This window comes from Bidens hawaiensis, unplaced genomic scaffold (genome assembly GCF_021521415.1).
Source record: "Bidens hawaiensis isolate Kalapana, Puna unplaced genomic scaffold, B.hawaiensis_p1.1 tig00051287_1, whole genome shotgun sequence".
Lineage (NCBI taxonomy): Eukaryota > Viridiplantae > Streptophyta > Magnoliopsida > Asterales > Asteraceae > Bidens > Bidens hawaiensis.
Genome location: NW_027499181.1, coordinates 10,646 through 82,734, shown reverse-complemented (window position 1 = coordinate 82,734; position 72,089 = coordinate 10,646). Strand labels below are relative to the sequence as shown.

Genomic DNA, 72,089 nt, shown 5'->3' with positions numbered 1-72,089 from the left:
TTAAGGAGTAAGAATATGCTGATGTTGACAGCTGCCAAATGAAAGGTCGACAACTCAGCATGACACATGTGTTGCCACGTGATTACAACCAACGAGAAAGCGCCAGGTGTCCCAGAGGACATGTGGCGCAGTGCAATTGGAGGAAGCCAACGAGGTTGAGCCCAACCGGTGGTAACCCTAGCACTATAAATACAGCATCAACTCCACTTTGATGACACATTCACACTCAATCATTGACAGTTACAAGCAGTGATATCACATTCAATCATATTGAATTACATTCACTCACAATCAGTTACATACAAACAGACAGTCTCACAATCAGAGGGTATTCAGCTATTCAGCAATACTCTTGAGATTCTTTTACACTCATTATCATCTTCTCCACAATATACTGATTCTCACGCCGGAGGGTTACCCCAAAGAGGACCCCTCTGTCCCTTTCTGAGGGGTAAGTAACGGCGCTGTTCATTTTGTAGGTGGAAGAACGCAGACCCAGAAGAACCATCGGTGAAATAGTATAATCACACCCGAGGAAAGTAGATCTGCTACCAGTGAGTAGATCCACGTTTCTTCAATATATATCCTTCATCGCTACCACGCCGCTACTCACAACCAGAACATCGTGAACACCGAGCTTGATGGTAAAGATAGGGCCGTATTCATCTGCCATGTCGCCTAAAACATGTTGAGGTAGTCGAGATCCGCCTAGAAGGTGCAGGTGTCCGATTATAGGCCATGCACCCTTTGCTTGAGGCGCGGCTCGGTTATTTACCTTCTTTGAGCTCCTCAAGATCTGCAGTAGGGAAGCTATTACAAAAACAACAAGAATGGATGTTACGGTTGGAGAAAATGAGAGAATACCTAACTCCATGATTTTTTTTAGACACAGAATTATGAAAATGATTATTCTTTTTCAGTTAGTTTTAGGAGTATAAAGTCAAGTGTCTAACCAATTGTTGCCAACTTTATATTTGCAACCACTTACGTTCACAAAAGCATTTGTCACACACCTCGTTGTCGTCTATTTTTGACCATGCTTGTCTTATCACAAAAGCCCCATTAATCACGCATTCATGCCCCCAACTAAGTGATGGGACACTAGACTAGGCCCTAGGGGTGTTAATCGTGTCGGGTTATCGGGTTGGTGGTGTTAAGATTCTTCAACCCTAGCTCAACCCATATTTTTATTCGTGTCGGATTCATTTAAATTGTGTCATGTTCGGGTTGTGTTTCGGGTCAACCCATTTTACGTTCATATACGAATATGAGTAATTCTATTAACTTAGTAATAAATTAAACAATTAACTACTTTTATTCATATAAAACTTGTTAGTAATTTGTGATAAATGTAATTGTTTTTGTGTATTGATCTCTTATTCTCAATTAACAAACTTAGGTTCACATATTTAGATCAAGATAAAAACAAACGAATAAGATAACCAGAAAATATACGGTTAGAATAATAAAATGAAATTATTAGAAGTAAAAAGTGGATAAAAGTAGTGTAAAAAGAAATTAGTTTTACTTTTAAAAGTTAACTGATATATGAAAAATTAACAAACTAAGTATTTAACTTTATAAATTAAAACATCTTATATCTGAATTAAGAATATTAACTTCTCTAAATTGTTAAACGGGTTAACAGGTCAACTCATTTGCTAACGGGCCGGGTTCGGGTTGACATGTTTTTTAAACGTGTCGGTTTGGGTTGACTTGTTTACGAAAACGGGTCGTATCAGCTGACCCAAAACCTATATTTTTTCGTGTCGGTTTCGGACCGTGCCAGAAATTGACACCTCTAACTAGGAGTGGGTCAATTACACATTGTTTAACAAATTTTACCGAAAATAACTTATCAAAAATAATGGCCTAGGTTATCCATACACCCTTTGACTTATTCACACACCCTTGAAAACCATACGATTGTATGGCTCTTATACGATCGTATAAGATTGCAGCTTTTCTCAGATTTCATACGATAGTATGGGCACCATACGATGGTATATCTTGTTTTTTAACAATCTGCAACTTTTGTGAGTTTCTTAAACAAGCAACTATACGATCTTTTTTAACAATCTCCTTCGTGTTTGTATATTAAAACCGGTAGAATATTATACCACGTCCGGAATATTGTGTCGTATCAAATAATAAACTGAATATTATATCACGTCGGAATATTGTATTGTGTCCTTGCGTAAAACGAGGGTAAGTACGTACGGGATATTATATCATATATCATGCAGAATTCATTTCCATGTATATTACGTTTGGTTTTAACATGCACGGCTAAGTCAATCAATTTTAGTTTTTGTTTTTTCTTTCCATACGATCGTAGCGTATGACTCCCAGTCAAACTTCGTACGCTGCGCGTGCATGTGTACTTTTGTTGTATTTTTATTCCATACGATCGTATAGCTCCTAATCAAACTTAGAATTCTACAATGTCTTGGAAAGTGTGTACGTTTCAAAAATCTTTAACATAGTTTACATAATGGCTAGATCTTGAAAATCCAATTTTAACAGTAATAACGGATTCTATACATGGTTTTTCTTTTACTTTACAGGAATTGCTATTTTTATTTTTGAGTTTTTATTGAATGTCGATAACATTTTTGGACTCTTGATTAACTAATATTAACGGGGCCGGCTCTTGGGGGTGGCATGGTGGCCGACGGTCACATGCTTGACATCTCGCTAGGCCTGATTTTTTTAAAATGGTATGTATTTTTATTACATATAATATGTATATTTAACGTTTAAACTCAATTACATAACTACTAGCTTGTTCTACTTGCAAATAGAGATGAGCAAAATCAGTATTGGTACCGTTTGGTACCGGTACCGAATCGGTACTAAAGTTTTGAGTTTTGATACCGGCACGGTACGAGACCAGTATTTTCCGAATTTTTACCTTCAATACCGGTACCGTCCCGGTACCTGTACCGGTACCGAACCGAATATTTCGGTACCGGTACCGGTACCAAGAATTCGCGATTTTCGGGACCGGGATTTTCGGGACAGAGACTGGTTAGTACCGGTACAGTCCCGATCTCATCCCTAGTGGCAAATGGGTATTACTCCCTGTAACAACTCGGTTTCTCCATATATTATACCCTACCTGTTGTTATGTTCGGGTTATTTTATCAAATAAAACACCGCTTTTATCGAGTTAAATTAATTGTTATAATACTTTTTAAAAAAATATTATTTATTTAAAATATATTTATAACTTTTATTTATATACACAATTCACCCTAAACTATAGTTTTACCTTTTTATGTTTCCATCTAATAAGTTCATGGATCATTATGCAAAATCTAAAAAATAATTATATTAATATATTATTAACCCAGATCCTTACCCCCTTTCCAAACCCGAACTCGTTTTCGAACCAAACCTTTGACCCATATAGTTTCCTTGAAACTTAATCTTGTAATATAATTGTAATATAATTGGAACTGATCACCATAGATCGTATATACGTGTATTACGATTTCACCGACATGATTAATTTGGTAACTAAGATCGTTATGATACGGGATTATAAAATTTTCCAAACCGTTGATACTATTTTAGGGTTAAACCATTTTGAGATGTTATGATTTCAATTAAACCCGTCGGCACAATCAAGTCGACCTCAAGAAACAAAGCCCCCTAATTGATTTCATTATCATGACCTGCAAGTATCACACCCATGTCTTGTTCTAGCCGGCGATAGATCCCTCAAATTAACCTTCAATTAATTGTCGTTTAAGGTAATTGTACATTGTTTCTATTTCGTTTTTGGATCAATTTCAATAGCCCTATCTTTAATTAAACGAACATGAGCCCTATCTTCAATAACCTTCACTTAATCGTCTTGTGTGTTTTTTTTTTATTTTTAAGCTTTAATTGTTATATATATATATATATATATATATATATATATATATATATATATATATATATATGGCTAATATCAATTAGGAACCCAAATTTAATTAGGAACTCTAGGAACTCCTCTTGACCAATCAAACATTTTTATTCATTTCTTTTAATATTTTTAAAATGGGGGGTAGTATAGTCTTTTGAAAAACTAATAAATATTAACGTATTATCTTGTTGAATAACTTCTCCTATTTTCACTCTCCATTAACATAGGGAAGTTATACTAAACACAAATCCAAGATCAAAACATATTATTTATCAGATCTTTAAATATCGTTAATCAGTATCGATCATCAAATCAAGAAAATTAATTTTCATATTCTTAGGTATGTATAAATTCTTTAATCGAAAGAGTCCCAATTATTTTACTATACCTTTATCTACTAAATGTGTTTTGAATAAAAAACACAATATACGTACAGTTCCTTTTTCTTTCATTGTAAGGTTGTTATATATTAACAGGATAATTATTAATTCTTTGTTTTTTGGAGTTATGGATAAATCGAGCACACATTCAAATATGGATATTATTCCAATTCAATACCAAATTGAAGAACCTATTCAGGTTGTTCACGACGAGTTGATGGATAATGATGCTGGTGAAGAAGTTGGTGTTGAAGAACGTGGTGATCAAAGAGGTACTAATACTTTGTTTCGTATGAAGATGACGGGAAGATTTTGTAGCAAATGTGGTCGTTTTGGTTATCATGATGCTAGGAATTGTCCATTTAAATAAATTTTAGCTTTGGGTTTTCTTTTCTGATGTTAAACTCTAGTTTTATCTATTCAATAAAATTCTATTTTTTTGCTATTGAGAAAGAATTTGTGATCTGTTGATTTATTTGCATATATGCCAATTATTAAATGTTATCACTTAATTGTAGATTTGCTTGAAAGTCATAATGAAAATTCATCACACAATCAGTCATACACATCACCTAATGGAGCAAGATATTGGTTGCCCAACGTTGACGATGACCTTAAACCAGTTGTGGGTAGGATATATCCCACATGGGAGGATGCTGAAACAATGTATAAGTTGTATGCGGATAAGGCTGGATTTGATACACGGTTATCTACTATCAAGAGACATAAGGGTGTTATTACTAATAGGTATATCCTTTGTAACAGAGCAGGTATTTATCGTGGCAAAGACATTGATACACTAATTAAAAAGTCTCCACGTAGCATCAACTACAAGGTTACCGATTGCCAAGCACGTGTAAGACTAAAAGCTGTAAAAGGTACCCCCAGCTTCCAATTATACGAGTTTGTGGAAAGTCATAATCATGGTCTTGTTGCTGATGAGAATAAGGACTTAACACGTAGTCGTCGTCAGTTGGATTTTAGTGACCATGAATTTATACACAAAGCTCGATTGGTGAGTATTGGTGCGACAAGAGCCTACAGAATACAATCTGCGTTAAAGGGCGGTCATCACATGGTTCGAGGTACAAAAGTAGAGTACACAAATAGTTCAAGGATTGAGAAAGCTTTCATAGGAGATAAAGATGCACAGATGGTGTTAAATACCATGAACGGACGTATGAAGAACTTACATAATTACTATTTTGTTTACGTTGCTGTCAAAGGCGAGTTGCGATCTTTATTTTGGGCTGACGACGTTGCAAAATGCAACTATGGCGCATTCGGCGATGTTTTAGCATTTGACGCCACATACAAAACAAATATGTAAGTCTTTATATGTGGTCTTTTATATTAATGTATTTACTTTTTTAATTTTTAATTCGATTTTCAGGTACGGCATGATTTTTGTCCCTTTTACTGGAGTTGATCATCACAAGAAGTGTATAACGTTTGGTGCGGGTTTGTTACACAATGAAACAATCAAATCATACAAGTGGTTGTTAGAGTCTTTTCGTGAAGCTCATGGTAATAAGCAACCAACACTAGTTTTAAGCGATCAAGATCCAGAAATGAAGCAAGCAATATCTATCGTTATCTAAATCTGTTCATCGACTTTGTATGTGGCACATTATGGATAAACTTCGTTTGAAGGTTAGACACATATGTATCTGTATATACTAGTTATAAATAAGCATAGAAATTTAATTATTGTTAAATTAATTGAACGAAAGCAGTTTTTATAGCACCTGTCTTTTTTTTTTCTTATTACGTATTTATAAACTTTCTAAAAATCATATGGTAATCATTGTTTACATAAGTGTCATTCCTTTTTACTTACATTCTGTGCATATAAGGAGAAATAATAATTCACATATTATTTTAACCTTTTTTAAATTAACATTTTGAATACTAATGTATAGTTGCATTAATTATGTTTTATAGGTATCAAAGGAACGATTAAAATATGGAGAGTTGCGTAGAAGTATACACAAGCTAGTTTGGAATGTCTTTATTGACCCACCTACGTTTGAGCGAAAATGGGCAGCGCTAATGACAGAATTTAAATTGAATGATCACGATTGGCTTAAACAAATGTATGATATTCGTTAACAATGGGTCCCTGGTTATTTTAGGGATATACCCATATGTTGTTTGATGAAGACCACGTGCAGATGCGAGAGCTCCAATGCTAGTTTTAAAGTTAATTCTACCCCTTCCAACACACTTGTACAATTCATGTTGTGTTTTGAATTATCAATGGACACACAACGGGAAAAGCAAAGAGTTTTGCAGAACAAATCTATCACAACAACTCCTCGTTATCGTCTTAACACTCCTATCGAACAACATGCTGGTTATGTATACACCCGGGACATTTTTTTCGAGGTTCAAAAAGAGATGATAAAAAGTGCAACATCCTGTATGATAGGTATTCCTGAAGTTGTAGATGATACCAAAGTTTATTTGATTCATCACAAGGACAAAAGATCTGGTTTCGTTGGGAGGTTTAAGGTATTGTTATATGTATATAAATCATGAATATTTTTTTTCTTATATTTACATACTTTTTTGATGATAAATTTGTACTCGGGATATAACAATGTAGGTTTCCATCAATTTGATTGATACGACTGTTAGCTACTCGTGCATGTTTTATACACGTATTGGATATCTATGTCGTCATGTGTTTTCTGTATTCAGAATGGAGAATATTGACAAAATTCCAGATCATTACATATCCAAGCATTGGGACACTTATGCGCTGCCAAACAGTGTGTATAGCATTGAAAATAGGATTGGGGTTGACAACAACGAAAAATCAAGGATTAGGATTGAGGTTGTTGATGATGTGCAGAAGTGTTTGGACCGTTTAAGGGATCAAAACGAAAGACTTTATGCATTTTCTACAAAGATTAAGGAACTGAAGAAGGAAATTTTTGAAGAATTTCCACACAACCCAAACCATAGAAACCAGAAAGCCATGATTGAAGAATTGCTTCAACAATCTCAACCTGAAGAGGTTTGTATTACAGCCCCTAAAGGTATTAAGAACAAAGGTAGTGGGAAACGCAGGCTAATCGGCGCACGGGAGAAGGTTGTGGAGAAGGCTAAGAAGAAAAAACGTTTATGCAGTTATTGTGGAAAATATGCTAATCATGACATAAGAAATTGTCCAAAGAAGAAAGAGGAAGAGGCAGAAAACCAAAACGAAACTGATGATGAATCTAGTTTGGAAGAACATGATGGCGGTTCTGAGTGATGTTCTTTTTTTACATTAACATGTTTTGTTCAACGGTCAAGTTTAAAACTTCTTTTATTTTGTGTACTTTTAATTTTGATTGCGGTTTAAAACTTCTTTCTATTTTGTGTAATTTTGATTTTGATTGTTTATTATGCATATTTAAATTTATGACATTTTTTATCTGGATTGTATTAAGGTTACTAGGATTTTGTATTTCATCTAGTGGTGCACAAAAAAGTCGAGTCCGGACCCGACCCGGTGTACCCGAATTTGAAGAAAAGAATGGGATTTGAATATACATCCACCAAAATACCAAATTCAAAGTTACTTATATACAGGGTTACATGAACACATATGTAACTTGGTAGCTACACTTATGTAATTGAATGGGCAATTATTTTTATATACACAGTCATCCAAAAAATTAAAAAAAACAAAAAATAGAAAACAATTTTTTTCACAATTTACGTAACTTGTAACTAATATGTATGATTTTTCTAAATTTTAATGATTTTAGGAAAGAGAAAAAACAAGTGTGAAAATAGAATTTTTTTGAAAAAGAATAATGGCTTTATTTCCCAATATCTTAGTTTAAGCATGTATGTAAAACATTATTTTACATGTATGCAAAAATCATAACCTTACAGTTGGTTCAACTGATAAAACTTCTGGTTCGGATGAAAACATGAATGCTTGTGTTCAAAATAAATTTTTACTTCAGTTATTGACTATTGAGTAGAGAAATTGGGAAAATTCTTCCTTTGGTTGTCGAAAAGGAAGTAATTATGGTCAGTGGATATAAGCAGCGTTGGTCAAAGGTTGACTAGAACTCAGAACATGTAGTCGAAAGGCTACATGAATGTAAAGGTTTGCTTAGTGGGATGGTTAGATTTGTCGAGTCTACATAAAGGTTCATTATGTTCAAGAACCAAAAAAGTATGCACTAAAAGTTTGTAACAAATCACTACTGAGGATAATTAAGAAGCTGGTGGTATAATTATTTTACATGTATGCAATTTTGGTTTTTTACATATATGCATAATTGCTTATAACATTTGAGTTATGAGTTATTATTAAATTTACAATATACAATATTAAAAGTTACACCAAAAACCAAAGAAATTTTAGATGCCCAGAAAATTTTATATCAAACCATGAAATTTTTGTTCACATTTTTTGCCTATATGTAAACCAGATTGTTACATATGGTAATATTATGTTTGTTTTAGCATGTACATATATGTAAACCAAAGAAAAAAAAATTCATATTTAAGTTTCGTTCATACCACAAAATCAACCAAACAAAAGCAAAGAAAAACATTCATATTCAAGTTTTGTTCGTACCACAAAATCAACCATAAAAACCAAAGAAAAACATACATACCACAAAATAAAGTAAAAACATAATGCAAACGTCTAGTTTAAGCTGAGCAAATCCACCTAATTTAACTGTGAGCAAACCTTAAGCAACTTTGCCGTCCTTAGTGCTTTGACTTTGTTATCTAGCTCAATCGCTCCCCTTGTCACGACGTCCTTATGTAGGTTGATATCTGAAAGCAATATTCTTGCAGCATATTTTTTCCTCAACCCGGCTATTTGTGACTTCAGTCCCGACATCTCAGATTTGAATCCACAATCCCAATTCTTCTCCTTACTGCTCTTATACTTTTCCATGTGCCTCATGACATATACACCACAATCCAAGTAGTTTTTCTTAGTTGCCCAACCAATTTTTAACTTATGTGGGCTGACCTGATTCAAAGCTAACCATTTCTTATTTCCAACAGATTTCAAGTAGTCCACAAACATGTGTTTCTGCAAACATTTATACACACATGTAAAAAAGTGTTTGTTATAATATTTTATAAATAAATAACACAAAATTTAACCAATTGAGCATACCACTTTCATAAGGGTGTCTTTTTTATCAAAATCCTTGTCATCCTTTAATCCAACTGGGCTTTTTGATTCATGCATGTTATTTATCACTATGATTGTCAAATGCCTCAAATCAAAGCACATAAAATACCAGTGGTAATTTTCAATTATTGGAAAGAAAACCAGGTCATATGGCTTCAAATTCAATAGACTAGGATCCTGATCAACAATAGCTAACATGTTTGTTCTAAGCAATGATATCCTGGCAGGAGATGCAAATCGCTTTCCATCAAGCATATCTCTTTTCTGAAATAGAAAAAAAAAGAAATATATATTTTTAAAAACCAATAACCGCATCATGTATTTGAGTTTTTAATGAACATAACAACTTACTATAACACATGATTGGGAAAAAAGCCTGTGTAACGATTCTGAGCATCGGTTCCTCTCCTCATAGTTTAGTACTGCAGCCCAACAATCTATAACACTACTCTCAATCTCAACTTCCGGTAACAACGACATCATTAAAAACCTTGTCGTGCCTATTCCAGAATTTGTTTCAAAAATTTGATCGCTACAAAAACATAAATTAAAAGATGTTATCATATAGTTTACACATATATAAATAATTTATTTGTCACAACCATACCCGAAATCCCTTGCCACTTCCATCATTTCTTGATCAACTCTGTTCTCACCAACCCTACACATTGATATTTAAATAATTAGTAGTAGCCGTCGGCTACTTTACCAAGTGGCCTGAAGTTAAACCACTTGCAAAGTAACGGGCAAACAAGTCATTAACTTTGTGTGGGAAAGCATCATCTGCCGCTACGGGTTGCTAGGAGTGTTGGTCACGAATAATGGGAAACAATTTGCTGAGAAACCTTTTAGCACATGGTGCAAAGAATTCAGAATCACTCAAGTGTTCAGCTCAGTCGCATACCCACAATCCAACGGCCAAGTCGAAAGAACAAATAGAACCATCGTGGAAGGAATCAAAGCAAGGCTGGGAAGGCACAACAACAATTGGCTTGAAGAACTTCCAAACGTTCTATGGGCGATAAGAACAACCGAGAAGACAAGCCACAAGCGAACGCCTTACAGCCTAGTGTTCGGATCGGAAGCCGTAATCCTAGCCGAAGTCGGAGTTGTGACTCAAAGAACACTCAACATGGATCTCGAATCAAACAACAATGAGACCATGTTGAATTTGCAACTCCTTGAAGAAATTCGTGATCAGGCCGCAATACAAGAGGCTAAGTACAAGCAAAAAATGGAAGCTTATTACAATGCAAGAGTGAAGCATGAACGTTCAAAGCCTGGAGACCTTGTACTCCGAAACAACGAGGCCAGGAAGAAATAAAATCAAGGAAAGCTCGGCCCAAAGTGGGAAGGACCATATACAATCCTCGAAGCTCACAAGGGTGGATCCTACAAGCTGGCCAACACAGAAGGAAAAAAGCTTCCAAGGCACTGGAACGGCAAAGAGATGTATAATTCTTCTTTTTGTGAACAACAACCTCTTGAATGAATGATAAACTTTTTTTCATAACTTGTCTTTACTATCCTATAATCAGGTTGAGAACCTAGCAAAAAACTCCATGGCAACGGCCATGTAAGAGGATGAGCTCCCAGGGAACATCGCTCAATAGGTTCAAGGGTTAAATGGACCTATATAAGGGGTGAGTTCCTATATCAATCCAACTCCATGAGACTTAGAAATTTTTTTCAACTAAAACTTGTCTCATAGACAGGTCTGAACAGCCTACACCAATTCGTTCCTTAAACTTAGAAAAACGTTTACGAAACAAAAACATACACTAAGTAGTGATACAAAGGATAGCCAACTTGTGCTTTTTACCTAATGAAGCCTTGAAGCTAAAGTGACTGCAGCACTAAAACTTCTTAAGGAAAGTTAGCTAAAAACACATCAAACTAACAAGACAAGCAATCAAAGCACAATACATAGAACATTATGATTCATAAACAAAGCCTTAAAAGGCTAGCATTGTCCATGACATGCCATTCAGGCTAAACAAAGGAAATCACAAGGATTCCCATGAAAATGTTCAAAGGGGCATAAAAGGCCAAACACAACCATAGAAGCAGAAACCTTAAGGGTTTTATGCTGAACCTAAATTGTTTAAGATTACATAACATTATTTAAAGGTGCTAAGAAAGCTACGAATCAAGTGTTTAAACATCAGAAACAGGCTTTGAAGTACTAGCCTTACCACACTTAGCTTTCTTGGACTTCTTCACTCCAGGGCCAACATCAGCAACAGCCGAGCCTTCGAGGCTTGCCACATGAGATCCATTGCTACCCCCAGATAAAGTTTCTTCGCTATCACCAGAACGGGAGCGCTTCTTAGACAAGGACTCAAGCACCTCTTTAGCAACTTTCTCATCAAGGTCGGCTGGTTTCAAGCCCTGCAAAACGGAAAGAGGCTTAACAAAGCATGACGAACCTTCACCCACATAAGGGTAAGTGAGCCTTTCCATCGCACGAACTAAATCTGAGAAGAGCTTGTAAGCTTCACGGTTGAACAAGGGCGATTGCTCCATAGGATGACCGGCTTCGTGATGTTTGAAGCCTGCAACAAAGCCCAAATGCTTCCCATGGCTTAGCAGCTTCGTGTAAACATCACCAGCACTGAGTTAAATTCATTGGAATGAAGCAAGTAAGTTACAACCTGATGAAACCCGTGCTCAATTAGCCACTTGTTGTCGTTAAAGGTCTGGGTGACCGAAGCCTTCAAGCCTTCCTTCTCCATCTCGAAGGCTTTCCTCTGCACCTCAAAGGCTTCCCGGTCAGCATCCAACTTAGCCCTGTCAGCTTCCATAGCTTTCTTCAACCCTGCCACCTCAATCTCATGGCCACGAGACAACTCATTAATCTTCTTAACATAACCCTCCTCTTTCTTCGAAAAAACTTCAATCTCCTTCTTCATCTCCATCATGGAAGCTTTCATCCCCTCCTTCTTCTTGGAAAAATCCTCATATTCTTGCATCCCTTTTCTAAAATGACTCACACCCTCTGCCAAAAGGGCAGAAAGGTTGCAAGAACTCAAGATCAACCTTGATAGCATGGAATCACCTTCCATACCATAAATAGTCTCACGAACACCAGGAGGAGCAAAATTAGCTAACACATCAGCACAAACTTCCGGATCTTTGAAGCTATCACTAACCTTCACATTCTACTCCGGCACATAGATTGCATCCCCATCCAACCCTTGAACCATCGGCATCACAACTTTCTTGCCAATCGACTTCTTTTTCTTAGAAACAACTAAGCCCTGCTCTTTTTCCACTTCCACGCTTGGACCTTGATCTTCGGCAACCAGAACATCGTCACTAACATCAACCGGTTCATGAGAGGACGATTTGCCCGAAGACTTCAACAAACGCCGTGTAGAACGACGAGTGGAAGCTTTGGGACCAGCAGCCTTGGTGAACCCTTTAACATTCGGAACCCCCACATACCCAGCATCTTCAAACCGACCCTCTTTTCCTCGAACCACAGAATCCTCCCCAACAACAGTCGCAACATCCGTAAACCCAACATCGGAAGTATCATCACTTTTCAAGAAGTCCAAAGCCGACATAACTACAAACACAAAGGTCACCCATTAACAAACATAACAACAAAATAAAGCAAATATGGGATAAACAAACGCATACCCTTATTATCCTTCATAAGCACGGGATCCCGATTAGGCTTATCTCACAATTTGCTTATTCCTAATAACACAAGAAGGTGTTCGGGAAGAGGACGAAGACGCGATGGATATTTCCTAATCGAATTCAAAAAGGCTTCATTCAACTCCGATTCGGCCGGATCCGGTTCGTTTAGAACAGCCTCGGGTTGTCTCCTAACGGATTTAAATGGAAGGATGGAGTCAGAAACAAAGAAAAAACGGTCCTTCCAAGAACCGAGGGTTGTAACCGTGGAAGAAACCAAACATGTGTCAACTTGAGTGTGTTCGAAAGTGTACCAATCGCCGTTTTTCGCTAAGCGAAAGAAACGACGAAAACTCAACAATGACGGATCGTACCCTAAGGCTCTACACAAAACCTCAAAATGTAAAACTCTAGCAAGCCCTAAGGGATGAATCTGACCAAACGACACACGGTAATACTCCAATACATTCAAAACAAAGATTGAAAACGGATGCCGGAGATTCGAAAATTCAAAATGTCGGCAATAAAGGGCAATGAAACCCGCCGGACAACGATCGATTGACGAATAGACCGGCGGAGCAATCGGTTTAAACTTTAAACCTATACCCCATTCAATACAAAACGATTCAACCTCTTCCTGGGTTAATCGGGAAAAACTGACCGACAAATCTTTCTTAGCAACCATAATTTTGAAAGGAAGAGGAAAGATCGAAACTAACCTGATGAAAGAATTGAAAACTTGAATGAGTTTGGAGAGAATTGTGAAAGCTTTAAAGAAAAAACTGAAGAAAATGAGTAGTTATCACTATTGATAACTATTAATAAAAAGCAGTTATTGGGAACCACAACCTGCAGTTACCATCAAATCAACTGTCTTGTCAACATTTCTAAAAATAACCAAAACTGAACAAGGCCTCGAAGCCATTAAGCAATAAACAAAATGTGTGCAAAAGTCAGAAGCCCTTGTGCTTACCTCTCAAATTCCTCTGACTTGGGGGGCTGATGACGAGGGTAGCCCAAGGAATTAATAAAATGGTTTCCACACATTAACGCTAAAAAGGTTAAAAGGTTAAAAGCTTTGTTTCCCGCCCAAACTTATGTAAACAAGTACCCACGTGCTACAGTACGATGTCAACTCACTATTCATATCATTGTTCCCTCTGAGCAATGGACATGCTCAGATAAAGTATTATTATTTTAATCATGGACCAACGGTCCAAAGCTTCCCGCCCATAAAGGTCAACTCTCTAAGCAAACTGGAGGTGAATTAGTTTGTACACTAGATAAAAGGCTTGGTCTCTCATTCTATTTAAAGAAGACTTAGCCATAAACAAGACAGGAACAGATCTGGAGTTAATGCATACTCCTTGATCTTCTCTTCGCCCTTAAGGAATACACACTTTGCTTATTCCTTTCTCAATTCACAAACATCATAGCTTCACCAAGAACTTCATCCAAGAACTGATTCCAAACATCACGGTTCTGGATCTTCGGTGAACTACAACAATCAATAAAAAACCAGTGAACCTCCTTCTACGTTTTGCAAACGTAGAGGGACACCACGACCTGCGTTAGGTTAACCTAAATCCTTGAAGCTTGTTAGCCTAACCAATCCATTCACTATCCTTGGTTTTATTTTTGTTGTAGCAACAATGGATAAAACATGATAAATAAAAACTTACAAGCAGAGATTATCAGAAGTTGGATAGAGGCATGTATATAAACTTTATTTATAAATACCAAAAAGGAGTTATAAGTTTCGGTATATTTTTTAATACATTGATTAATATATGGTTGGATTTTTTTATTATAAGTTTTGTCTTTTCTTTTTTAATATCATTATAAGTTTATCTATATACATTAAATCAATAATTAAAATACACGTGACAAAATAAAACTAAATAGGATTGAAGAAATGGGCTTCATGGTGTCAACTGTCAAGTCACCGTTAACAACCAACCGACATTTAGTTGCTCCAGCGAACAAGTTGGGTGATTCAAAGGATACTTCTTTTAAATTTCTAACCCAACCGACCGACCGATTTACTACCGATAGGAATAGTCTAAGATAGAACTTAACTTACGTGCTAGATTTTCTTTTCACATAAGGAATTGTTTGGGGGGGGGGGGGGGGGGGGGGGGGCTCTTGATTGAATAATAACAAATATCTGGTGGTCCTGGAATCTTAAATGTTTTGATGCAATCAGTTTAGTTATTAACTTTTGAAAGCTTGGAAAATGACAGGCTTGCATGTTTAAGATAGGGTTATCAAAGGTTGTTTTTTTATTAAACATTTGAACTGTAATATTTCTCAAATCTTTGGATTATTATAATCATTATATTCATACATCGATCCGTTATATTCATACTTCCAAAGAACGGGTCCGGTCAGGCAGTTTGGATTGCACCGTGTCTTTTAAAAGTATTCTTTCAAGAAGCGTAGAAAGGTCTTAGATAGAGCTGTCATTTTTAATTGCCATCCGACCCTAAAAAACTGTTAACCCGAACCCGAAAGTACTCTTACTCATGAAACCGGAACCCGAATCTAACAAACCCGAGTACAACCCGAACTAATACGAATCGAGTACTGAGTTTTTTTAATGGGTTTCAGATAAACCCGAATAACCCGTTTGACTAAGGTCCTGTTTGTTTACATCTGAATGGAACCATTCAGATGTAAACATCTGATTCATTCAGACTTCAGACTGTTTGGTTCAAAACAGAAAAACATCTGAATGGTTAAAATTATGTCTGAATCATTCAGACTTGTTGTTGCTGCTGAATGGGACAGAGGCTCATTCAGACCTGATTCATTCAGATATGAATGAACCAAACAGCCCCTAAGTCTTCTATTCAATTATTATATCTCCAGGTTTAGTCTATTCAATAAATACCGTTGCCCATTCAAATGATAGGTGGTGGCAATTGGTCTTCTGGCACAATGGCATGGGAGTGATGGTTAAGACTTGGGATACTTGAGGTCTCAGGTTTGAAACCTGACTCAAGGGGGTTTTCTCACAGTGGTGGGTTTCCTCCTTGATGGTGTTCTTGAGTGAGTCAGGCCTGGGCGTCAAAATCAGTATGGACGGTTGACATCCCGTCTCAGGAAGACTCACTCAGGTATTGGCGAGGGATCCAAACGCTATTAAAAAAAATTGATAGGTAGTGAACGTAAAAAATTGTAAAAAATAAATAAAAAATATCTTAGGTTTGAATTTCACATGGTTCATGGAGAAAAGTTTCATATTACATTATGCTAGTTTTGTTATATATATAAAAAAAATATGTGTTATCCTAAAACTATACATATGTTTAATAAGAAAAACCTTTCATCTTTAATTAGTGTTAACGTGACTTGGATTATGTAGTTTGTTATTCCTCATATAAGTTAAAATTTGAAAATGATATATTTGCTTGAATATTGGCACATATACGTGTTTTTAGGTTAAATACTCAAAGAGTAAAGTGTCATTTTTGTCATTGTGGTTTGACAAATAATACGAATTTAGTCCAACAAGTTTATTTTTTGCATATGGATCATCCACGTTTCCCATTTCTTGTCAATTATATCTAAATCACTAACCCAAATAGATTTAATCGTTATGTCAGGGGTAGGCATGTTTTTTCACTCTTTATATATTATAATACTTATTTTAGAGAACTGCGGTTTTCGTCCCTGTGATTTTTCCAAATCTACGGTTTAGTTAGTAGTTTCAAATTTGTAATTTTCTTCCCTATGGTTTCATTTCATTTGCAACTAAACCGGAATTCACTAATCTCGTTAAGTCTGGTCGTTAAACCCATCAGTGTGCCCTTCACGTGAGGGGCAGTTTTGTTCCTTCTTTTTTTTCTTTTTCCCCAATACACCCCAGCCCCTCACGTGCAGAGGCTTGTGAATTAGGACTGATGTTTATTTAGGAAGAAAAACGATAAAACTAGTAGTCACATGAGGGGCACGCAGATTGGTTAACGAGCATACTTAATAATGTTAATAAATTCAGGTCTAATCCCAAGTGAAATAAAAATACAAGAACGAAAATTGCAAACTTGAAACTATTGGATTAAAACCGCAGATTTGGATAAAACACAAAGACGAAAACCGTAGTTCACTGAAATAAGTATCATAAAAAGACATGTCTACCCATGACTTAAAAATTAAATTTAACGGGGTTAGTGATTTGGATGTAATTGACCAGAATTAGGAAACGTGGACGGCCCATATGAAAAAAATAAACTTTTTGGACTAAATTCGCATTATTTGCCAAAACAAAAGGACGAAAATGGCACTTTACTCATACTCAAAACTCGACAAACCTGTACACATAAAACCCGAACTCAAATAACCCGAACCCGAGTAATCTAGGGGAAATTAGGGTCAGGTATGAGTATTCAAAATAAATTTCTCAAACCCGAGTAACCCGAAACCTGAAAGTATAACACGAATAACACCCATAATCTTAGGGTGTGAGATGCAAGTTGGATGCAGTGTTCTATTGACTTAAGCGTATCATTGTAGTAACACGGAATATTACTTGTGTAATCAAAATTCATTATAATAGTGAACCAGAAATGAAAAGTTGGAATTCATTATTGTGTTGGGATTACCATAGTAGTCGATCTTGCATCAAAAGTCACTATTAAAGTTAAAGTTGAAAAGACTAATGTATTGTTGTAATAAGCCAGAGAGGGTCGTCTTTGAGATTTTTAGTATCTAGGTCAAACTTAAATAAAAAGGCTCGTAAGCCTTAATAAATAACGAAATATACAAAATAATTTTTATAAACAACGATTAATGTTATAACAATAAACATGGAAAATATATAGTATTAATGTAATACCTCAATTTTCAAAACCCTAAAATTAAATACTTATACGATTTATTAATACAAAATTTATGAGAATTAATATAGTTATTTTAATATAAACTTAATTTTTTGAACTTGTTTAAAGGATCTGGTATGTTGTTGAAATAAAAGTTATTAGCAAAACTAAAAGGAGCGAATTTGTAAATTATAGGTTTAATTATAAATAAAGTGCACGGGCTAATTCTGCCATTCTTTGAAACTTAAGTCATCATCCAGTTCTCCACAACGTCACTTGATTTCCGGTAAAGATTTTCCGATGAGTGTATTTTCCGGCGTGTTTAAACAGTACCAAAATTAATGATCGAATCAATCGGTTGACGATGTCAACTAACTCGTGATTCTTTACTGAAAAATATATAAACATATATTAAAGTTTTGTCCCCCGAAAATTACGTGCTCCGGCCGGAGGTGCGGCTCGGACCGCCCCTGAAGCTAGACATGCTATTATAGTATTAGGCCATTTTAGATGCATCCTTGTTAGGGTTGTCACTTTTACCCGAAACTCGGCCCGAGAAAACACATACCCGAACCCGAACTAACCCGACCCAAAAAACCTGAACCCGAGAAAAGACTAACTCGAACCCGAACCGAAGTAATTCGGGTTGGTTCTCGGGTTTGATTTATAAGTTTCGGGTCAACCCGAATAACCCGTATAAACTTTTGGTTTGAAATTAAATATATTTTAAGTAAAATAGGCTTAGTCTTGGTCACTAACGTTATCAAAATCTGGTCATAATCGATTGTTTATTGTTATTTATGTTTTCCGTTTATTACTAATAGCAACCATAATCGAACTACCAAATAACGCCCGATTGAGGACGATTATGGTTTGAGTTAGTACTATTATTTTGGATTGTTTTATCAAGTGATGTTGGTTTATTATTTGATTATTTGCTTACGACCAAAGAATAATATGTTATTTTAATTTTAGCATTGTAGTTTTTTAAATTTGTTTGTTTTTTGTTTTGTTTTTTAGGATACTTGAAACCGGATTAACCCAACCCGAAAAAACCCGAACCCGAATTACCCGAACCCGAAAAACCCGTGAGAGATTAAGGTTGGGTTTCAGGTCAAGATTTAAAACTTTGAAACCCGAAAAACCCGAAACCCGAAAAACGAACTCAAAAAACACCCCTAATCCTTGTAACGATTTAAGAAACATTGTTAGAGTCAATAGTAACTTTGTTGGTTCTTACCCGCGCATTATTGTGCTTGGCCTTATGTTTAGTGTTTTTGTTGAAGCTTAGTGGAAACTCAATGGAAATAGAAAGTTATATACTTTAAACAAAATTAGTTAACAAAAATTGAATAACACTAATTATGAAGAATAACTTTTTTTGTTGTTGAATTAGATCACGTGACAATGCTATGAAGACTATTCAAGAATTAAACCTATAACATCCATGCAGGGCCGTCACTTAGAAGAACAAAAAAAGAGTGAGCCTGGGACATATAAAACAAAAGGCCCTAAATTACAAATTTAAACACTTGTATAATTTAGACAAATGTGATAACAATAAAACAATACAAAAGTTTCCTTTTCCTTTTTATCAAAGTGATCTAACTAAAATACTTAAACGACTCATGATGCTTTTCTAGCGTTTCAGAGAACTTTCTCTAGATAGATAGTTTACAACAAAAACAAAATAGTTTATTAACCACTTTTGAATACACTAGCCATGTTCTACCGGATAAATGTTTAGGCTTAGAAGACATAATATCTAAAAAATTAAAAATAACATAAAAACTGATTCAATAATTTATTAACATAAAAGTTGATTTATTCATATATCATTCAATCATTAATTATATAATCAAATATGAAATTTCAGAATTTATTAATAAACTTTAAATGTCTAAATTCTAAAACATAAAAATAGTAACAAAAAAAAGGTCATCAAAACAGAAACTGCATTAATATATAAACTAGAGATTTAAGGGCTTTTAAATTGATGGCCAAAAAATGGATTAGTATACAAACAACTTCTAAAAATTTATGTAAACTAGAGATTTAAGGGCCTTTTAAATTGATGGCCAAAAAATGGATTAGTATATAAAAAACTTCTAAAAATTCATAGGCCCTACAGGGGGAGTGGGCCTGGGGCTTGAGCCCTCCCCCATAGCCGGGCCTGCATCCATGACAAGTGAAAACAACGCACGAGTAAAAAAAAATCATTGTGATTAGCTTCAAAATTCATTTCCTTGTATTTCTATAAAGATTTTAATACTCTTAAATAACTATTTGATATCTATTAAGATTTTAATACCCTTAGAATCCCCATGACTCAGGGGCTTCGCCCCTAAATAACAATAGAATTATAGAATTATAATAAGATCAAATAAGTATGCACCCCGCACCCGACTTATATAGATTCGTATTACAATTAACTTGATCAACAAGTTAATCCTTAATTACACTAATAATCCTCCCCTATTTTGGTGTAATCCTTGATTAACTTAAACAAACTCACATAAACAACAAAAATATGCATAAATAAAATGCTGTGATGATTGAATTTCACATTCCAAATATTTAAATATAGGGATATCGCTACAATTGAACCCTTTCTACATAATGAATAATCGAAGATAATATACACACAAGTTCATATACTCATATATTCTTACATGGTATTGCTTTACTAGCCTAACTCCTATCCTTCGATGAATATATCAAAGCCAAGTCCCATCTTCTTAAAGCGGCTAAACTTCATGCTCATATAGGTAGTTCTTTTACTCTCGCACATGCATATGCAATTTTTCAAAATAACCATTAAGAAGCTAAACTTCAACCTCCTTAACTTGCAGGTTTAAACACATACATTGGGATGATGTAACTAATGTGTTCTAATTCCTAGATGTTAAGCTTTCCACATTGAATTGAGCACCTAATATCAAATTAGAAGGAAATTGGGTGTCTCAACATGAGAAATTTCAGGTGGACTTTAAACCCATTGTCACACCCCGGCTTAGGGCCTAGGCGTATGACCAATAGTTGGTACATGTTTTGTAAATACATCAGAGTTGCGGTTTGTTTTAGCGGAAGACTTTGGTTAAAATAAAATATTAATATATTTGAAAGCTTCTCGGATAATAAATACCCGAGTGTTTGATTTATAAATCATGTTTAACTCTTTTTTATAATATTTTAATAAATGAGCCATCTCTACCTTGCGAGCGTCTATCATCATGAATGATTGTAATTCTTGCTACCTGTGCTAATATGTTTCCCTGAAATATGGGGAAAAATACGTCAGTTATATGCTGGTGAACACGTATGACTCTATAAAACATTTTGAATGACGTTTACAATACAAACATAGTTTTCTCGACAAACTCAGCGGAAGCATTTCTACTTTCGGTATATGTACCACTGCCCTACACACACAACGGTATTCTTCGAGCCATACGGCCCTGAACAGAGAACTGGTCATGACCGTTTAAACCCGCGGCTACCTTGCCTTTGATTGATTGATTGAGCTTTAACAGTTATGTTTGGATCCATACACATGTGTATTCGGTCTGAGTTGATTTTATTCTCTACTTTGTATTATAACGTTTTAGAGATCACATGACCTCATGTAAATATTGATTTACTCGTTAAGACAAACACCCGTTCGTCTCATTAAGTATAAATATGTTTTGACTGACTGAAAAGGTTAACGTATTCACCTGTGATTGTCTGTTCTGAATGATATGGTGATCTTATTTGAAACCTTGACTGTGAATGATTGATTGATTGATGATTGACCTATTATAAAATAGGTTTATATAAATATCCGGATCGTTTCTTGATTCGGCTATAGACCTTTAGTCTAGTTTTGCTAGCTTTAAACCTTGATTGATCATTTGTTTGAATAAAATATTGAGACCTATAGTCTTTTGGTTTATTTACCAATCATATACTGAGTTTGCTTCTTCATGAAGAAACATCTATAATCTGTTTCTTCTTCAAAAAGAAACATTCATTGACTGCTAGCTTTGAATGTAAAATCTTATGTTTCTTAATCATAAAGAACAATAGATTAACTATATTCCATGTATATAAAATGCTATGTTTCTTAATCGTGAAGAAACCATAATTTGACTATATCCTTATGAATGAAAAATATGCGTTTCTTAATTGTAAAGAAACATTACTATAATCCTTTTATGTGTAAAGCTTATGTAAACATAATTATGATCAAGGTTTGGACTATACCCCTAACTATGGTCTAAGCCATATAATATAAGAATAAAATAATGACTTAGGAAGAACCCCTACCTTTTATGGGTATTCGAAGTTTAATTACTAAGGTTGATTGAGCAGCACTTCTACTCCTTATCGCATACTAGAGCTTAAACTGTTGAAACCTTAGAGCTTGGCACGAACTTCGATGCTTGGCACGCAAAACGATGCAACATATGGTGACCGTCGTGCACATACTTCGAGATAGGTTGTCGTGTTATTTTGGGTGGCACGCACTTTGAAGTATCGTCGGTATATGGCACGTATTACGAGGTGACTGTTGTCGGGTCGGTGCACGAAAACCGAGGTAGTGAGAGAGTATTTCTAAAGAGAGAAAGGATTTGGTGTGAGAAATGAATGTGCCGCGAGCCCCCCTTTTATAGGCTGATTTCGTAACCCGTCGCGATACGCGATGGGTCTTGGCGATCCCATCGCGTATCGCGGCGCAACATTTTCTACGCTGCCATACCACAGGCTGACACGTGTCTGCTGACTCATCAAGGTCCATCGCGATACGAGATGACCTGTGTTCTGGGCTCATCGCGTAGTGCGATGGCTTACTGAGTTCAAATTTTCCTTTTTGATCCTTTTTTTGTCACATCTTGATCTTACTTCCATTTTCCAAAAACAATAAGGCGGCTCTCAAGTGGCTCGCGGCGATGCGAGCGTGCGAAGTGCAAAAAATACGCCATTAAACCTTATCGTGCCACTATAACAGTTGACTACAAGACTACCTTTTTTTCTAACTTTCTCGATCCAACTTTTATATTTCTTTTGCATTCTTGCTTTCCATCTTGTGTATGTTGGATTGTTTAGAATTTATATTGATGTGTAGTTATATTATAATAATGACAATGGTGACTAACTTGCATCATGTCTTTATCCAAATCAATTTTTTCATTATGAAGACTTTTCATATGTATTAAAATTATGTATATATTTTCACTAAAGGATAAGACTATCCATATTATTCTTCAACGTTAAGATTCCTTGTATATAATATTTGTTTATTTATAGTTTGTGATGATGGTCTTGTTTAAATGTGTAAAGGGATATTTATAAACAAAACTCACGTAGGTTCATTAGCAAGAATGGAATCTTTCTTTAATTTATTATTTTTAAAAGACCATTTCTTCACTAAATATTCAACTAGTAATATGAACTCATCTTCTCATAACGAGCTCATGTGTTTTATCATTTATCAATGTGAGAGAAGTTTTCTCTTTCTTATGTGGAATGTATGAACCTATTTTTCTTATTTACTAATTTTAGAGAATAATTTTTGATCCTTCAACTTTATTAAGTTGTCAAATTTGGACCAAAATTTTGGGGCTGTTACATCCTCCCCACCTTGGAATGAATCTCGTCCTCGAGATTCGTTGAGTGTTTTCTTGCTTATCGATTTGTTAGAAGATTCTTTCTAATCTGTTTCTTGAGCTTAACTCTAACTATTTGAATGATTGTTATTCCCGATTTGTTGTTAACTTACATCTTTGGGTGATGTATTCAGTTAATAGTTCAGAATATCATAAGTAGTTGTAAATTGCTAAGCACAGTGGCCAGTTGTGTTTAACTATTTACCTTACCTTATGTATTCTAAACATTTACTGATGTTAACTAGATTGTATCTTGAATTCAATCTACTGAATCCTTTTAATTTATCCATCTTTATAACTTTCAAGATATCCATTCTTGAATCATGTTATCCTTTACTTCTTGATATTGACAGATTCCTTCTGTTTATCAATTATGCCTTTGAACTTGAAAAGTTCGGATGTTCTTATGTCCTAGTCTAATTCATTCTCTTTATTTCATCTTCCTATAGATGATGATTACATAACATAGTTTCTTGTATTTCGAAAACTTTCAAAATTTAACTATCTCTTTTCCTTCGTATATAAACTATTCATGTGTAAAGACAGTATATGTATACTAATACCTTTCTTTATATACATTAGGGATTTGATTACCCTTTTTCTATTACATAACTTCTTGTTTAAACACAAGTAACAAGAGTTGACTATCTATTTCTCATGCCTTTGAGTCTTCGATGTTTCTTAACTATACTCTTGTTTGTTTCTATTTCTGATTGTCAAAAGTTCCTTGTACTTTCTTCTTCTTCTTCTTCTTCTTCTTCTTCTTCTTCTTCTTCTTCTTCTTCTTGTTGTTGGTCTTGTTACTAGTTATTGTGCTTTTGCACATTCACTTCTAAAATGTTCTTCTCTCCCATATTTGAAGCATGCAACTGCTTTCTTTCTACAGTCCTTTTCAGAATGACTAATTTTGATACATAAGGTACAGGTGATTGCTATATTATTCTTGTTTTGTTTTCGACACTTTCTATGATGTCGTTTACCATAATTCTGACAAACTATTCTTTTGTATTTAAATGTTTTCTCCTTTCACCTCCATATTTCTTACCATACTATTGATCAAATGTCAGGCCAATTCCATGGCCGGTAGTTTTGGGCATTTGGGTTCTTACTATATCTTCTATATTTTTGGGTAATCCAGATATGTATTGAATAACCTTGTTGTACTTTGTGTCTTCTAGACGTTAAGTTGATTGGTAATGTTCAAGGAACTTAGTATTGTTCTCTATGAGATTAGTAACACTCATTTTCTGATTTAGAAACTAAATTTCGAGTTCTTTAATTACTCCCCATTTCATTTGGTATAAAGTTTTTCTGTCATTCCACATGATTAGAGGGTTCCACTATTCTAGAGTTCACCTTTGAATTTCAGAGATGCGTACTGAATCTTTTGAATCTTAGTATATTGACTAATGTTAATGATGGACTCGATTTCCTCAAGTAATTGTAAAGTTTGTATAACACCATGGTTTCTATAAAGTTCTTTTTATTTATAGATTTTGAAATCCTTTAAACTACAATCTTGAGTTACTACATGGTTCTTGAGCTTACTGAATCGATTATCAGTATTGGGATTATGAATGCCTTTATCATGATATTAAGGTTTTCGATATGGATGGGTTCTAACGACCTTATTTGAATGTTTATATATCTCTCCTTTTATTACATCGATGAGAGGAGTCATTGTGTTATAAGTTCTCTCTTTGTATATTAACCAAACATTGTTTAGGAATCTCGTGGTCAGGTTGTGTCATGTTCTTGTTACTTCTTTGATTGTTACTTCATCATTTATTTGCTTAAATGTTTAGGTTCGATATTCTATGAATGGAATTACATCAGTATGAAAGAAATTTATATACTGATGATAAACTACGTGACATGTAAACTTAATGCTACAAGTATAAGGAATCTCTTGATTATCAATTTGTCGTATTCTCAGAGGAATTTCTTTCTAACTTTGCCTCTTCTTTTTCTCGGATCCTAACTAACTTTTCCTTGAGATTATTTGTCTTGTTCTAAACATAATCCATATGTTTTGTCTCTTGTATGATATATCAATCTATCTCATAATTACCATAGCATTTCCGAATGATGATTGGTGAGGTTTTATAACGATATAACTACTTTTTCCTTTGTTGTATGTTCTTTGAAATGACTAGTACATACCTTGTGTACAGACAACCTATGAGAATTTCTATAATTCTCTTTCTAGGTTTATTTACATCTCTTTTGCTAAATGTCTCTCTTGTATTGACTTGGAGTTATTTATCCTTTGGATTCTGTTCACTCGGACTTTTCCTTAAGTTGATATTCTCTTTTCTTCATACTTTTTGGAAGAATTACTCTAAGAGTTCATGCTTTTTATTCCTATAATTTAAAGATAGGTTTAATATTTCGAGGAAAGTAAAACATGTCTTTTATTTATGTTGTAGTAGCAAGAATGTACAAAACTACTTTTGCTATACAGATTACAACTATTAAGATCTTTATTGCCTATTTCTTCCAGCGAATGATCAGCTTCTTGTTTTTATTCTCTTTCGTGGTGTTTTTGCTTGTCTCCTCTTCCTTGTTTTCCATTTCTTTCTTTAGCATTACTTCTGCTAATTGGGTGACATTGATTTCGTATTGAAATGAATTATCTTCAATGTCATATCTTTCTTCTAATGAGTTCTAATCCATATTCAAGCACTCTCCTTGAGTGTGAGCAAAATAAGGATTTTGAAATACTGGATAACTAAAATATTGTTGTTCTTGATAATTGAATCTACTTGATCCTTCTCCACGTTCCTGTGGAATTTTCTGAGCTAATGGAATGTTAGAGTCAAATGAATTTGAATCTTCTGTAGTTGTCTGATATGAATCTTCATCACTAGATATAGGAATTGGGAGTAAAGACGTTCCAATGCATCCCTTTCCTTTACCGGATCGAGGTTGACTGGTATAACTATTGTGATCGAACATCTGCGTGAGGTTTGATTAAAAGTAGGAATGCGTTCCTATCTTATCTGTAATATTTGAACATTATGTGAGTATAGTCAAATATTTAATTTGCTGTTATAATAAGATTGATAAGATTGATATTCCTATTGCCAAGAAGATACTTCTGTTGGCCTTCATATGGCAAATTAGGAACTTGTCGATTGTTTTTGACTAATATAGATTGTATAATGACTATTATTTCTAGCCATGTCTCATGGCTCATATTCGAGTGCAACGATTGAATGTCTAACTACTCGGTGTATGCCCAAAGTAGCTTATATACGACATTTGTATAGATTATGCTTTAGGGATATGTATACTTCCAATCTTTTCTTATCCCTATTTATTTAACAAGTAGTTAAAGCTTGGTACTAATATATTAATACCTAATTCGTTGAAACCGATGGCTCTTATTTATAAGATTGATATCTATCTCTGATCAAAGCCTAGGTATGATTAAATACCTAATTCGCTAAGATCGATGGCTCTGATACCAACCTGTCACAACTCGGCTTAGGGCCTAGGCGTATGACCAATAGTTGGTACCTGTTTTGTAAATATAATTATTATCAAGGTTTGGACTATACCCCTGACTATGGTCTAAGCCATATAATATAATAATAAAATAATGACTTAGGAAGAACCCCTACCTTTTACGGGTATTCGAAGTTTAATTACTAAGGTTGATTGAGCAGCACTTCTACTCCTTATCGCATACTAGAGCTTAAACTGTTGAAACCTTAGAGCTTGGCACGAACTTCGATGCTTGGCACGCAAAACGATGCAACATATGGTGACCGTCGTGCACGTACTTCGAGATAGATTGTCAGGTTATTTTGGGTGTCACGCACTTCGAGGTATCGTCAGCATATGGCACGGATTACGAGGTGACTGTTGTCGGGTCGGGGCACGGAAACCGAGGTAGTGAGAGAGTATTTCTAGAGAGAGAAAGGATTTGGTGTGAGAAATGAATGTGCCGTGAGCCCCCCTCGCGATACGCGATGAGTCTTGGCGATCCCGTAACGTATCGCAGTGCCGCATTTTCTACGCCGCCATACCACAGGCTGACACGTGTCCGCAGACTCATCAAGGTCCATCGCGATACGTGATGACATGTGTTCTGGGCTCACCGCGTAGCGCGATGGCTTACTGAGTTCAAATTTTCTTTTTGATCCCTTGTTTGTCACATCTTGATCTTACTTCCATTTTCCAAAAACAGTAAGGTGGCTCTCAAGTGGCTCGCGGCGATGCGAGCGTGCGAAGTGCAAAGATACGCCATTAAACCTTATCGTGCCACCATAACAGTTGACCACAAGACTACCTTTCTTTCTAACTCTCTCGATCCAACTTTTATATTTCTTTTGCATTCTTGCTTTCCATCTTGTGTATGTTGGATTGTTAAGAATTTATATTGATGTGTAGTTATATTATAATAATGACAATGGTGACCAACTTGCACCATGTCTTTATCCAAGTCAATTTCTTCATTATGAAGACTTCTCATATGTATTAAAATTATGTATATATTTTCACTAAATGACAAGACTATCCATATTATTCTTCAACATTAAGATTCCTTGTATATAATATTTGTTTATTTATAGTTTGTGATGATGGTCTTGTTTAAATGTATAAAGGGATATTTATAAACAAAACCCACGTAGGTTCATTAGCAAGAATGGAATCTTCCTTTAATTTATTATTTTTAAAAGACCATTTCTTCACTAAATATTCAACTAGTAATATGAACTCATCTTCTCATAACGAGCTCATGCGTTTTATCATTTATCAATGTGAGAGAAGTTTTCTCTTTCTTATGTGGAATATATGAACCTATTTTTCTTATTTACTAATTTTAGAGAATAAATTTTGATCCTTCAACTTTATTAAGTTGTCAAATTTGGACCAAAATTTTGGGACTGTTACACCCATCCCTACAACCGATTTGTGTACAAGATCTTTACTTAACGCTTTTGAGAAATGATCAGCTAAATTCTGTTTGAGTTTTACATACTCTGCTTATATCACACCATTCACGATGAGCTCAAGAATCATACTGTGTCTAACACCTAAGTGTCTAGACTTCCCATTATCCATTTGAACGTATCAGTACTATCATATCTGATAGATATGGGTGATATCGGTTTAGGCCACAATGGAATCTCATAAATCAAGTTTCTTAGCCATTCAACTTCTTTACCAGCTGCTACTAATGCTACGAACGCAGACTCCATAGTCGAGTTAGTGATGCATGTCTGTTTGTTAGATGCCCATGATACAGGATCTCCTCTAAGTAGAAAAGTCCATCCACTTGTGGAAGAATGATCTTCCATATTATTAATCTAACTTGCATCTGAATAACCTTCTATAACCGAAGAAAATCCACTATAATTCAAACCATAATCCACGATTCCTTTCAAGTACCTAAATACTCGATTTATAGCTTGCCAATGATTTGAACTTAGATTGCTTGTATATCTACTAAGCTTTCCAACAACATAAGCTATATCCAGTTGAGTACTTATCATTGCATAGATGGGAGATCCTATAGCTCGTGACTATTCAAGTTGATTCACTGTGTTACCTTTATTAGGTAAGAGCTTATAAACAGGATCCATAGGAGTAATAATAGGAGAACAATTAAAGAAAATTAGATTCTTTAAAATCTTCTCAATATAGTGAGATTGAGATATTGAATAACCATTGTTCTCACGCTTTATCCTTATACTAAGGATCACTTCAGCCTCCCCCATATCTTTCATATCAAAACAAGATGACAAAAATTTCTTTGTTTTATCAACTCGATCTTGGTTTGTACCAAAGATCAACATGCCATCTACGCATAAACAAATTATGACTCCTTTACTAGAAGCATCAAATTTGCTGTATACACACTTGTCTGATTGGTTTAATAGGAAACCATTAGACAACACCATATCATCAAATTTTTTATGCCATTGTTTTGGTGCTTCCTTTAACCCAAGTTGTTTCATGTATATCTCCTCATCCAATTCACCATTCAAGAATGCAGTTTTCACATCCATTTGATGAATCACAAGATAATGTATTGCTACTAAACCAATCAATAATCTTATTGTATATATTCTTACTACAGGAGCATATGTATCAAAGTAGTCTATTCCTTCCTCTTGTCTGAAGCCTTGGATAACCAATCTGGCTTTAAATTTATCAATAGAACCATCTACTTTCATCTTCTTCTTGAAGATCCATTTACAACCAAGAGGTTTACAACCAAATGGTAATTCAGAGAATTTTCAAGTGTTATTTTGCATAATAGAATCCATCTCATCACTAATTGCTTCTTTCCAGAATGCAACATCCAGAGATGCTATAACCTCACTATAGGTTTTGGGATCTTCTTTAATCTAAAACAATATTCATATTTCTTTTGAATTTCATTTCTAGATCCTTCCACAAAAGATAGTTGAAAATCAAAACCATAGTTCTTAGGCTTTCTAACTCTATTACTTTTCCTTGGCTCAGCTGAAGTTGATGGAACATCATTCTCTTGATTAATTGTTTGAGAATTACTTGAACTCACAATCAAGTTCTTTGGTCTAGGTATAGATGAAAACATGTTCTCATCCTAAATTGCATCCATTGACTCAATAACAATGTTTACTGATACATTGTCATTAGGTTCTATAACATAGTTACTATAAGCCTTAGATTGCTCAGCATATCCAATAAAGATGCAATCAATACCTCTTTCACCCAAATTTTTTCTTTTGGGTTTAGTAAGCCTTACTATAGCTCTACAACCCTATATTTTCAAATAATGGAATTTTAGAGGCTCACCATGCCAAAGTTCATAATGGGTAATTTTATTCCTTTTATTAGGAATCCTATTTAACAAATAACAAGCTGTCAACATAACTTCACCCCAAAACCCATCACTAAGTCCCGAATAGGATAACATAGAAGTAATCATTTCTTTTAATGTTCAATTCTTCCTCTCGGATACACCATTTAGTTCTGGTGTATAAAGAGTCGTGGTTTGATGTATAATTCCCACCGATTGAAAATAACATGGATCAAAATATTCACCTCCCCTATATGTCGTAATGTATTAATTAAAGCATTTCTTTGCAACTCTACCTTGGTTTTGTATAATTTAAACTTATCTAAAGACTCATCTTTAGAATGCAAAATATACATGTAACAAAACCTTGACGCATCATCTATAAATGTAACAATATTGTGACAATCGTCAATTTCAGGTTAACTCCGTTAACTCAACTCCGTCAATTCAAACTTTAGATCACTGAACCTATAACGCACACCTCATTACATTTAAACTACGCTTGACACTTACTACATGTGTAGTCTTTCGGGAATTGCACCGAAACGCAAACGAGTTGACGCAAACAATTGGTGAATAAACGAAAAACGTCAAAACAATAATTATGGGATAATTATGTGTTAGACTTATGTGTTATGTGATAACATTGTTATAAACGTTAATTCAAGGTGCAAGAATTAGTTAATTAAGCTAGTAAAGTAACATTTGAAAGTTAAGGGACCAAAGTGTATTATATTATTATTATTAATATAAACCTAAAACCCTAACTCTCCTCTTCCTTTCTCTCCCAAACCGACGGCAGCCCCTCTCCCACTTCTCCCTTGCGATCGGCCCTCATACACACACATACAATCAAGATTGTTCAAGTTTGATTGAAGATTAAGGTGCTAGGAAGGTATAAACAACTATCCTATGCATCCTCTATGCTTAATTTCGATTTTAATGGGTTAATTATAAACCCTAGGTCTGATTTTTATATGTAATTATGTTCATGTGTCTTGTTTTGATTGAAAGATGTATTGATGGTTGAATTGATAGCTAGTATTGGTGTTATTGCATGTTAATCGTTTGTTTCTTGATTTTGAGTTCAAGTAAAACCCTAATCATGGATGTAATGTGTAATTGATATGCATGGATAGTGATTATGGTGTTTAGAGTGTTATATGAACGGATTATGGTCTATAGATGGTTAATATGTTGAGTTTTGTTGCAAACAGTTTCTGGACAGATTGTGTTGTTGATGTTCAATTGACTGTATCTGGGTGTAAATATAAAAATTGGTTGAGATTATTGATACTACAGTAAACTAGGTTGAGTCTAGTTTCTAAAGAATATAAATTTGCAATTTTTGGACGTGTAAAAGTTAACCTTTATGATTTTACAAAAACGTTGTGCAAAGCTGAGTTGTTAGACCTGCTGTTAGGTTGTTTTGTAAATGTTATATCTCATGAACTACGAGACCAATTGGGTTGGTTCCACTTCTGGAAGTTGACTTGTTGAGTTAGGAACCTAACCCAAGTGGTCTTGCATTTGTTGGATTTTTCATTTAACGGGAATTTCAAATAACATTCTGTTGCGCATGAATTTGACTGTTATGAGCTTGCTGTAGTGTTTTGATCATTATGAGAAATCTATGTGGAATAAAAATAAAATAAAATATGTTCTGGAAACCTAACACATGCATGCTTTAGTGATGATTTTTGGTAAATTAATTGAGATGCTATGATCGGTTGAATAGTACAATCTTTCAAGTAGAATTTCTGTCTCGGTGAAACTAGCTGCTGAATTTTGTGAAAATGCATGAAACATGATAATTGCTAGTTAATTGTTATGTTTTGACCAATTTGCCCCTGCGGGGAATACTTGCTAAATAGTTGTCGTGTTTTGACCAAATTGCCCTTGCGGGGAATAATTGCTAGTTAATTGTTATGTGTGACCAAATTGCCCTTACGGGGAGTAATTGCTAGTGATGTACATTATTAATACATGACACGTAAATAATTGCTCACACACGTATCGTATCACAAATGTACTCGTTAAGTCACACACGATTCACAAACAAACACGAAACGTATCTTGTGATTAGGAATTATGTGCCGGGTCTAGAGACTCGATATTAGTTCCGATACTTAGAAAATCTCCTTGTTGTTTTAGAACGCTAGAGAGAGTTTTCTGTGACGCGCATCACTTGGTGATTTATTTTGGGAATTCTTCGCAAACAGTGAGTTTCACTTACCCCTTTAAACTGTTTTAAACGCTTTTCACTTGGGGGAGATAACATACTCTGAAAACGCATTTAAGATTTTGTTAGTAAATTATATATCACTTGTAAAGGCTAAGTGGCAAACGAAACAATTGAAGTCCTACACATCGAACCGGTTAATATTTGGATAATAGCGAGTCACTGTTGAGTAGTACTACTGGGTTTGACAAACCCCACCCAACGCTAAACTCGACTGGAGGTCGAGCGGGTGTAATTTTGGCTAACACGTACCATGGTCTGGATGACCTGGTGACAAGGCACTTGATAAACAGTCAGCTTCGGTGTCGAACACTTAGTAATACTTGTTGTATAGGCTAGCTACCTATCGATATATAATTGATTTAACACTATCTGGTAACGCAAAACGCTGAACGCAACACGCTGAACGCAAAACGCTAAACGCAAAACGCTAAACGCTTTATTTTATATAAACTTGTGAACTCACCAACCTTGTGTTGACACTTTTAGTATGTTATTCTCAGGTAGCCGAGGCGGGCGCGCGGTATAGGATCATGCATGGTTTTGAACATTCTGATATGCAAACATGTTTTTAACTATTATTACTTGGGTTTTAAGTCGTCCTGCGTGACGCAACTTTTGTCTTTTGGTTTTTACGCTTCCGCACTTATTTTCATTTAAACGTTTTTATGGTTTGATTATAACTAATGATTCCGATCCTGTTAGTTCACACCCTCTGACGGTAAAACTCCGTTAGTGGATTTTGAGGGTGTGACAAATATACTTTCTATTTTCTGAAGTTGTAGTTGCATGATAATCACATAAGTCACTATGTGTTAATTCAAGCACCTTTATTTCTCTTTTAACAACATGTTTAGACGGTTTTCTAGTTATCATAGTTAACTTGCAAGATTACATTTAAATCAAATGCCGGAATCAAACTCATTTTAGACATATCTTTCAACCTTTTATAATGATGATGTCCTAATCTAGCATGCCACATTTCAAATTTAATTACAACAATATCAGAACTAGTAGAAGCCATGCAAACAGATTGATTAACAAATGAAACATCAACATTTAACTTAAACATACCATTACATAGATAACCGAAACCACAAAAGTATCATGTCTTGATAAGATGTACTTGTCACTTTTATACAGTTTCTTATAACCGCAATTATTTAAAACAATACCAGACAAAAGATTCTTTCGAATCCCGGGAACATATAAAACATTGTCTAAATACAAACAATTTCCAGAAGTAAAAACTAGGTTGACTTTGTCTAGTCCCTTAATCGGTTCAGTTGCAATTTCCCCATATTTTAAATAGATCCATCTTCAACGTCTTGAATTTCTTCAAACCATTGAAAATTTTTTCATACATGGATAGTTGCACCCGAATCAACCCATCAATCAACATCATCATCCTGCACAGAACATGTTTCAGAAATTAGTGAAACATGATTCCTAACCAAATTAAAATTGTGTATGAAATTCTGACCTTATTGCTTTCCTTGGTCCTTAGACTCACTTGGACACATCATGCTTGTTCCTTAGACCATTATTGTTCACTTTTTCAACCCAACAATCTCTCTTAAAGTGACCCGGTTTGCCACATTTCCAATAACCCTCTTTTGCATTCTTGTTTGGACCCGTGTTGTTTCCTTGAAACTTACGTTTCCCTTTATACTTATTCTTACCCTTGGATGTTCCAACATCTTCAACCATGTTAACAGATTGACCAACCTGTTTTTTAACATCATTGACATCAATAGTTTCAAATGTTATCAAGCCCTCTTCAATTCTGAAGTGACTTCCAAGATCAACCAAATTTAATTCACCCTTCATGTGTTTCAGTTGTGTTTGAAATCTTTCCATGAGGAGGGTAACTTGTCAATGATTGATGAATAAGAAATGGATTCATCCATGTTCATGTTGTATTAGGAAAAGATCCCTAAAATTCGACACAATTCATGATATTGTTCCACAAGAGACCTGGACTCAACCATCTTGTAATTGTTAAAATTACTCACAAGAAATTTCTTACTCGAAGAATCTTCTGCCATATACTTGGCTTTAAGTATATTCCACAATTCCTTAGCGGTTTCAATGTTTTGGTACAAATCAAATAATGTATCACACATACCGTTCAAAATTAGGCAGAAGCAGATGTAGTTGTCCTTCTTCTTCAACCACCGGCATGGGTGTACTCAACACGTGCACCACTTTTATGCTAGTCAAAAGGAAGTGCATCTTTTTTTACATATGCGAAAGTCCTGTCCTTCGAACTTCTCCAATTTGTCAAACTTGTTCGTCATCTCCTTTAACGATTGTCCATTCGCCATCTTCACATAAAATAGTTTTGATCTATTGTTGGGGTTTTTTGCAAATCATATATCTTTGAAAAATATGAGGGTCGTGAAACACTTTCAGATCAAAACTATTTGCTGGTTCCCAAATGTTTTGACAGGATAAAACTCAGAATGAGTGCAAGAATCAGTATGAAGATTGAGAGAGGTTTTATGAACCAGAATCTTTATCGTATGATTTTAATTTTGAATTTAAAATATCAAATACGCTCATGGATTTTGTGATAATAAAACACACGAAATTTAATAAAATTAAATTTATGATGTGTTTTTTAATATAACAATACATGTCATAAAAAATAAGGGCGCTGCCCCTTGGACCTTGCCAGGGGCTTCCGCCCCTTGCAACCCGCCACCAAGGGCGCTGCCCCCGGACCCCCGCCAAGGGATGGGACCCCCATGACTTAGGGGAGCCCCTAAGTACCAATATGATTATAAATTATTATAAGATTAAATAAATATGCATCCCGCACACGACTTATTTAGATTCATATTATAATTAACTTGATTAAAAAGGTAATCCTTAATTACACTAAAACCACTAACATTATATACTTTTCCTTTACGTTTAATTGTTTGTACTATAGTGGAGGAACACCCTACTAATTGAAGGGATGCATATGCTTATGAATGTACACCCTTAGCAAAAAAAAATTATAATTGATGGATAGTACATTTTATGAGACAAAAGAAGTTTCCTAACAAATTAGTAGGGTTTAATAGGCCATCTGAGGTGCATCCTTATAACAATAAATAATACAGTTTCTTTTAAAAAAGTATAGCATACAAAACTTATTCGAGGTTTAAATTATTGCTTACAACATGATTTTAATGATAAGATTGAACTAGACAACGACATTTCATCTTTTGCTCATCTCAACCATATTTAACTTTTCATTAGTTATAATCTTACTATTAGTATCACATTCACATCAGTCTGTACGATTAAATTAATGTGATTACTAGTTAATTATTAATATTTCCTACACTTTGTACGAAAAATTACTTTATATATGATCTTACCCAATATATGTGTTCAGGCCAGTAGTCCGGACTTACCCAGATAACACCAAAAGTAGAAAAACAATCACCCAAAGTTACCCATCTCTAAAGCCACAAGTCAGGTCAAGATTGTGGTCAAGTTTGAGATTAAAGGCTTGTTAATTAGAGAATGGTAAGATTACTGATAAACGGATCAAAGACCAACATGATTCAGCCCACATCAACAAGGGCCCAAAATATATCAGATCCATTTGATGTAAGAATGGTAAAACCAACAATACAACAAACCAAAACCTTATTTATTCATCAACATCAATCTCACTGATGACAAATTAATTCACGAGACAATTTGTTCATTTGTCAACAATTACTGAATTAGAGCCTTGGATTTGCTGGCCTTTTTTGTCTCACTTTTAAGAAGTCTGTTTGGTCAAGTGGCTCGGCATTCTTGGTGGCATGAAGGCTATATTTTTGTCTGTAAGCTTTCTCAGAAACTTACCAGGATTACCTCCCCATACCTGTCACCACATCCCCAAATGCTAACGTGTTTTGATCCGCTTATGTTCAATCCCTAACAGGTTATGCCCATTTATGTTTAATCTCTAATGGGTTTGGCCCATTTATGTTCAATCTCTAATGCCTTTATTCCTTAAACTTGGAATCTTGATGCAATGTACCTAGTTTCGGGTGAAGTTTTAAACTTTTGAAAGCTTGGAAAACGATACACTTTCATGTTCAAGGTAAGGTTATCAAAGGTTGTTTTTTATTAAACATTTGAAGTGTAGTATTTTCTTCAAATCTTTGGATTATAATTGTTATATTCGTACTTCCAAAGAGATGAGTCGGATCAGGTACCATGTCTTGACTACTCAATTGAAGAGGAGTATAATTTGATGAGTACATGTTTTGACTCGAGCTAAATTATTTTTTTTGAAAAAACCACCTGTTTTGACATGAACACAATTTGACCACCACACTGTTTTGACCTAATCATGTTCCGACATGTTACCTGATCCATTCATTATGCCAAGCTTAGATAGAAGCCAAGTCCTACATGTTTGGTTTATGGTACATAAAGATCTTTTCCCTCTTTATCAGATCATCATCATCATCATCATCGTACTCAGTATATCCCACCAATAGCAATGCTATGGTTAGGGTCTGAGGAGGGTAAGATGTAGACAGCCTTACCTCTATCCCATAGGGATAGAGAGGCTGCTTCCGGTGAGACCCCCGGCTCGATAGTAGTTTTGAATCAAGCCTTGGACATAAGACACATAACACTCAATCATCGGGACACCGGCTGATTGGTGCATGTGCCCTTGTCTTTCGGCTATCAACTCCACCACATGATGCCTGATTAACCTTCCGCCACTTTTAACGTTATTTTCACGTGATTAGTAAAATAACGTCAAAATTAGTGCAATTTTACTTTTGCCCACCCAAGGGTTCACACATATATACATTATATGTGCGCACCGCAAGCAGGGCGTATCCCTCTTTATCAGATGTGATAAGTAATTTGTTCATTATTAAGACTTGAAATGAGAATTGCGTTTATATGGGTGTGTTGGGAGAAATCAATTCAAAGAAATATAAATGCTTTTATTTTCTATATAGAAAAAAGGAATTAAAAAGAATATGAAAATGATTATATATTTATGGTTGTTAAGAAACCAAGTAAACTAGCATGATATAACAGACGAGTGAAATACAACATAAGGTTCTTACATAGCTTTCTATACACCGGTACACAATAAGTTTATAGAGGTAAAACTGTAAACATACAACTTTTTTTGAAAGGCGAAATATATTAGAAAGAAAAATAAAAGGACAACTCACAAGGAGAAAGGAGCCCAACGTACAAACAAAAGGAATAAACATCATCATCATACTCAGTATATCATTAAAACTGCGCTTTTTACGCTTATTACTACAAGAGCTTGGGGATATTGTTGTTTGGAGTGGGGTTTTTAAATAATTAAATCCTGGTATATACTAATCAAGAGCTATCATGATACATTTCATGGGATGAACGAGGGGCGAGAAAGATCTCCAATGGCATCGTTTTGCTGGTAGTTATTCCTGAGCTTTCACTCATATCAATTGGTTCATTCGATGGTTTGTGTATCACAAACTGTTGAATCACATTCGCTAATATTAAAGGCAAAACGTTTAAAGCAAAGAAAACACCAGGGCATATTCTTCTACCACCACCGAACGGAAGTAGTTCAAAATGTTTTCCTTTTGGATCAATATCATTTTGACCAATCAATAATCTTTCTGGCTTAAATTCATAAGGATCTGGCCATATCTTTGATCTCGATGGGTTTTCCAAAGATTTACTAATAAACGCGTGCCTTTCGGGATGTTGTAGCCACTAACAATGCAATCCTCCGTGGACTCATGAGGAATGGAGAGAGGTACAGCTGGATACAAACGCAATGTTTCTTTGATAATGGCATCAAGGTAAACTAAGTTTCTTATGTCGGACTCCTCAACCGGTCTGTCTCTTCCAACTTGTTCATCAATTCCATCTTGAGCGATTTTTAATGCCTCTGGATTATTTAGTAGCATGGATAAAGCCCACGTTAAAGTCGCAGATGTAGTGTCCAAGCCAGCAATTATTATATTCTGCACAATTGTGTATGTAGTCGGATTTGTTTATAAGCAACACAAGGTTATCTAAAGCAAATAGTTAGGGTGAGGTTTATTCAAAAACCCTAAAATCTTATTGTGAATTCTTTTTAATAATAATAAAAACCTAAATCGTTTAAGTTATTTTAATTAATTGCTCATACTTCTTTTACATGAAAGCAAAATATCAATCCGTAACATCAAAAACTCAAGTAAAATAACCAAATTCCAAACAATAATGATCGTTTTGCTACATTATAAAAACCAAACTTTTTGTTAGGTTTCGATTTTGCATGTAACTAAAACTGAAAAAACCAAAACCTAGTGCATGGAATTTCTTTTTTTATTTGAATTTAAATAATTTATAAAAGTTTAACAAATAGTTTAAACCAACGTTAGCAAAAGTCGCTAGGCGAACCCTATGCGGCCGGCTGAGGAGTTGGGTATATTCTTTGTATTCGAAGAGTACTCTAACATGGTAAATACAGAGCAAATTAATTTTTGGATATTATATATATGTCAAATATCATTAGTTTATTAGTATTTATAACCAAATATGTGAATATAAATATAAATAAGAGAAATGCATTTGTAAATAATAAATTGTTCTAAAAATTGCTAATAATTAATTTAAAAAAATTGATATTTGTTTTAAAATTATAGAAAAAATATTTCAATCCTAAATGAAAAAATTCGAAAAATCAAGACCGGACTGAAACTAAACCGAAAACTAGAAATAAAAAAAAACATACCGAATAATTAAGTTTTTGTTTTTGATTATGTATTAGTCCCAACCCGATCCTTGCACACTCTTACTTTTTACATACATCTTGTTTAAATAATAACCATTGATCTAATACGTTAATATATCTTCTCTAACTTTTAAAAGTTTGCATACACATGTATAAGTTACTTGTATAATCCACATTTGACTTTTACACGTGTAATTGTATTTATTATTATTATATATGACAATTGAAAAGTTTGATGCCGCTAAGCCCTGATTCGGCCACTTGACAGCACCATACTTGTCAATTGCATTTTGTATTTATCATAACGAAATAACGGAACCTGACCAGACGCCAATTTCTTTTGTGGTTTTTGTTTGATTGAATTCCAATACCGTAACAAACGTGATGGAAACCAGCCGATTCCACCTAGACTCATTGCCTCAATGTCTGGGACCGACAACACTTGAGTTTTAACAACACCAGAATTAACCTACATACTAGGGGTGTGTTTTTTATCCGTACCCGAATAAGGAACCCGAACAGAAGCAGATCGAGACCCGAATAACCCGATCCGAATTCAACCGAACCGATTAAACTCCTAACCCGAACCCGAGATAAAATATTCGGGTCGGTATTGTTGACCCGAATAACCCGAAGTATGATACATCGATGTATGTATCCTAATTTTTATAGGGTAGTTTAGCGTTGAAGTAATTAACATAGTGACCATATGCACTCTTGTTCGGTTGTTCTCAATACTCCAATTAATATTTGGATCTATCACATTGGATCCTAATGTATTAATTACCATAAAGCATGTTGAAAAATGTATTCAAAAACTTAAATAGTATAGTATTAAACCAACATATATTGGACATGTTTCTTCAATCTACACAAGTATTGATCCACATGCTACAACACTCCATCCCTTCTAATGCATGCTTGTATGATAAATTTCAGGTTTTGCTAAATATTATAATTCATTATTGAATATGGTTGTATATTACGGTTTTATAACGGCTTAGAATATGTTTTTTTATATTGTTAAAGGTGGATAAATTTTTTTAATTTGTTAAACCCGAAACCCGACCCGAATTAACCCGAAACCCGAACAAACCGAACTTATTTGGGTCAGTTCTTGGGTCAATTTATTTTGAGCTCAAATCCGAATAACCTGACCCGAATAAATAACCCGAAGAACACCCCTACTACATACACCACACCATTCGCGCACCTCAATTTTTATATTATCCATTTTATCACTCTAGTATCGTAACGAAAGCTGACCGAATACCAATTTTTTTTAAAGTTTCGGTATCCTAACGAACGTTACGAAAACCTATCGAATTCACGTAGACTCGCTGTATTTTCTTTTAAGTCCGGTACCGTAACGCACCTAATGAAAACCAACCGAATGACAATGCTTTTTTTGTTTTAGCTCCGGTACAGGTTGAATTTGCGTAAACTCACCGTCTCATTTCTTGGGGATCAATAACGTTCGGGTCTTCCCAACACCCGGGTTTTACCGACCGGCGCCACCCATTGGTCCACTCAAATTTTTATATATTTTTTGTTTTAGTTTTGGTTTTTAGTTAAAATATCATAACACACGACACCGAAAATTCGTGTCAACTAATCGCCTCAACGCTCGGGACCGACAACACTTGGGTTTTACCAACCTGCCTAGCGTAACACGCCGCGTAAAACCTTAGTTTTATAAATAACGAAATTTACTCATATATTATATATATATAGGGTAAAGTACAAAGATAGACAAAAACGAGAAGTGTGAGAAGGATTTGTGACCACACAAAAAACCCTTAAAAATAAATTCAAAAAAGTAATAAAAAATCATAACTCAAAATATAATTAAAAAACGAAAAAAATTAGAAAACTAAAAATGTTTACGCCATCATTCTCATTAAAATAAAATAAAAAAATGAAGAAAAGACACAATGTCGAGATCAAAGACACAATGACGAAAATGAACAACAAACACAATTATAACTAAAAACCACAATAGATCGCAAAATATAACACAATGCCGAACAAAATATACACAATGTTAAGTAATATAACAAAATATAAAGAAAAAAGACATAATGTCAAAAAAAAAAACACAATCAATAACGAAAATAAGCACAAAACACAATGATAAATAAAATGACACAATGGTTTTTTTCACTCACCATTGTAGTTTTTTTATTTTCTATTTATTTTTTTTAAGAAAAACATTTTTGTGTTTTTAGTTTTTTTATTAAATTTTGAGTTATAATTTTTATTATTTTTTATATATTTATGTGGTTACAAATCCTTCTCATATTTGTTTCCATTAGTAGAATAACTTGATCATATATACACACACACTAGCTTTTATCCCTCGTATTACGGGGTTGTTTTATATTATTCGTTTCTTAATTTATATATATTTTTTAGGACTTTAATTTTATTTATTGTAAGGAAGTTAATAATATATTTAGGATTTTTAGTGAAAGAGTTTCACAAATAAATAAGATGTTGTAACCCAGTTTAAAAGCTATATAGATTTGATAAGACCCAAGACTCGCTTATTTTTTTACTAAAAAATTGTTTTTTAATTATAAATAATATATATTTATAAAAAACAGATATTATTTTTTAGTATATCCCTAGTTTATAGAAATTTTATATCAAATATTTGGTGGGATTAATTTTTAATTTAATGAGATGTTATAACCCGTTTAAGGACTATCTAGGTTTGGTAAGACCCATACCCGTGAATTCGGGTCAAATGCATGGGAAACCTTCATTTACAAATAATACAATCTGGTGGCTTGAGAGAATGTATGGAGCAAGTTTATACATATTATAAACTAGTTTGATCCTCTCGTGTTACGGGGGGTTATTTAAGTTTTTGTTTTTAATCGTTTTGCTATTTTATGATGATTTATTTTATTTTTTTAATGTAGTCTTGTTTTAATTTAATACATATATGTTAGTTTGTTATTATATTTTTTAGCGTTTGGCTTTTTTCAATTGAGATGTGTAGGTTTTTTAGATATTTAACGAACAAACATAAACGAACACGAGCATGTTGATTTTCTTTAAATGAACCAACATGAACACAAATATTTGTCTAATGAAAATGGGACGTTGATGTATTTGACTATGGTGGGTGGTATCGGAAGTTAACCGGCGATGGAGATGATAGACCAGCAACGAAGAACATGTAAAGAAGATAAATTAAATTAGGGTTTGATGATGAAAGTGTTTTACCAATAAATGAGATATTATAACCCATTTGAGGACTATTAGGTAGCGTTTGGTATGCAGGAATGGAGGACGAAATGGAATGACTCATTGGGAGGGAATGAAAAATAGTGTGTTTGGTTGACCAAGGGAATGGAATGGCCCATTACCTAGTCCATTCCATTCCCACTAAAATACCCCAATTTCATTCCATTTATACCCCATGTTTTTTTTTCATTCCATTCCCTCCTTCACCCTACATCACCTCCACCACCCTCCCAACACCACCACCACCCAACATTGACACCCATAACCACCTCCAACCACCGCCGCCACTGCCACCAGCCACCACCATCGCCGTCCACCGCCGCCACCACCCACCTCCACCAACCATTGCCATTGGTGCCAGCCACCCAGCACCGCCAACCACCCGCCGCATATATCAACTATCGCCCCACCGTCACCGCTGCCCACCGCCGCTACTGCCACCAATCACCACCATCGGCGTCCACCGCCGCCACCACCCACCTCCACCAACCATCGCCATCGGTGCCAGCCACCCAGCACCGCCAACCGCCTGTCGCATATATCAAATATCGCCCCACCATCACACATGCCGCCCACCGTCACCGCTGCCCACCGCTGCCACTGCCACCAATCACCACCATCGACGTCCACCGCCGCCACCACCCACCTCCACAAACCATCGCCATCAGTGCCGGCCGCTCGCCGCATCCATCAATCATCGCCCCACCATCACACACGCTGCCCACCGTCACCGCTACCAACCACACCACCGTTACCGCAACCACCACCGTTACCGCCACCGCTCCCACCACCACCAACACCACTCACTACCATTTTAATTTTAATTTTTTTCTTACCTACCAACCGTACAAAGTAATGATTCATTTCATTCTCATGTGGTAACCAAACATTTCATTGGAATGGTAATAACCTATTCCATTCCTTTGTCCATTCCATTACCACGTCCATTCCATTCCGTCGTCCATTCCATTACCTCATACCAAACAGACTCTTGGGGTTTGGTAAGACGCATAACTCATGGAAATTATTCTTTGATGATTAAGGTGTTATTTCACCAATAAATGAGATGTTATAACCTGTTTAAGGGTTATCCGGGTTTGGTGAGACCCATGACCCGCGAATATTAAATTTTGATTATGAAAGAGTTTCACAAATAAATGAGATGTTATAACCCATTTAAAAACTATCCGGGTTGGGTTGGGTTAGACCCACACACGCGAATTCGGGTCAAATGCATAAAAAGCCTCTATTTAGAAATCAAGCAATCTGGTGAAATGAGTGAAACAATCTGAGAGCGACATGTAAGATTTTATGGTATACAATTATATAGATAGTTAGATTAATTGTAAAGGTCTATGGCCACTCAATTATTTAGTGTGCCACTCCGACATATTTTGAAGCTTGTGGTACAAATCATTAAAGCCTCAATGATGGCGTTTTCCTTGTTTGTTTTGGGCGGTGCTTCTGACTACTACACATTTCTACGAACTTTTCTTCTATCCGGTTATTGTCTTCATAGATTATCACCATAATATGCCTTTCCACCGATTGCTTCTATCATTTCCGATTGCTACCGGGTTCGATTTACGAAGTATAGGTAACAATTGTGTGGTGGTGGCAGTGCTCAAGTGTTGGGAAGTAATGGTTGTTAAATCTAGGGTTTATAACGCCGGTTACCACTACCTTGCCGCGAATTGTTGCCAGATTCGATCTATGAACCCTAGGAGTTGATCGTCTGGTGGTGGTAGTGCTCCAGTGTGGCAATCCTTCGTTGTCGGTTGGCTGTTAACCGGAAGAGAATTTGTCGTTTCTCTGTCGTCGCAGGCGGCTCCGACCATCTATGGCAACATCAGAATTGCATGTGTGGCACCTTTTGTTTTTATGTGTTTTTGAGTTTGATCCTTTAGGTTTGACTTGATGATGATAAGGATGTGAGTAGGCGTTGCGATGTCCGTTGCCGCGGCCCTGGCCGTCTATGGCGCTTGCGGAATTACAAAGTACATCGGTTATGATGATGAGGTTTCCCTCATATGCTGGTGATAATAAGTTTTGTGTGTTGAAGGCTAGCTATGATGATGCTCTTCGACTTATCTGAGCCTCCTTAGCCTTGGTAACTCAGTGATGATTGATGAGCATAGCTGCATTTGAGAGCTGGTATATACCTTACATAAGAGAAAACCATTGACTTGACAAATGAGTCAGTTTAATATGTTGAAGGTTGTTACATTTCAAGCAATTTTGGTTTTTGAGAAAACATTAAACCAAACCGTCGGTTTTATGTTGGTTTGGTTATTTCGGTTATTTTGCTTACTGGTCGGTTATTTTTGTGACAAGTCAATTTTTTGGTTTCACCTGCCCCCTAGATATTTCGTATATGTTCTTGCATTTGAGAAATTAACCGGGAGAAGGAAATTTGCACTCTCTATTTAGGGGCTCTTCATATCTATGTAAGTCGGCTAATGCAACACCTGATTCATATTCATTGTTGTCATCTTTATTTTGCTAATTGATGATGACTTGGAACATGGCTCATGGTTGCTTTATTACAACTGAGGTTTGCACAGTCACTCGATCCAAACGATTCAAGTTTATGTGTAACATCAGAATATACATATTGCACATCACTCATAAATTAGAACAAAAAACGATATTCAAATCTCTTTCATTATATTAGTTTCTGCTAAAGAAAGCTTAAAGCATCTTGTCCTATCTCAATGCTTGTCATATCTCAATGCAAGCACAACAACAACCATACCCAGTAAATCATACCCATAGCAAAGCTACTAGTAGGATCTGGGAAGGGTGAGATGTAGGAAAACGTTACATCTATACTTGAGGATAGAGATGCTGCTTCCAGAGAGATTCCCGACTCAACGCTAAACAATGCAAAAAAAAACTATATATATATATATATATATATATATATATATATATATATATATATAATGTCTGAAGCTGCCAATATTCGAAGAAAAATAGAAAGGGTCAAGTAATATATACATGAAACGATGAAACGAGATGAGCAATAAAGCATGCAGTAACTATGCTTTATTAAGATCTAGGCCCCTAGACAAAGCTATGACCACAAAATACCCTCCTAAAAATCTTTAACCTTAATTTTACGTCTCCACGAACTCCTATCATGGACCATGTCCTCAAGAGGTTTAATTCTATCAAATCATGCCTGCTCATTCCAAGTCAGTTTAGGTTTGCCTCTACTCCTCTTCCCCTCTATTGCAAGGGTTTCTACCACCCTAATCGGTGCAGGCTCATGTCTCCTCTTCACATACCCGGATGCAAATTGAAATGTTGAAAAGGCAAAGTGGAATTGGATTTGATATGGAGTAGATCTATGAAATTATGCAATAGCTGAGAAATCATGGAAACTGATTGCAAGTGCATTACAATCTAGTTAAGTCATGGGATTTAGTTATTGTTTTAATTTACCTTCCTGCTTGAATTTGTTGAAAAAACAAAGCATGGATTTAGTTATGGGTGCAATAGCTATAAATATCATATTACAAATTGTTATAGTTCAAGATAATTGAGACAATCCCTTAAGCTTATTTGATCGTGTCATATCATTTTAGTTTGTGAGCTTATGCAAGGTCTTCAACTAGAAAAGGGTCTACTATTACATTCAGAAAATTATTAAAAATTTGATTGTCGCTGCACATTCTGCTATCTTTTAGTATTTTATACATTTTCTTTTTCATCTTATTATAAGTCGGCTTTTTAGATACTTGCTTTCATTAGACAGCTGAAGATTTGGCAACATGTTAAGAGAGCTTCAGTCATAAATATTTGATGTTTGAATTGGAATATCAATTGATATTATATTTGCAAATAATATGAAATGCAATGATTCGAAAAGTTAAGTTATCGCACTTTCTCTTCTTATATGTATTATGAACTAACTGAAGATCTACCTATTTGTAATTCGGGTTTTCTCTCTTTTTTGCGATACGAAACGAACCGGTACTTACAATTTACCTGCCGCAAAGCGCGGGGTATCCCATTAGTTATTTTTTAATTCAGGTGATAGAATAACATATATTTCTAACTGTTTCTTTATCTTATAAGTTTTTTAAATTGAAAAAGAAAAATAATTTCCTCTGTGAAATTTTTATATTAAAGAATTAAATAATTTATTTTATTCTTTGCTAGAGCCTTCCCTAGAGAGTTGTAATTATATATGCATTAAATCCACTAGCTTGATCTATTGGTAAATGTGTATATACTCTACAACTAAATATTTATGAGTTCTAGCTTCACTTGAGATAATGGGTGAAATAGGTGGAAAAATTAGTAGATAATATATATATATATATATATTAATTGATGAAAGTTAACTGAGATTACCAGATACGTGGCTTTGATAATTGTATCATGGTCATAACTTGCGAAATCCTCTTTAGATGCATCTTGAAGAACAGAAATTAGCACATCCATGAAGACTTGATCCCCTTGTTCCTCACTCTTTCGCTTCTTTAACCATCCATCAAGGATGTTGTCCATTTCTTTACTTGTCACCTTCATTTCTTTCTCATATCCTCCCAGGTCTAAACCACATGTAAATGGAATGAAATCCGACACCACAAACACGCCTAACAACTCCACGAATCTCCTCACCGCATTTTTAAACCGAACTCCTTCATCAATGACCTGAAACATCTTCCCTGAAATAATCCTAACTATAACATTGAACACCAAGTTCCCAAACCATTGTTTCATATCCACCTTTACCATATTATCTAAACCTACATTTTCCCTGTTTATTTGCCGCGCATCATAGATATCCTTCACGGATGCTCTAACTTCTGAAACTCTAACATGTTCGAGCATCTCAACTCGTTTTTGAGAGAGAATCTCGAGCATAATAATCTTGCAAACTTTTCGCCAGTAATCCCCATATGGTGCAAGCCCAAACAAGGCATAGTTATAGCCCATGATCTCTGCTGCCTTTGATTTGGGTCGACTTGCGAAGACCCTGTCGTTTGTGGTGAAGCACTCTTTAGCTACCTCCCCACTACTCACAACCAAAACATTGTGAACACCGAGCTTGATGGTAAAGATAGGGCCGTATTCATCTGCCATGTCACCTAAAACATGTTGAGGTAGTCGAGATCCGCCTAGAAGGCGCAAGTGTCCGATTATAGGCCATCCACCCTTTGCTTGAGGTGCGGCTCGGTTGTTTACCTTCTTTAAGCTCCTCAAGATCTGCAGTAGGGAAGCTATTACAAAAACAACAAGAATGGATGTTACGGTTGGTGAAAATGAGAGTTTACTTAACTCCATGATTAATTTTTTTTTATACAGAAAGAGAGTTATGAGAGTGGTTGTTATATAAGTAACCATTTTACATCCACAGCAACATTTGTCACACACCAAGACGTATGTTGATCATACCTACCACGTTATCAAGTTACTGTTCTTATCATCAACGCATGGTTATTTTGTTGTGTAAATATTTCCTTTTATCCAAGGCTATCACACTCGGTACTTCTACTAGAAGCAAAATTAATAATAGAAACCTGAGCATAACGTGTGTGGATGTGGTTGGTTGAGTTTTATGGTGGAGTTTTATTGATTTTTACACACAACCTGCCCCATGCTCTTGAACTGCCACAATCGGTGTTCCACACCTGAGTGAGTGATGTGACATCGAGAGTGAGCCCATTACACAACCTAACAACGTTTATGGTATACAACTTTGAAAACTTTATTATTAATCTTAAAATTTTCTACAATGTCTTGGATTTTCTAGATGTTTTAGAAATATTTAACATAGAACTTAACTCACTGCTGGATCTAATAACCGATTCTATGCACGGTTTTTTTTCTTTCAATTGCTATTTTCTCTATGAATTTTTATTTAAATGGTGGGGAACCTTTTTTCTACTCTTGATTAATAACTAATATTTGGTGGTCTGGTAATCTAGCAGTCTTGATGAAATCTGCTTAGTTTTTAACTTTTGAAAGCTTGGAAAATGACAGGCTTGCATGTTGATGTTTAAGGTAAGGTTATCAAAGGTTGTTTTTATTAAACATTTGAAGTGTGGTATTTCTCAAATCTTTGGATTATAATTGCTACATTCATACTTCCAAAGAGACAGGTCAGTTGAGGTAGCTTATCATACCAGGCTTGGATTGCACCGGCTTTTTATAAGTATTCTTTCATGAAACGTAGAAAAGCCTTAAGGCGTGAGACATGTAAGTTAAAAGTTTGGTATCTTCAATAATGATATGTTTCCATTCAGTCATCACATACCAAGGTTATATACATCAAAAAGGCTTAAATTAAGCCAAAGATCAAGACAAAATTAGAGGCAATATAATAAATAATAAATAATAAATACAAATATTGACAAAATCTTTTCCTTCTTATACTCCCATTCAAGTTGGAGCATGAATGTTACGAATGCCTGACTTGTCGAGTAATAACTGTAGTTGTCGAGCTCCCAACGATTTTGTGAATAGATCAGCGATTTGAGACTTGGTATCGATATGTAAGGGGTTTATCTCTTTTGATTCGACACGTTTCCGCACAAAGTAGCAATCCATCTCTACGTGTTTCGTTCGTTCATGGAACACTGGATTGTTTGCAATGTGTTTGACAGCCAAGGTCTCGCAAAACAGTTGTGTCGAGTCTTCTTGTGCAACATCTAATTCTCTTAAAAGCCATCGTAACCAAATAATCTCCCTTACTGTGCCGGCCATCGCACGGCATTCAGCCTCCGCCGAGGATCGTGACACCACTGACTGCTTCTTTGATTTCCATGACACTGGCGCCCCACCTAAAAGTAGTACATAACCACTAGGGCTGTAAACGAACCGAACGAACACGAACAAGGCCTTGTTCGTGTTCGTTCGTGAAGGAAATAATGTGTTACGAACGGTTCACGAACACTTACCGAACGAGATTTTATGTTCGTGTTCGTTCGTTAGGGAAATTAATGTGTTCACGAACGGTTCACGAACACAAAAAAAATCGGCAGAGCCCAGAGATTAAGACCGATGTATTTATTAATGTGAATACTGAAAGCATGTAAACGAATTGAACGAACACGAACAAGGGAATATCGTGTTCGTTCATTTAACTTTAAACAAACATGAACACTTAATCGAACAAATATTTATGTTCATGTTTGTTTTATTTCAAAAATGGACATTTGTGTTCGTTTAGGTTTGTTTGTTTAAAATATAAACGAATATAACTGAACAAAGATAAAGAACATATATGAACACAAACAAATATAAACGATCATAAATGAAAACACTTAAATGAACACAGATTAACAAATATAAAACTTTAAGTAAATGACTCATCTAAATAATTTTTAATTAATACATAAACAAACATAAATAAACAGACACAAACGAACATAAATAAACGAACATAAACGAACATAAATAAATGAACATAAACGAACATTCATGAACATAAATGAACGAACGGAACATGTGTTCATGTTCGTTCGTTTAATTAAACGAACACAAACTTTTTGCTCATGTTCGTTCGTTTATTAAATAAACGAACATAAACGAACTTCCGGCCGAACATTTCACGAACAGTTCACCGAACATTCGGTTTGTTTACAGGCCTAATAACCACTTCTTGATCTTCTCGTATCGGGACACCCAAGCCAATCAGAGTCCATGTATCCTACTAAATTTGTTCTCCTTCCGTTGGAAGCAATATTCCTTGGCCGGGTGTGGCTTTTAAATATCTTAGTACTCGCATGGCAACTTCCTTGTGATTTATGCGAGGATCCCCTATGAATTGACTTAGCACATTAACTGAATAAGTAATGTCCGATCTAGTGGCTTTCAAATATAAAAGTCTACCCACCAGTCTTCGATATTTACTTGCATCAGCGCATGCCTCTTCATCGTCCTTTCCAAGTCTCGTGTTTTGTTTCATGGGAAAAGCACTCGGTCGACAACCCATCATGCCACTATCTTCAAGAATGTCAAGGATATACTTTCTCTGATTCAAAACTATTCCTTCTCGAGTACGTGTGACTTCTATTCCCAAGAAATATTTGAGCGGCCCAAGGTCTTTAATTCTAAACTTTTTTTTTCAAGAAACGTCTTGGTCTCTTTAATCTTTTCCATGTCACTGCCCACGAGAATGGCATCATCCACATAAATAAGGGTTGCAACAAAGGAGCTCTCGTTTTGAATATGAGTAAGGAATGGTCGGCTCCAAATTGCTTGAAGCCAATTTGTTGCAAATACGAAAGTAAACTTTTGATACCAGTTTCTTGATGCTTGTTTTAGACCGTAAAGTGACCTTTTGAGTCGGCACACCTTGTTTTCTTTTCCCTTTTCAAAACCTTGTGGAATCTTCATGTAAACTTTTTCATCTAAATCTCCGTGCAAGAAAGCATTGCTGATGTCAAGTTGGCGAATAATCCAATTTCTTTTGGCGGCTATTGCTAGAAGTGTTCTAACGGAAACGAGTTTGGCACTGGGGGCAAATGTGTCATGAAAGTCAATCCCTTCCATTTGTGTAAACCTCTTCGGTACCAACCCTGCCTTGTACCTCTCGATTTGCCTGTTCAGTTTGTACTTTATTTTATGTACCCACTTTGATCCGATAGCTCGATTTCCCTCCAATAATTCTTCAAGGCTCCATGTGCCATTTAGTTCAAGAGCACGGATTTCTTTCTTCATCTCTTCTCTCCAATTCACGTCCTGTACGGCTTCGTTAAAAGTTTTAGGCTCATCGTTTGAACCGATGGCCGCCAAAAAGGCTTTATGAGAATTAGTGAAATTTTTATAAGAAATAAAATTAGCAATTGAGGGTACCGTAGAGGAATCTTGACTGGCGGCGGGTAATGCTTGGTCTACGGATGGTAGGAGATTAACGATGTAGTCATTGAGATGCGCCGGACAAGGTCGGTTTCTTTTCCTTCTAGCCGGTTCTTGGACCTCGTTAACACTTTTGGTTTGTTCGTCATTAGGCCCACATCATTGGTTGGGTTATTTTCAATTGGGCCAATATTATTGTGAGAAGCTAACTCATTGTTCTCTACTGGAACATTTTCATTTGTTTCAAAATTATTTGGCTCATGTTGGATGGCTTATGTTTCCCATGCTTGTCTTCAAGGACAACACTAACATTATTGTCTTCAGGAATAAAACCAACATCATTTTCTGATATTTAATTTTGATTGTTGTTGGTGGTTGGTTCATGGGAAGCGTGCTGGTACCAAGGTGGTAGTTCGAAAATCTCCGATTCTTCATTTCAGTTTGTATGTTTATGTCCACGCGGAAACATCTTTTCAACGAACTTCACATCCCTTGATACCACCATCTTGTTATTCTTGACATCGAATACTTTGTAACCCTTTGTTCCGTGAGGGTATCCCAAGAATATTCCCGGTCTCTCTCTTTCCTCAAACTTGTCACCTTTCGTTTTGGTGATACGGTAGTAAGAAAGACAACTGAAAACTTTCATATGATCATAACTTGGCTTCTGGTTGTAAATGACCTCATAGGGGTTACATTATTAAGGGTTTTGGATGGAAGTCTATTTATTATGTATGCAGCTATTAAAATGCATTCACCTCAAAGGGTGGATGACAAGTGTGCTTCAAATTTTAATGCCCTTGCGGTTTCAAGTAAATGTCGGTGCTTCCGCTCAACGACTCCGTTTTGTTGCGGAGTGTGCGAACATGTCGTTTCAAGTAATATCCCTTCTTCGCTATAAAAGGTTATCATTCTGATCGAAGTGAATTCCCCTCCATTATCACATCGAATACTTTTTACAGTTTTATTAAATTGCGTTTTGATCATCTTATGAAAGGAAATTAAGCAATCACATGCATCCGACTTATGTTTTAAAAGATAAACCCCAAGCCGATCGACTAAAGTCGTTAACAATAGTCAAAAAATAGTTTTCTCTAGTTAATGAGGGCGTGCGATATGTTCCTCATATATCACAATGTAAAAGTTCAAAGCAAATATTTTTTTAATAAAACTGGTAATAAACGGTAATCTTGTAAATTTTGCTTTCGCACATGAATCACAAACATCATCATCAGTTTTAAACGAAACAAAATCAAAAAACGAAAGTTTACTATGTGAAGCATGTCCCAAACGTTGAACCACATGTCATTCATAACCGCCATAGCCATCCTTTTATTTCCCACCATCCTAATCCGGTACAGACCTTGTTGACATTTAACCGTCCCAATCAATTTCCTCGAACTCAAGTCCTGCATAACAAAGAAATCTAGGAAAAAGGTTACTGCACAACGTAGATCTTGAGTTAAACGACTAACATATAACAAGTTGCATGTAAATTCCGGAACATATAAGACGTCACAAATTTTGATATCAATTGGCAAAACGCACAATCCTTTTCCTTTAACGGGTACTGATTCACCATTGAGTATAGTCACAGGAAATTCTTGTGATGATTCTATGTTACCAAGAAACGATTCAAAATTGTGGGTAATACTCGGTGCAACCCGAGTCTACAACCCATTTGTTACCTTCATCGAGTCTACCTGCCATGTTAGCCATTGGTTGAGTAACTTCCACATTAGGTGGGTTCTTTGCTATGATAGATTGATGAATTGCTTGTATTGTTCTGCATTCAACCCCGGTATAGGGCTTGACTCGTTCCGGCTTGGCTCGCCGCCTGTAGCAACAGCCTCTATGCATGCCGCCTTTGTCCTTCCTTTTTCTAATTTTCCCTTTCCGGGCCACCATTCCGGATAACCAACTCGCTTGAAGCATACGTCACAGTTGTGACCATCTTTCCCACAAAAGTCACAATGTTCCACCTTGTCTACAATGATCTTTTTGTTATTTTTGGGCCCGTTTCGGTTCTACGCAGCAGCAACAGCTCCATCTCATTTCATGAAGGCTTGGAATGCAGCGGAGTCGGTGTTGGTTTTCTTCCACGTAGACAGAGCACGTTGTTGTTCATCTTCAGAAAAGAGACAGTATGCTTCTAATAATGTAGGAATGGGTTTCATAGAAAGAATATGAGTTCTGATGGTGGAGTAATCGATGTCGAGTCCGAGCAAAAACTCGTACTATCTTTATTTGTCCCTTAAGTCTGTTAACCTTTTGCTTATTCCACAAGTGCAGCCCGCACAGGAGCACTCAGATGGTTGACCCGATTTCATCCCATAAACTTCTTAGTTTTGTGAAATAGGCCGACAACCCGACACAGAGGGCCCATCTTGTCTAGTTGAAATCAGCAGCTGTTTCAATTCGTATGCCCTAGGGGTGCTTTCTTTTCTGAAGCGATCTTTCAAATCACTCCATATCTCTTTGGCAGAATTAGCATACCTTACACTAACTCTTATTTCATTTTCCATGGCTGTAGTTAGCCATCCTCTAATCATGGCGTCACAGCGTAACCACAACACGTGATTAGAATCTTCAGTTTCTGGTTTCTTCGAGTTTCCATCGACGAATCCGACCTTGTTTTTGGCGAACAAAAAATTCTCCGTCTCTTGGACCCAATCAAGATGATTGTTGTCATTCAAGGCTTCATTAACATGCATTTTCCTTGGGTAATCAGATGGGTTCATGTAGTAAGGAGAAGTATAATCAGCATGGTTTATTTGGTTGGTTTTGGTTTAATCTGTACTTGCCATGGTGAAACAGTATGCGGCTGTGTTTAGGGATTTGAAATAAGAATGAGCTGATTGTAAAACCACGCTCTGATACCATTAAAGTTTGGTATCTTCAATGATGATATGTTTCTATTTAGTCATCACATACCAAGGTTATATACATCAAAAGGCTCAAATTAAGCCAAAGATCAAGGCAAAATAAGAGGCAATACAATTAATAATAAATACAAATATTGACAAAAGCTTTTCCTTCTTATATAAGTTGGATGCAATCTTCTATTGAGTTAAAAGCATCACGGTAACAAGCCTTTAGACCTGTAGTCCAGACATATATAAGGCCACGAGTCAGGTCAAGATTGTAGTCAAGTTTGAGATTAAAGGCTTGTTTAATAAAGAACAGTAAGGTAAATGATAAACGGATCAAAGACCTGTATGATTCAAATTTATATAATTCCGATTCAACCCACATCAACAAGGGCTCAATATATATATTAGATCCATTCAACGTAAGAATGGTAAAACCAACAATACAACAAATCATAAACATATCACCATTCTAACACTAATATGTTCATTCTTTACTTGAAAAATGAGACCGTTGGCCTTCTTTTGTATCACTGATGAAAAACTTATTCACAAGGTATAATTCGTTCACTTGTCAACAATTAATGAATTAGAGCCTTGGCTTCATTGGCCTTATTTTGTATCACTTTTAAGATGTCCATCTGGTCAAGTGGCTCAGCATTCTTGGTGGCATGAACTTGGGCTAGGCTCTTGTAATTTGCAGCTTATGCCACAATAAACGCTATATCTTTGTCTATAAGCTTTCTCATAAACTTAGCATGATTACCACCCCATACCTGTCGCCACATCCCAATTGTTAACGTGTTTTGGCCATTTATGTTCAATCTCTAATGCCTTTCATTCCTTAACACTTGGGAGTCTTGGAATCTTGATGGAATGTATCTAGTTTCGGACGAAGCTTTAAACTTTTGAAAGCTTGGAAATGATATGCTTTCATGTTACGTAAGGTTATCAAAGGTTGCTTTTATTATAAATTTTGTAAAGCCCCGTTCTCGGTGCCTCACTTTAGCGTCGGATTTACTCATAAATACAGTTCTACAAATCAGAGTTTATTAAAACTTTCGCGGAAACGTCAACTTTAATCATTCGATACAAAACATTTGATCTTTCCTTTAAAACATAATATACGACATCATATTTAAATAATCATTTCTCTTCCAGCTTCAAATGCCAGCCATTCAATCCATGCCATGTGCCACCCTCATGCTAGCTCCTCAGTCTACTCACCTGCATGCATACTAAAAGTCAGCTACGCTGAGTGAGTTCTAGTTAATCAAGCAACTTACCATACAACCATTACATGAAATTATATATGTATCCGAAGACACATAATCCATTGTCACCTTACTGCTTGACCACTTATCTATCACCTACGCCTTAGCCACTTGTTTACGGGAGCACATAGAGGCTTCCCCTCCCACGCACTCACATTATGCCACTTGTTAATGAAGGCACGTAGATGCTTGTCCTCCCGCGTACTCTCATCATGCCACGTTAATAACGAAGGCACGCATAGGCTTACCCTGCCACGTACAATCGTCATGCCACTAACACCTTTAGTAGACCCCTTACCACTTCTACCACACTTTATTCTACTTGTCTACAACACACTTCCTATCAGCTCATCATTTACATAATAGACAAGCTACATCATAGCATTCATACATACTAATAACCACTTAACAATCATGCTCCTTGGCGATACGTGCAATATCCAAAGATCGTTCACGCACCGTCAAGAATTCATAACTAACTCGTATATCCTCTATGGCATACACTTACCACTTAAGGTAAGTGTATTCACACTTCACAACGAGTATACACACAGCCCCGAAAACATAACAAGGAAATGGGGCTAGAAACTTACCTGAATGCGGTTACGTTCTCCGTTTATGGTTATTCCTTTCTTGAGTTGTGCACGACTAACTGTTTAACAATTACACGCATCAATTATCTATTGCTACCCATAACGTGTCTCTAGTTTATTTATGACCCTCAACGACCTGGGTTAAGGGGGCAGCGTCCCTGGCAGCGGGGTTCTAGGGGCGGCAGGCCATAGCAGGGTCCAAGGGCCAGAGCCCCTGGCTGGCGTCGAGCTTGTCTGCTATAACGAATTAAGCCTAATTCGTCATCTGAACATAACGAGCTTGTTTGCTATAACGAATTAACCCTTGGAGAAAATTCATTTCCATTAACTGTCTTAACACATTTTCCATTAGGATTTTAATTTATTATTTAATTCGTCCACTTGTCTGCTATAATGAATTAAGCCTAATTCGTTATCTGAACATAGCCTGGTTCATGGCCTAATTCGTTATCAGAACATAGCCGGATTCGTTACCTTAACTTAGCAAATTGGTGAGTAACGAATCACCTGATTTGTTATCTTACATGATTTGGTTCGTTATCTTAGTTCGTTAGCCTAATTCGTTATCTTGACTTGATTCATTATCTTGACATAACGAATTGGGTGAGTGACGAATCACCTGATTCGTTATCTTGGCATAACGAACTGGGTGAGCTAGTTCATCATCTTGACATAACGAATAAGCGAGTAATGAACTACTTGATTCGTTATCTTAATATAACGAATCATTTGCAGTTCTTATCCAGACTTTGACTCAAGGGTCAAAGTCAAAATCGATATGAACATACACGGTCAACAGACTTTCAAATCTACAATTACCCCTCGAATCCACGATGAAACAACATGATTTTGGTACCATTGAACTCTTCTATACAGCGCCTACAAACCCCAGCCCATTAATCATCCAAACATTCGCGTTTACATGGTGCGATTTATGTATATACATACGGGTCTTTCATATTAACAATTAACCTGTCAATCTATAATCAATTTCAATAAGTTTAGCTTCGTTGGATTCATTTTTACCATACTAAAACAGATCTATGATTTCTAGACTAAATCCGAACTTAAACAAACAAGTTCTCGATATAAACGTACCTTAAACGAGTAGGTTTACGAACACAGTCTAGTCTCGATGTTGTTTTGGTTCGTCACAACGATCTAGCACCAACGGGTTCGGGTTTCCACCTTCGGATCTAGGCTCGGGTTTTTGGATAATGTTTGTGTGTGTTTTTCAAGGTGTAGGCTATGGTGTAGAGATTGATAAAAATGGAAAGCATTAGGGTTTAAGGGGTATTTATACTCCCTTAAGCCCATGGACCTAAGACAGATCTTTCCTTTTTGGTTCATCTTTAATTCTATTAACTAAGCCTGTTACCCCTTAATCATTATTATATTATTATTATTATTATTCCACTAACTCAAATAATTCACCCGACGCAATTATGGTATTAAATATTATTTCAGAAATTTCGGGATGTTAAACATTTGAAGTGTAGTATTTTCTCAAATCATCATCATCATACTCAGTAAAGCCCACCAATAGCAAAGCTATGGTAGGGTGAGGGTAAGATATAGACAACCTTACCTCTACCCCGTAGGAATAGAGAGACTGCTTCCGCTGAGACCAATGACTCGACAGTAGTTTTGATATCAAGCCTTAGACATAAGGCACATAACACCCATTGGAACACCCCTTGATTGGTGCATGTACCTTTGTCTTTAAGTCATCAACGCCACTACATGATGTCTGATTAACCTTCCGCCACTCTTAACGTTATTTTCACAAAAATAACATCAAAGTTAGTGCAACTTCACTTTTTCCCACCCGAGGGCCCACACATATATACATTATATGCGCGCACCGCAACCGGGCGAAGGGCAAAGAGATGAGTCGGATCAGGTACCGGGTCTTGATTACTCATTTGAAGAGGAGTCTAATTTGTTGAGTACATGTTTTGACTCGACCTAAATTAATATGTTTAAAATACACCTGTTTTGGCACGAAAGCAAGTTGACCACCATGAACCCTTTTTTGACCTGATCTTGTTTCGACATGTTACCTAATCCATTCATTTTGCCAAGCTCAGATAGAATCCAAGTCCTACAAGTTTGGTTTCCTGTAGATCAAAATCATTTCCCTCCTTATCAGATGTGACAAATATTAACTAATTGTGTTCATTATTAAGACTTGAAATGAGAATTGTGTTAAATGGGTGTGTTGTTGGGAGAAATGAAACCAAAGAAATATAATTGCTTTTATTTTCTTTATTTATTAGGCAAAAGGAATTTTATATTTATATATATATATGTGTGTGTGTTAAAGTTCAGGAGAGAGAAATGCGAGAAGTGGATCCAGTTAATAAGAAATTTTCTATTCTTTTTTCTTTTTAATTAAATTTATGGGTATGATGGTAAAATCCCATAAGTTTTTTATATGGAAAGTGTTGGTTTTGTTTATGGAATTTCTATTTCTTTACTAATTTGTAAATACAAAGCATTAAATTTATTTTGGATTCAACGAATCCCATTTCACCTTTATTAGATCGGAACTGTTTTGGACAACAATATGCTAAGGATAATATATCCAAATCCGTAAATGTGAGGTATAGTGTTATGCTAATAACAACAAATGTATCATCATCATCATCATCATCATCATCATCGTACTCAGTATATCCCACCAATAGCAATGCTATGGTAAGGTCTGAGGATGGTAAGATGTAGACAGCCTTACCTCTATCCCATAGGGATAGAGAGGCTGCTTCCGGTGAGACCCCCGGCTCGATAGTAGTTTTGCATCAAGCCTTGGACATAAGGCACATAGCACTCAATCATCAGGGACACCGGCTGATTGGTGCATGTGCCTTTGTCTTTCGGCTATCAACGTCACCACATGATGCCTGATTAACCTTCCGCCACCTTTAACGTTATTTTCACGAGATTGGTAAAATAACGTCAAAATTAGTGTAATTTTACTTTTGCCCACCCGAGGGTTCACACATATATACTTTATATGCGCGCACCGCAAGGAGGGCGTAATAACAACAAATGTATGAACAAAATAATGAAGAACACCGAGATTGTTGTGAGGAAAAACCCATTGATCTTGTTTAGATCAAAGGAAAAAAACTCCGGGTGATGACAACTCGTCGATCACCAATTTATTAATCACAAAAAATGTTACAAGTGTTTTGGAGATTACGATCAATGTTACAATGAATGCTAGTGTGTAGAGAGAAGTATGAGTTATGCTCTAGTGTGTGTGAATACAAGTGAGTTCTAATTGATCGTTATCTCGATAATATAAAGAAAAAATCAACATTATTTCCTAATAATCGGCCACTCTTCCACAACTCCTTCAACGTTCAATGACCACGTGCTGGGAGCTTCCAGTAGTGAACTTTGAGGTAGACTTGGTCTTGGAGCCGTTGTAGTCATCAAATAACGACCTATACACATGAAACAATTGTTAATAATATCACTGCTGAGGATCCTTGATCATGACATGGCTCTGGAATTCTTCAGAAGGATAATTAATCCAGACACGTCTTTAAGAATAACATATCCTCAATATCGAAATTATCTGCTCTAACAGTAACTAGTATTTAAAATGTAATAAAGCTCATCGATTCTTTCATTACAATTAAGATCATTGTGTTCAACTTTTTTAGTTCATCATGTTTGTGTGTATTGTCAACTCACCGATTTCATTTAAACAAACAATCAAATTTTTTTTTGGATATCATCAAATCACAAATTATTTGATAAACAAATCATTATTCATATTAACCAATCATAATAATAACTTACACATTATTTATATTAATCGATCATAATAATAAGCTACACATAATTTATATTAACCTACACCGATCATAACAATAACCTACACTTTGTTCATACTAACCTACACGGATCATAATAATAACCTACACTTAATCATATTGCCTTACACAGAGCAGCCTAATATTAACCTACATTTTAGTCCAATTTGATTTCTTTAGGTAACAAGTTAACAATCTTTGGTTGTTACAAACACAGCTAAAATTTTCCCTACACAGATTGGTTGTTGCATAACTAAGTTAACAAGCTTTCTAAAAAGATGAAAAATGTATCTACACAATCTTACACTCCACCTACACGGTTAATCCAACATAAGATTTATATATTTTTTTATACAAAATGTGAATTTTAATTGTTGTTTAAGTAATTGAAAAATATATTAATTTAAATAGAATTTTGGAAACTTTAAGATTAATTAATTAAGATAATTAAGTTTATAGTGTTAATTAAGTTTGGTAAGTTACATAACACAAATTGTGACCACTATGTCATTTATCATTAAAACCTTCTATAAAATTTTCCACTTTATTACACAATTGCCACTATAAATTTAAACCATTGATTTGACCAAATCAATGATACAAGATCGCTTATCGCACTTCTTGCTATAACTTCATTTCTCTAATGAACCACCCTATATATATATATATATATATATATATATATGAAAATGATTATATATTTATGGCTGTGAACATATATGGGGCTTGAAATCAAGGAAACTAGCATAATATAAACAGATGAGCAACATAGCGTTCTTACATAATGCTTTCTCGTACACATGCAATAACTAAACAATTTATCTCTATTTATAGAGATGTTTACAACTGTAAGCAAACATAACTAATATAACTGCTCTAATAAAAGCTTATTGCTACAAGAGCTTGTTATTTGGATCTGGGTTTTTAAATGATTGGCGCCTGATATGTCAGTCAAGCGCTATCATGATACATTTTAAGGGATGAACGAGGGGCGAGAAGGACCTCCAATGGCGTTGCTTTGCTAGTAGTTATTCCCAAGCTTTCACCCATATCAATTGGTTCATTCGATGGTTTGTGTATCACAAACTGTTGAATCACAGTCGCTAATGTTAAAGGCAAAGCATTTAAGGCAAAGAAACGCCGGGGCATATTCTTCTACCAGTACCGAACGGAAGGAATTCAAAATGTTTTCCTTTGGGGTCAATATCCTTTTGACCGGTCAAGAATCTTTCTGGCTTAAATTCACAAGGATCTGACCATATATTTGGATCTCGATGGATTTTCCAAAGATTAACTAATAAACGAGTGCCTTTCGGGATGTCGTAGCCACTAACAATGCAATCCTCCGTGGACTCATGAGGAACTAAGAGAGGTCCAGCTGGGTACAAACGCATTGTTTCTTTGATAATGGCGTCGAGGTAAACTATGTTCCTTATGTCGGACTCCTCCACCGATCTATCTCTTCCAACTTGTTCATCAATTTCATCTTGGGCAATTTTTAATGCCTATGGATTATTTAGTAGCAAAGATAAAGCCCACGTTAAAGTCGCAGATGTAGTGTCCGAGCCAGCAATTATTATATTCTGCACAATTGTGTATGTAGTCGAATTTGATTATAAGCAACATTGGGTTATCTTAAGCAAATCGTTAGGGTGAGGTTCATTCCAAAACACTATGATCTTAATGTGATAATAATAATAATAACCTAAATCATTTAATTTTTTAATTAAACAATCATACTTTTTTAAAAATTATTATTTTTTGTCAGGGGTGTGCATGAAACCAAAAAACCGATCCATAACAGAAAAACCAAAAATTTTGTTAAGTTTCGATTTTACATGTAACAAAAATTGAAAAAACCAAACCAAACCTGGTGTATGGAGTTTCTTTTTAATTTTAAATTTAAATTATTTATAAGAATTTAATAAATAGTATAAGCCAAGTATTTTAGCCGCAAATGTATATCAATTCATTATTAACTAACAAAAATATTTAGGTACAAATTCATTAAATTTGAACAACTAGTTTCAATCCCACATGACAAAATTGAAAAAATCAAAACCAAACTGAAAATTGGAAAAGAAAAAAAATCAAATAATTAAATCAGAAATTAAACTTTTAGTTTTTGATTCAATATTAGCCCAAACCCGATCCATGTACACTCGATCATACTCTTTACATACATCTTGTTTAAATAAAAACCATTAGTCTAATATAATTAGTATATCTTCTTTTAACTTTTAAAAGTCTGCCCACGCATATATAGGTTACTTATGATTAATATAATCTACACATGTCTTTTACATGTGTAATTGTGTATATTTTATAAATAAACAAAATTTACTATATTTTATTAATAAACGAAATTTGCTCATATATATTATTTTTGAATTCAAGAGATGAATAAATATACATTTCCAATTGTTTCTTTAAAATTGAAAAAGATAGATAATTTACTTTGTGATTTTTTATATCAAAATAATAAATAATTTATTACAACTAGCTTGTCCTATAATAAAGGTGTATATTCTTACACCTAAATGGTTGTGGGTTCAAATCTCATTTGAGACAACGAGTGAAATATGGGGAAAAATTAGTTGTTCAAAAAATATTATATATGTAATAATTGATGAAGATAAACTGGCTTTGATAACCGTATCGTGATCACAACTTGCAAAATCCTCTCTATATGCGTCTTGGAGAACAGAAATTAGTACATCCATGAAAACTTGATCCCCGTGTGCCTCACTCTTTCGCTTCTTTAACCATCCATCAAGGATGTTGTCCATTTCTTTACTTGTCACCTTCATTTCTTTCTCATATCCTCCCAGGTCTAAACCACGTGTAAATGGAATGAAATCCGACACCACAAACACGCCTAACAACTCCATGAATCTCCTCGCCGCATTTTGAAACTGAACTCCTTCTTTATCGTTGACCCGAAACCTCTTCCCTGAAATAATCCTAACTATAATATTGAACACCAAGTTCCCAAACCATTGTTTCATATCCACCTTTACCATATTATCTGAACCTTCATTATCCTTGTTCACTAGCCACGTATCATAGATATCCATAACGGATGCTCTAACTTCTGAAACTTGAACATATTTGAGCATCTCAACTCGTTTTTGAGAGAGAATCTCGAGCATAATAATCTTGCGAACTTTTCGCCAGTAATCCCCATATGGCGCAAGCCCGAACAAGGCATAGTTATAGCCCATGATCTCTGCTGCCTTTGATTTGGGTCGACTTGCAAAGACCCTATCGTTTGTGGTAAAGCACTCTTTAGCTACAACCCCACTACTCACCACCAAAACATTGTGAACACCGAGCTTGATGGTAAAGATAGGGCCGTATTCATCTGCCATGTCACCTAAAACATGTTGAGGAAGTCGAGATCTGCCTAGAAGGTGCAGGTGTCCGATTATAGGCCATGCACCCTTTGCTTGAGGTGCTGCTCGGTTGCTTTGCTTCTTTAAACTCCTCAAGATCTGAAGCAGGAAAGCTATTACTAAGACAACAAGAATGGATGTTGCGGTTGGTGAAAATGAGATTATACTAAATTTCATGATTTTAGTTTTTGCTATACAGAGAAAGAGTTATGAGAGTGATTGTTACATGGTAACCATTTATATATTCACAGCAACATTTGTCACACTCCAAGACGCATGTTGATCATACGTACGTATCTTTACTGATCTTATCATCAACGCATGGTTATATACTTATATTGTTGTGTAAATATTTCCTTTTATCCAAGGCTATCTACTAGAAACAAAATTAATAATAATAATATAGTAGAAACGTGAGTATAGCGAGCGTGCATGTGTTGGTTTTTATTGATATTTACACTCACTGTTGGGTTAATCGGTTTGTTTGTCGGTACACGGGTCATGGGTCAGCGGTTCTGCAGCAGAACGGGTGGCGAGTCGAAGCTATGGATCGATTCACGGGTTTAGCAGATTTTAATTCACTTAATTATTTGTTTTACGTCACATGTTTTATTAGGGGGTCAAAAGTCGTGGGCTTGGTTTCCTGGCTTTTTGACGTTTCACGTATAATAAGTTAAGTTTCTTTTCTATTTAACTAGTGGAGGTCCCGGAGCGTTGCGCCGTTAGCCATCTAACGTTTGTATTGCCATATAACCTAAGTAATAGCATTTAGCCATCTAACGTTTGTATTGCCATATAATCTATGTAATAGCATCAACATGAAACACATAAGACAACATCATGAACAAACATTCATGTTGCCATACGGAACAAATAAATTGACCCTTTTATATAAATTGACCCTTTTATATATATGATTTCCGCCTTAACAATACAAATCACCAAAGTTTTGTCTATGTTATTCATATCCAATAAATAATAATGCATCATGTGAAACAAATGTCTCCAAACCATATTCATATGCAAACAATAATGCAATAGAATAAGCACACTTACTTGGCCTGCTTGCGGTACGCACATATAATGTATATATATGTGTGAACCCTCGGGTGGGCAAAAGTGAAATTGCACTAATTTTGGCGTTATTTTACTAATCTCGTGAAAATAACGTTAAAAGTAGCGGAAGGTTAATCAGGCATCATGTGGTGGCGTTGATAGCCTAAAGACAAGGGTACATGCACCGATCAGCCGGTGTCCCGATGATTGAGTGCTATGTGCCTTATGTCCAAGGCTTGATGCAAAACTACAATTGAGCTGGGGGTCTCACCGGAAGCAGCCCTTTATCCCTATGGGGTAGAGGTAAGGCTGTCTACATCTTACCCTCCTCAGACCATACCATAACTTTGTTATTGGTGGGATATACTGAGTACGATGATGATGATGATGATGAAGAAGAAGAAGAAGAAGAAGAATAAGCACACTTACGTTAAGATGCTTTAGTTAAAAGAACCACATAACCTATGCACAACAATCCCTATTAACATATATAAAATTATGAATTCTTTACTTATAATTCCCACAATTTGTCAAGTACAGGTCAAACAAATACATATTAACTTTTGAATGCATAAAGATAGAAATAATAGAATTCTAAACATGCAAATTCAACTTTTAGCTCAAAAAATGCACATGACTTTTCATTACTACAGCTACATTCTATGATCATTTGCAGTTTAGCTTGTAAACATGCAACTCTAATATCACTAATCATTAATTTGTAAAATTGGTATATCACAGAAGTTAATCCATATGCCCAGTTCTTTTAGTTAACTTTTTTCTAAAAACAAAACTCAAAAGAACATCTAAACACATCAAACAATTTGCAGCAAAGAACACATCACATCACCTATAACAGGAGGATTTGTACCAAACACAAAATCAATCTTTATAACTAAACAAATAGGTCAATCTGAAACAATAAAACCTACGTTTATAACTAAACAAAATCAATCTACATACCAAAATCAATTCAACTAAACAACAATTGAGGGCACTAACAACTACAATGAAGAAAGAAAACTACATAGAAAGTCAGCCCAGAAAGCAATTAGAGTTCTAATTAAAGTCGAAGCATCCGGTGTGCAATGGCGCATAGCCAACGCCGTGGCGGCACAAATCGCAGCACTACCAATCACCACCACTCGGAAGAGAAGAGATTAGCATGTAACTGAAGCGTGCTCAAAGCAAGTTGAAGATCGATGAAACCCAAACAGTGGAAATCGCAAACCCTATTGATGAGATAAGAGCCAATAAAGCCAAATAAAGTACAAACACACGCATAAAGAAATCCCCGAAAAAGCTTGGGAAATTACAAATGTACCTCTTTTACAGTAGCAGTTAGGTTTCCTTTAATATATACAAGCTTGAAGTGCTTTAGTTCGTTATCAAGCGTATGCATCAGTGAAACAAACTATAGTATAATTGTTAGCCTACTAATATAATGCTAATCACCCTAACTTCATCAAGTTTTTCATACCAAAAAAGAAGCTAGATGACTAACCATTGAAACAACCCCAACCTCAACCAACGGCAAAAGACTATCGAAATGTTGAACTCGATTAGCCTTTTAACTCCACTGCACATTTAATACAGAAAAATACTTTAAAAAAACAGCATCGAATGGCAACACCTAATTCGGGCTTTGAATAATAGTACACTACTGTCGTGCGTTCAACTAAGAACCCAATTGAACCCCTAACATACCTTAACGGCAGGCTCTGCAGTGATAGTCCGCACCAGATCATTCGACGATGTCTTCTCACCGGAGACTTCGACGCCGTCTCACTTCGCCTATTAGGGCTGGAGTCAAGCGCAGATGGTAAAATTCCAAAAACTCTGTCGGAGAGAAGAGCGGTTATTGGGCCACCTGCTACTGAAATTATACCGATTGCCGTGAAGTTCCAAAGATGCGTCTAGATTTGATGTTTGCAGGTAAACGAATTGCCGGATAAGTCTCCCTTTGATTGCAAATGCTCACAGACTTGGCCGATTCAATCAGTACATGCGTGTTATTGGCGGTGTTGGGTTCTTGAAATTACGACTGTAGCAGCAAGTTTTCCTTTAATATATCGGATAATGTTTCACTTATTTGAAGAGGAGTTGGGCTAATTTAATATGTTTAAAAGAGTCAAAGTTATTCTATAAAGGATAATAAAAATGAGAAGTGTGAGAAATCATAAACAATTGATATTTGTCAAGTGAGGATTAAAAAAAAAAATGTATAGAGGTAATTGTATACATTTTATCTCTCCATATTCAATGCACATGTTAATACTTCCGTCATTTTAGAACGTCTATAACTATTTCGTATGATATTTTTTTTAAAAAAAAGTTCATCATAATAACTAGCGTTTTTTTATCTTTAATATGAGTATGATTTTTGTTATATAAAATTTAAAACAAAAATTACGTCATTGTGTCTTTTCGCACACCATTGTGTCTTTTCGCTTATCATTGTTTCTTTTTTCGTCATTGTGTTTTTTCGTCATTGTGTCTTTCAACTCATCATTATGTTTTTTTAAATACTAATAGCACCGTTGTGTAATAATAATATGTAAAAATAATGATAAAATAACAACAAATTATCTAATACGTAAAAAACAATGATTAATACATGTTACATAATAACTTGAAACGTAAAACACACTGATGAATACATATAATACAATGACCTAAAACGTAAGACACAACGGTGAATACGTATAACACAATGACCTAAAACGTAAGACACAACGGTGAATACGTATAACACAATGACCTAAAACGTAAGACACAATGGTGAATACGTATAACACAATGACTTGAAACATAAACACAATGGAAACAACATATTACACAATGAGTTGAACATAATATACAATGAACACAATGTTATTTTTCTCAAATTAAATGAATTTGTCATATGTCAATCCGAATAAAAATCAATGAACGTATTACACAATGACTAAAAGTTAATGACGAACAAAACGACACAATGACGTAATCTTTGTTTTAATTTTTGTCTTTAATATGAGTACCATTTGAAAAATATAATTATCAAAATCTATAATACAATTCATATGAATACTCAACTAAAAGACACAATAAACAACAAAAAAACACAATTAAGAAAACCAATTTATTATTTTTTTATTTTTATATAAAAATATGATACTCATATTAAAGATAAAAAAACGCTTGTTATTATGGTGAATTTATTTTAAAAAAATAATGTCGTATGAAAAAGTTATGGACATTTTAAAATGATGGGTGAATTGACATGTGTTTTGCATGTGAAGAGAGAAAGTCAACAAATGTGAGTTATTACATTCATGCCTTTTCCATCAATTTTTATATATTAAATTAATCTCAGTCATTCAAATTTAAAATCAGTGGACTGGTTTACTTCTCATCCATTCTTATTTTTGTTGTCCTTTGTATTTTAACTTTAAAACACCAGTTTTTTACACGAAAACAATTTTTTTATACAGAGAGAGTTATGAGACTAATTGTTATATGGTAACCATTTATATTTGGTAATTGGTAACCTTTACTGATCTTATCATCAACGCATGGTTATATTGTTACCTTTTATCTAAGGCTACAAACAAATCGATTAACCCAACAGTGAGTGTAAATATCAATAAAATTCAACCAACCACATGAACACACGTTATACTCACGTTTTTTTATTAATTATGTTTCTAGAAGTACCGAGTGTAGTGGGTTACACGGGTCAGCGGTGCGCAGGTGAACGGGTGATGGGTCGAAGCTACGGATCAGTTCGCGGGTTTAGCATATTTTAATTCACTTATTTATTTGTTTTATATCACTTATTTCATGCAATCCTTAGCTTGTTCTAGGAACAAATGAACAAAGGAGTATGTTGTTCAATCGAAAGGTTAGAAATTCTAATCTCACTTGATACGTTGAGTTAAATAGGAGTAAGAAAAAAGATATTAGATTTTAAGAAAATAAATGTACAGTAGAAACTCGATAAATTAATACTCAATTATTAAATAAATTCTCTTAGATAATATTTTTTGTCGGTCCCGACTCGGGGATAGGGTGCTAAATTTATAATTCGCTAAAATTATAAGAAATACATTTTTGATAATTTCTTTAGACCCATATAAAATATAAATTAATAATTCCTTATATATAGCATATTACATGAATGATTTCCGAAAGTTTTTTGAAAAATGACTCAATTGTCTTTTGTTTTTTGTTGGAATCAATTTTCCCTTTAATCTCGTCTCTAATTTTCCTTAGCATGGTAAGAACTTCTGGTGTTGTTTTCTCATAGCTCAACAACAAATTGTTCAATGTGATTGCCGCTTTAATAGCTTCGTTTCGCGAAGGGGGGAGATTGAAGGTTTCTTTCAAATAGGGCCGTTCATTTGATATACATGCATTGTATACAATAATTAAGTGGAAGCTTGAAAGGTGTTTGTAAACTAAGTATTCTACTATAAATTAATAAAATATTAATTAATAATTATTAATTTATCGATTAATTAATAACTCTTTTAATTAATAAATTTTGATGGTCTCAAGTGTATTATTTTATAAAGTTTATAATGTATTTATTTTATTAAGTTAGTTTCTTTTCTATTTAATTTACTTGTTTCATGCAACCATAAACCATTATCTTGGTATAGAGGAAAATTTTTCACAAATGGTGTTTATGTAAAAGTTGTTTAAAAAATGGTATGGTTTTGAGCGTTGTTATAAAAATGGTGTAATCGTGGTTTGAACCCATAGTTTGGTTATTTTCTCTGTATAAGTGTCAAATAGGTATTTCAGAAAATAATACTTTTGATTAAAATAAGGCAATTCGTGGATTGAAACCACTGATTGCATCAATAAGTTGAACCTATTACTACTTCCAACTGTGTGGTGGTTTTACTAGTTAAGTCGTGGTTTAAAACCACGGTTTGACCCCTTTCTTTTTATTTTTCAATGCCGATAAGTACATATATTCATATGTGATATTTTTGTGTGTCTAACCAACATGTGGTCTGAAGCTATGGTTTGACCCTTTTCTTTTATTTTTTAAAATACGGATAAGTATATACGTTAACATGTGATTATTTTTTTGATTTAATCAACCCTTGGTTTCGAACTAAGGTTTGCTTGTTTTTTTTATCAATAAGTTGAACCTATTACTACTTCCAACTGTGTGGTGGTTTTACTAGTTAAGTCGTGGTTTAAAACCACGGTTGACCCCTTTCTTTTTATTTTTCAATGCCGATAAGTACATATATTCATATGTGATATTTTTGTGTGTCTAACCAACATGTGGTCTGAAGCTATGGTTTGACCCTTTTCTTTTACTTTTTAAAATACGGATAAGTATATATGTTAACATGTGATTATTTTTTTGATTTAATCAACCCTTGGTTTCGAACTAAGATTTGCTTGTTTTTTTATCCTTCCTTCTTCAATTTAATGTAGTATGTTCAGACGTGATACTTTTATTGTTTTTTTTGTTCTTTAAGATGACATTTCACTATTGTTCTTTAATCAACCCTTGGTTTCGAACTAAGGTTTGCTTGTTTGTTTTTCGTTCCTTCTTCAATTTAATTTAGTATGTTCAGACGTGATATTTTTATTGTTATTTTGTTCTTTAAGATGATATTTCACTATTGCATATACATACTTATCGACATTTAAAAAATAAAAATAAAAAAGGTCAAACTATGGTTTGAAACCCCGACTTGACTAGCAAAACCACCACACAATTAGAAGTGGTATTACGTTTAACTTTTTCATTCAATTCGCGGTTTCAAACCACGACTTGACTTAATATTTTAATCAAAAATATTATTTTCAAAAGTACCCATCTGACACTTACATAGAGAAAATACTCAAACCGTGATTTCAAACCACGGTTACACCATTTTTGTAACAACCCTTAAAACCATACCATTTTTGAAATAACTTTTACATAACCACCATTTGTGAAAAATTTTCGGTATAGAGACAAAGGTGTATGGTTTTCAACCAAAATGTTATGAGTTCTAGTCTCGCTTGAGACACTGAATTAAAAAAAGATATTAAACGTTAAAAAAATGTATGTATTTCCTTATTAATGAATGAATCATGTATACAAAAGCATCCCTTATATTTTCTTTCTGCAACTCTACTTTCATACACACACATACGTGTGTGTTGTGTGTGTAACCAAAGGAGCCTGAACAACATTCACCCCGCCCCACACTCGTGACCTACCACGAGGCGGTGTTCAGTGCCTGAGTGAGCGATGTGACACCAAGAGTGAAACCATTACACATGACCTAACAACGTTTATGGTATACATCTTTGAAAACTTTATTATTGATTTTAAAATTTTCTACAATGTCTTGAATGATCTCATGGACAGATTATAGATAATCTGGGGGTTAAGTAATGTTTCCCACGGATGAGATCTAACTGAGAAGGCTGTTCTTCAGGAGACCTGCAAAACAAACACCGTAAGCTCGTCACTGAGAAGGGGGGGGGGTTCCTCCTTGTGACCACCCTCCGGCGTGAGAATCAGACTAGATTGCTCTGAATATAAGTGTATATTAAGAGATTGCTAGATAACTGGGTAGCAGATGATCTTACCATTCCAAGATGTTGGAGTATTTATAGCCGAAGGTAGGTTAGAAGGTATAGTCGGCTGAATAGTATTCCTGTTCTACCAACAGTGGACTATGCACAGGCCATACTGGTTGGTGGATAGGTTACGGCCAACAGTAACTATGTCGGCTGCACTATTCCTCCAACTGTAGATTATGCACGTCCTACCTACTGTGGATTATACGCAGGCCATGCTGGTTGGTGAATAGGTTACGGCCAACAGTAACACTATTTCACCAACTGTAGGCTGCGCATGCCCTGCAGTAAGGGTTGGTGAGTAGGCAGCGGCTAATAGTGACAAACAGTACTAGAGGGTGCTCCTCCTCGTACTGTTGTCGGTGAGCTGTCACCCTGTGATTGGCTCATGGGCTGTTCTGGTCAGATTGTCTGTCCTATTCATACCTTGGTAGGTATAGTACAGAAGATCTTTCAGAATCATACGGACTGGCTCATTTTGGCGGGATTATTCCCGTCTTGCTCATTCCTTCATGTGACTACTGAAGTATCTATTGTCTTGTGCGTGTAGCCCTGCTGTCTGCGGGTAGCCTTCCCTGATGGCTTGTATCCGCAACTGCGGGAACAGGCGGGGTACTTCACCATTGGGAGGCTTTCCCTGCGTGTACAGCTTGCGTACTGCGCGTAAGGTTCTCTGAGCATGGTGGGTCCTGCGGAAGCAGATGGCCTTTTGCGCAGACGTCCCTGTTCAAGGTGAGTCTTGCGGGACCAACTGGGCTCTGCTGGGACCTACCTCTTCAAGTCCCCCCAGTCCAATGTTCTTCTCATGAATGTTTAATAAAGTGAGGTGAACTTTTGGACTTTGAGCAAGGGGGTTTTGAAAAGGCTTTTTAGTTTTAAGGTTCTCCGTGTGGATCTTCCTGCGGGTTTCCTAGTGTCACTTGCAAAAATTCCGATTTTTTTGCTTGATCTTTGGGTATGATGCGGGTAGGTATGTAACCTTCTCGCAAGGCAGGAGCGTTGAGTCTTACTTGTGTATAGTCTCCATGAGGTTCTGGTGGTTTTTCAACATAGTGATCAATTAT

The 72,089-nt window shown here is 35.4% G+C and overlaps 2 protein-coding genes and 2 pseudogenes across 3 annotated transcripts; 1 reads left to right on the top strand and 3 right to left on the bottom strand.

Annotated features, from left to right (window-relative positions):
• The first annotated feature begins 4,450 nt into the window (after nt 1–4,450).
• LOC143598927 (uncharacterized) lies at nt 4,451–7,558 on the top strand. The gene is made up of 5 exons (XM_077077016.1): nt 4,451–4,568; nt 4,815–5,622; nt 5,690–5,823; nt 6,728–6,810; nt 6,905–7,558. The coding sequence occupies exons 1-5, from the start codon at nt 4,451–4,453 to the stop codon at nt 7,556–7,558; spliced, it is 1,797 nt and encodes a 598-aa protein (XP_076933131.1).
• A 30,338-nt stretch (nt 7,559–37,896) lies between these two features.
• LOC143598929 (cytochrome P450 82A3-like) lies at nt 37,897–47,939 on the bottom strand (annotated as a pseudogene). The gene is made up of 2 exons (XR_013147215.1): nt 46,974–47,939; nt 37,897–38,601 (listed from the first exon to the last, which is right to left on the bottom strand). The product of XR_013147215.1 is annotated as a cytochrome P450 82A3-like (transcript).
• Nucleotides 47,940–53,770: 5,831 nt separating this feature from the next.
• On the bottom strand, nt 53,771–54,169 carry LOC143598930 (uncharacterized). The gene has a single exon (XM_077077017.1). The coding sequence runs from the start codon at nt 54,167–54,169 to the stop codon at nt 53,771–53,773; it is 399 nt and encodes a 132-aa protein (XP_076933132.1).
• Nucleotides 54,170–60,756: 6,587 nt separating this feature from the next.
• Nucleotides 60,757–63,671, bottom strand: LOC143598928 (cytochrome P450 CYP82D47-like; annotated as a pseudogene).
• Between the last annotated feature and the right edge of the window lie 8,418 nt (nt 63,672–72,089).

Excerpts from the sequence above, each read along its gene's own strand:
- LOC143598930 (XM_077077017.1), bottom strand. The coding sequence starts at position 54,169 with ATGAACCCATCTGATTACCCAAGGAAAATGCATGTTAATGAAGCCTTG.
- LOC143598927 (XM_077077016.1), top strand. The coding sequence starts at position 4,451 with ATGGATATTATTCCAATTCAATACCAAATTGAAGAACCTATTCAGGTT. Across the intron at positions 5,623-5,689 it reads GCCACATACAAAACAAATAT|GTACGGCATGATTTTTGTCC; the intron begins GTAAGTCTTTAT and ends TTCGATTTTCAG. Across the intron at positions 6,811-6,904 it reads GTTTCGTTGGGAGGTTTAAG|GTTTCCATCAATTTGATTGA; the intron begins GTATTGTTATAT and ends ATAACAATGTAG.